The following is a 60948-nucleotide window of genomic DNA, read 5'->3' on the forward strand; positions in this document are numbered from 1 at the left end:
TCGCTGTTTTTCTAAACAAAGTAATAGGAAAAGGAGGAAGTTTGCACGTCTGTCTGGTCACTTTGTGGTTTCTCGTCTGCTGCTTCTTCTTTTTTTCCACTTGGTTTTAGATCCAACGATTGCCAGAGTGCATCTCACAGCATCATTTGGTCTCCTCAGTCTAGTACGAAAGCAGTTTGTTTAGCTGAATTCACCACCAAAACAGTGACAGTGACTGTACTCTGCATGCTGATGAGACTGGGGAATTTGCTGTGATTTGAAAAGAGACCAGACTTAAGCACGTTGGGGGCAAAGCCATTCTCCGTTTCCAGCTGAATGGCAGCTGTGGTTGTAACAGCTGACATTTCTCTTCCACCCTCTACAAGTTTCTTCAATCCCTGTTTAATACTGACAAGCCGGGCTTTGTATTGTTTGGGGATTTCACTTGTATCGGTGCAATCAACCCCCGGTGCGCCACAAACTCTTTAAAAAAAGTCCCCCTGCTTACTCTGAAACAACTGGCTCCTGACCTTGAACAGGTCCAGGAAACTTTGAGACAATAACACCGCTATTTCATCCACAGACTGTATCTGGAAAAAACAAGAGGAAATTCATTGAAGAAAAAAGAAAAAAAAGAAAAAGTTTAGGATGAAAAAAGGCCAAAGTCAGCCAAGAGCCAATATGTGTGAGTCACTGATGGCGACTGTCCCAGGCCTGGAGAGGACTCAAAACAAAAAGCACCAGCAGCCCACTGCGGCCGGCCTGCGAGGAGATTGCTGGTTAAAAGGAGTTCCTGGAGATGTTTCGGCGCTGCCTCCTGGCTTCACGAAGTGTTTGGGGCCTCATGTAATACTTCCTGACTGTTTTCCTGCGGGACCTATAAGAGCAACATTCCCCACCCTCGTCCGTGCCTCTGCTCAGAGACACAAGTGATGACCACAACCACGATGACGACATTTAACTGACACTCACAGTTCAGATTGTGCATAAAAAACATGAGCATTTTATCCCAATTTGACCCAAATTGTTCAAATAGTCTTTAAAATAAGGAAATGAGTAGTTCCTAACCCCACCTAAAACCATTTTGGGCATACTGTACCCATACAGTAGAGTGATATCAGCAGGTCTGTCCCTGAGAATGAACAGTACTGGTTCGGCCCAGTGTGTGTGTGTGTGTGTGTGTGTGTGTGTGTGTGTGGCCCAGTGTATGTGGGCAGGAATGTGTGAGTGGGAAGGCTCAAAGGGGGACATTCTTGTGACCTACAAACGGATGACAGAAAAGATTTTGTCCTCCCGGTTGACAAAGACAAGCATGAAGACAGAGCTCATTATTCAAACTGGGCCGTGATGAAATGTCTCTGATGACAGCACGGACGGGGGCTTGCGTCATTTTCACTTAATGTAATCTGGATGGAAGAATTATTGTTCAACACTGACAGCCACATGGAGAGTTTATAATGACTTTGTGGAGAATAACTCACGCATAACTCAGGCCTATTGATTCGAGCAGCTCACATTAGTGTCTGTATGATTTGTTCCCATGAGGTTTGATTGATTTTTAACACGTCCACAAACATACCCGTAAGTAGAGTAAAGCATTTACATCTTCCAAGGTTTTAATCAACACATGCTAGAAAAATTCAGACTTCAGCTCATTTGACGAGACAAACAACTTAGATATTCAACAATGTGGCCAACTTGTGACATGAAGTATTGCACTTAAGTACAATTTTGACATACTTGTACTTTGTATTTCCATTTTCTCTTATAGGAGGAAAAAAATTGTACTTTTTACCATCTACATTTATTTAATAACTTTAGTTACTAGTTACTTTGCAGATAGCAGGTTGTATCACAGCCACAAGTAGCATATTTTGTACTGTTAATTCATTTATTTTATGGGCAATCAATTGAAAAAACACTACTGAATATCAGTCAGGCAAGTTATCAGTCAACCCATAGTATACAGTACATACGTATGTAAATATATCTCTAAATACTTTAGTTCCTACAGTACATTTATTGGTGGCAAAGTACTTTTGATGCCTAACTACATATAATATCAGATACTTTGAGACTTTTACCCAAGTACTTTTATTCAAGTATGACTGTTAGGCCTCAAACATGTGTTTATCTTATTGTTGTTGTTATATCAGTTGTAGTTCTGTAATGTGTTGTGTTGTTTCATCTTTAATTGAGAAATCCTAATTTCAGTTCTCATGCGATGTCTTTACAAGCTCCCAAAATCACATTTTATGATACATTAAGTGTTGTGTTTTTTGAGTTTTCTCATGTGCAAAAAGGTAAACTTGTAAACTTATCAAAAGTGGAATTAATTTTGGTTTTACTATAAAATATACTGTTAAAATGTGCCACAGCTGTTGATTATCCAGCCAAACCAATGTGACCTCAGTAAAGTGTGAACCCGACTGAGATGAGATGCTCAGCCATGTCAGGATGCTGCCCTCCAGTGGTGGATCGGCTCACAAACACTGCTGTATGTGCACAGAGTCGATACACTGGTGGAGAATCATGCAAAATGGAAAACATCATTGATTCAAGAAGATACAAACACTCTTTTTTATTGAGTTTTCAGATTAAAAGAAAGATCCAGACATCACAGTTTCATACAATATGTGCAATCTTGAGGATGTGTTTAAAATGCAAGTGTGCAATAAATAATATCTGTTAGAAATAAGAATAAGAATAAGAAAAACAGATATTTGAACGTTGGCTACTGGGCTACTGTCCAGCATTTGAGGGAGAGCCCTGCCATGAACGTTTCACACGTTTCCCTGCTCCAACACACCTGATTCAAATGAAAGGCTCGTTATCAGCTGATCATTTGAATCAGGTGTGTTGGAGCAGGGAAACATCTAAAACGTGCAGGGCAGGAGTGAAAAAAAACCGAGCACACTTCCCTCGGACAATACGAGATCAGTTCTCTTTCTTTGGAGGATCAGCTGTGAGTTTTTTGTTAGATACAAGCAAAATATAGGAATTTTCCACAGGAGAGATTTTGACTTGTCATAGCAGGAAAGCCCAAATGGTTCTCATAACATTAACAGTGGCTTCATTATATTCAAGTGCCCTGGTGTGAAAGTGAACCAGCAACTTACAACTTAAACAAACATACATCTGTGAAGTGTGAGAGGAGGCTCATGGTGAACAACACTGACACCTGAGATCTGTGAATCACCTTCAACAGATTCTCACAATCCTTCAGCTGAATTTCACCCCTCGACCTGACGGTCAACTCAAGCCAGGCTAATTAACGAGCAAGCTGTCAAACTGTTAAGCAGCTGCTACATGTGGAGTCTAAAGCTGTCAAGAAACATAGTCGATTTTTATCTGGTTACATCATATCTGACACCTAATCTGATTCCTTTGGCCAAATTCAGGTTTCATGTTGCAGATTTTTTTTTTTTTACTGTGCAAAAACATTTCATACAGATTTTAAAGCCTTTTTTACTATTTCTACTCTCTACATCTACCTCAAAAGAAGATCGTGTGCTTGGCAGGTGGAGGGGGTGGTGGTGGAGTTATAGACGAGAAGGCTGCCAAGAGAGTGACCGCTGTTCAAGAATGTGAATCAGCATTTGTACAAGTGAGTGTCACACCACTGGATATTTTTAAAGAGACCTCAGGACAATTTCCAGCCAAGATTGTGGTGATAAAACATGTATTGCAATCTAAAACATGATCTTTTCCTTACCTACCTAACCTAACCAGGGCATAAGCACAGTGTTGTCACAAGATATAATTGAAAATTGGACCTACAGGAACTTGAAATTGCAACATAAAGAAATGTCGTGACATATAAACCAAGATGGAGAAGGTCGTTATGCCACACTTGAGGTTTCAGAGCTGTTGTCCACAAACCAATGGGTGGCATCATGGTAGGTTTCACTTGCACAATACAGTGATGGCTTTGACATGACGTCAAAAATTATTTCTTCATGTTAATGCAATGTTTTAAACTAAAATTCTGATCATATCTTTCAGAGCACCCCTGCAGGTACATTTAATGGATGATACTCATTGCAAGACTTGCAATGGAGTATTTTTACATTGTTATATTGGTACTTGAGAAATAATCTGAATCCTTCACAGTCCAGTAGTGGCTGTTCTGGAGCTTTCAGTCTTACACCACAGTCTTCCCTTGCAGACAGAGTGGCAAAAGATTGAGGAGTAAACTTTCTGACTCGGTATGTTTTGTGTTGTTCAGGTTACACTTGAATACTCTGCTTCCATCTTGCTCCACCAGATGGAGCATGAACATACTGCTATTGCAAACGTCAGCAAAAGCTGAGACGTCTAGAGTGAGAACAGACATAAAGGTTAAGATGTCACTTGTGTACTGAAGTGTCTGATAATGATTTGTCTCACGGTACACGATCATAAAACCTGCCCCAGTCGATAATAACACAGAGTCTGTTAAACACTCAATAGTAAGTTGCAAAAAAGGTACAGTAAATGCTTTCGAGAGACGCAGTGGACGAGGAGGATTTTATGTATGTGATCTATGTGTAAAATATGAGATGTCTTGTGTGAAGTCCGATCCTCTTTTCATTTGAGACTGGAAAGTGGAACCTGATAAGGACATCGGAAACTGATAAGGACATTGGGGACTTAAGCCTCGAGCAGGAATGTTGGAATGAAAACTGTCTCACATGTTTAGTCAAAGAAAAAAAAAAAAAGAAAAAAGGAAGAGTCACCAGGAGGCCCAGTCATGTTTTCGTCATGGGCACAACAGCTTCTCCAAATGTACCAATTTCTTGGTTTGTGGTATCCTATCCCTAGTCTGCATTAGAGGCACTTACAAAAATCACTTACCCTTCTTATTATTGATTTTTAGGCCAGATCAAGACACATCAAACAATAACATGCTGTCACAGTTATAATGAAGTTAACAGTCTCCGCTGGAGAGACAAACCTGTGACAAATTAAAGGTCCAGTGTGTAGGATTTAGGCAGAAGATGAATATAATATTCATAATCATGTTTTTCATTAGTGTATGAACAATGTCTTCGTCGACTACACTGACTACTGAGCTGTGACCATCTGAACACTGTGATTTGAAGGTGCACTGTGTCGTTTTGGAAAAGAAATTCAAATTTTAAAAAGTAACATTTACAATATTAATAACTTAGAAATATTTATTTGATAAACAGTATTTCCATAACTGAATAAACAGGCAGGATAAGATGGATCAGTCCCATTGTGTAGTACTTCTATCTTTTTTTGTTTTGGCTGATTTTCACCATCTCTCTGGATTGATTGCAGTGGATTCAGATCACCTGCGTGCAGAGTGAGGACACTCACTCCTAATTAATGAGTGAGAGCAGCTTGAGGCATTCCCCTCATAGCCAATCAGGGTGCGACGATGCCCGGCGAAGAGGTTTAAGTGAGGTTGGGAATGGCACCCAGGTCGGTCTGATTCTGTCCTTGACACACTGCAGACCTCATCCAGAAACTCTGCTCTGTTTAGGCCCTGTTGAGATTTTTTTTTGCTGCCTTTGTTCTTCCTAGTTCACCATTCAACTACGTTACCTACATCAGGGTCGTTTTTATTTGTGTTTTGTGTTTTTTTTATTTGCCTTTCAATCGCTTTGCGCCTGCATGATTCTTCCCAACTCGTCAAATTTAGTCAAGTAGTCTTTACTAAAACTGAATTTTAAAAGTGAGGTATCATTTATTAAAGGCCTGTTTGCTTTGCATTGGATTACATCATGCAGGTGTTTCTATACTTCAGGACCAAACTCTATAAACAATAAATATTAGATCGAGGGAACATATAAATAAAACACACAAGGATATATATACAGACTCACATGCACACGCATATAATGTTACAGGGCTCCAAACAATCCACACCCTGCACAGCCCATAAAACCATCAATTTGACGCCGAAGTCAGAGGGCACTAAGTTTGAACCCGATCAACTTGAACTGCATTCTCGATGTTCCTCCCACTGAGAGTAGATGATATTTTGAGTGCAGAATATGAGCTGCGTTAGACACGAGTTCGTCTGCTCGTAGTTCCAGTAAAGAAGCAGGAGTTGCTGAACCCCTGTCATGATGTCAGTGTTTTCAGTCAATGTAAATGCAGAGGTACAAGTGAGAAGAAACCACACTGTGCACTGGTAGACTGCTTTGTATTAGATGTATCCAAATATTTAATGACATTATTATCAAAGATTGTGTGATGATACTCATTATACAATCTGAATAGGACAGGACACATCCCTGGTGTTTGTTCCAACGTACTTAAATGCACAGTATAGAGCCTGACCGATAAAGGATTTTTAAGGCCGATACCGATACAAATATTTGGTGATTTAAAAATCTGATATATCGGCCGATATATATATATATATATATATATATATATATATATATATATATATATATATATATATATATATATATATATATAAATAAATAAAAATAAATAAATCCAGAAACGCGTAACAAAACATAAACAGATTTCCGTAACATTAGTTATTTGTAGTTATTTATGAGTCCTCACTGAAATAATATGATAATGCTGTTTAAAAATAAACTTGTTTGTTTTATTGTCACAACAGAACAGAGGAACATCAAAATTACTAGCTAAGTCTGTTTCACTCTCGGCTTACTCCTAACAGCAGCAAATGTGGACATGGTAGTCACAAATGGGGATGTTCTTTTAATTGTTATTCAAGCAATGTATTTCTCGTGACAATTGCCAACTTACAATGAACACACTTCAACGATGATCTCAGTCGTGGATAACTGGTTCGCTCTGCCCGACTCTGGCTGGATCAGCTGGTTGTCGGGTTTGTGGCGTTCTAAACACGAGTGTTGCCAACAGGGACGTTGTAGAGTGTCCTCTGGTGGACTAACTATGCAACGCCAACACTCATAACATGGTTGAAGCGTGTTTCGTCCGTTTTTATTTTATTTTTTAAATATTCATTTATCGGCCATTATAAATGCCGATACCGATAGTTTGGAAAATGCCTAATATCGGCCGGCCGATATATCTGTCGGGCTCTAGCACAGTATTTAATTTCTGCTGCTACGGGTCTCTCTATCAAAACAAAACAAAAGTCGTTTGTTGAGTGTTGTGTTGGGATCGGTTAACCGACCAGAGGAGAGCACAGAGATTACTTTTTAACTTTTGGGATTAAAAAGTGGATTTATCTTCACTCCTGTTTATCAACCTGACTGCAGCAGCGATCCGCGGAGGGGACGTCCATTGTCGAGTGTTTATGTTCTGTGTTGTTCACCGCCAACTCTGCCAGCCAGCGTCTCTGGTGAGTGCTGAGTTGAGTGAGAGTTGACCCGAAGTCAAACACACAGACACGCACATCCTCTGTGTGTGCTGTTGTTCGCTACTTTATGGCAAATTAACAGTAAGGTAATCTTGCTGTTTGGGATGAAATTACACTTGATACTAATAATAATGATAATAAAGTTTATTTATATAGCACTCAACACAATTAAACACAGATGATCTGGACGTGACTCAGGCAGAAATGTTCACAGAAGTAATGTTTTAAGTTTTATCCACGTTACGTTAAGTTTCATTCGCCGACTTCCTTCCTCACTCTCTGCCTCTCTTTAGCGACAGGCGACCAAATGAAATGCACCGTTCTCTTGAGTAAACTTGTGGATTTCTTTAGTGTAAACATTGCTGGAAACATCTGGGATAATGTCAGTACACAGCTCAACGAAATATATTACAAAGGTCTGGTCGTTTTTAAACATTTTAATGCAGAATTCTTACATATTTAATTATAAATAACCTTAATCTCTGTTAACTTCCTAATCAGCGAATGAGGCTGTAAAGTCTTTGGCCATGGGATCCTCTAAAGTTTAGGGAAAAGATGCAAAACACAACTGATAACATCCTCTCAGCCTCATTTACATCTGTATGCAAAGCACCAGGGATCTACCGGTGATAGACAACTGATTTCAACAGCTATACGTTTTTTTTCCACGACTGTTACAGTTGGAGCTGATGTCGGTCTATCTGATGAAAGCACTCAGTGTCATTACGATGCGACGTCACGGATTCTGCACAGTTGTCCTGGTCGCTTGCAGATTTTTAAACAAGACTTTAAGATAGTGAAATGACCACAGACATGTATTAATGACAAGATTGAACTGAGAGGATTTCTCCACGATGACAAACATCTTCTCAGCTCAAAAATAGCTCCACGAAGGAGCAACAGGTGGTGGGTGGAGCTCCGGCTCTGCACATGTGATAATACATAACAAGAACATGTGTGTGAGAACAGTTGCACATCAAGGCCACGTTTCTCGCATGTTGCATTATAACATCCAAACTCCCACAGCTTCTACACGCAAGTTGTTCTCCGTCATGTGAATCTGTGCCCAAAAAGAGATCCAAAGAAAGGATCAGGTTGATGTCACAGAGTGTGCCCTGTGTCCGATAACCAAGATCAGATAACTGCTTACATCAGTTTCTGTGCAGCAGGAAGGCCCAGTGAGCTGGCATGACATCACAGATAACCAGTGATTCACAGGGAAACAAAACCTTCAACGGGAGGGTGATTAGTTTCCACCACAGACTGAGAGTGTTGGTTCTTGAGCCAAAAATGTGCACCGACCGTGAATTTAGATGCGAAATCACCTCGAACAGACTGCAAGAATGAGAATCACAGTGCTGCTCTCATGGACAAACAGGTGAGTTGCACTAAAATATTCAACATTTTTGTCTTCACAGTTTCAGCTGGATGTGTGTGTGTGCTTGTGTGTGTGGTCTGCGTCCTCTGTTGAACCAGAATGTGAAAGGCTCTTCCTCCCATGAGGCCACAATGGTGTTATGAATGTCATTCAGGGCCAGTGAGCACATCATTAGTGACAACAAAACCAAGTCCAGATGGAAAGACAATTCAATTCAATTCAAAATCATATATTTGTCCCTTGAGGGGCAATTCAAAAGCAGATGGAAAACAATATTCAACACCACAACTGCAGTAAAAGGTGGAAAGCATTCATCTGTATGTATATACCCCCAAAACTGGCTATGTCTTGTACTGTGGCTGCTCAAAGGTGTAATGACTTCCAAAATAAACCACAGCAACCAAAACTTCTCTCTATTTGTTTTGCATACAGACAATCTGAAAGACATTGAGCAGCTTAAAGGGGCTCTGCGGACAGTTGTTGGTTTATGTTAGATGACATTTACAACTCTCTGTTAGGGGAGCACTCGAGAACGTGCATTAAGTCACATCCTTTGGACTCTTGTGGACCCTTAACAAAGAAATCCACAGTCCAGCAGCGTAAAACAACTAAAACAAATCATCTACAGGCTTGTATAGGCATCCGACAGAGACGGGGATGGTCTCATTTTTCACCTGACGCTACAATCCGCTCACATATGGCCAATAAAAAAGTGATTAATGCATTTAAATTGCTACAAATTGTAACATGGAGCCCCTTTGAAGAAGTGTGAAGAAGTGACGCTGCGATCTTACAGAAGGCCTGCAAAGAGTATGAGTGTGCGGAGAAAGAGAGATAAAAATATCTTCGTTAGTTTCATTTTGAGATTAACAAGAATAAGAGTCTTTACTTTATCACATGCAGTCATATGATGTACATCGTAGTGAAACTGGTTCTCTGCCACTGACCTCATCTAAAACTGAAGGATATGACCCTAAAAATTACCTCAAAAGTACATATGACAGTCTCCAATGATTCAACATCAGAAGCTTTAGAGAGATTATCACCATGAGCACAACAATCAGGTTGGATTGCACTTTGTTGTAGAGGAGAAGTTGTGTCTTAACCCCGCACAGGGCCGGAGGTAATCTGTCGTGGAAGTAACTAATTACAACTACTCAAATTACCGTAATTAACTCATTTTTTAGGGTACTTGTACTTTTATGGGTAATCAAGTCTGTAATTTTACACGTACTTAAGATAATGATAATACATGAAACGTCAACGATTAAAAAGTAACTAATACTGAGTACTCTTTCCACCAACAGTCTTACTACTAGATTTCACACAAAGGTTCCCTCTTTAAAGGTGCTATTTGTTAGAAAAGCTGGTTTTTGAGTCTCACTCATAACTCCTCAAATACTGACGCTTTGAGATTGTAGGACGGGTCGGCTGCCGTCCCAAAGCGTCAGTGTTTGCAGAGTTAGGAGTGAGACTCAACGTCAACACAGGACCTGTTAGCTCAGATGGTAGAGCTCGTGTCCCATGTACAGAGGCCTTGTCCTCGCTGCAGGGGCTCAGGGTTCAAGCCTGACCTGTGACCCTTTACTGCATGTCGTCCCCCCTCTCTCTCATCCTCTTTCCTGTCACCTCTCTGAGCTCTCCTGTCAATAAAGACAAAAAAAACCCTAAATAAACAGAAACTGGAGTGCCCTGATACCTCAGTTAGAAGAGCATGCAGCCCAGGGTTTGAATCCAATCTGTGGTACTTGTTGCTGCATGTCATCTCCTGTCTTTCTCATCCTTTTTGCTGCCACTTTTCAGCTGTACTATCCAATAAAGCCATGAAAAGGGCCAAAATAAAACAAAAACAAACAAAAAAATAAACTATTCACACAGGGTAACTGGAGCGTCTGGGACCTCTGGACTTAAGAGCCCTGTGGCAATTAACTATGTGACCCATTCTGCCCATTGTAAAAAAAACAGGTGCCAGATAAAATCATTTTGAGAAATGCATTTTTAGCATCATTTCTCTTCACTCATACCAGCCGAGATAAAAAAAAAACTGTTCCTACTATAAATAGAAAAAAAACGTCTAAGAAACTGTGACTTCCTGTTTGCAAATCATATGTTTCCACTCCATCAGCAGAGGACTGTCCGACAAAGAGACACTCGTGAGGAGTTGCACGGTTTAACATCGACTCTTCACACTTCACTCCACTTCATTTTCACTTTATATTCACCTTTTATGTGGATTTAATTTAGCTGTGTGTGTGTGCGTGCTGCACGAGGACAATGCTGCGGTTCTTCGCCGTCCGCGCGTCAACGGAATCCCGTAGTGCGTCATCCAACGTCGATTCTCTCTAACACGCGCCGTGATTGGCCGCCGGCTGGAAATCTCCCCGCCCACCGGCCGGCCTTGTATGGAAACCTTTCTCTGACGTCATGGGTACGACCCAGCTGGTATAAATGCGCCGAGGCGCTCCGAGCGGAGGGACTGCTCTCAGCTGGGAGACTCTGAGACATGACTGATGGTCGTTTGTGGAGTACAGACAGTTCAAAACACTTGTAGACCACCGAACAGGTAAGAGACATTTGGTTTTTTTTGTTTTGTTTTGTTTATTTTTAATGCAGCAGACTTCTTGAATGCGGAAACGAGTCCATTTATAAACGTTAAAGCTCCACCTGGGGCATGAAAAATGACTTAAAATCAAACAGAAAGTATTCATCGACAGCACATATGTTGCATTTGGAGACAGAATGAAGTGCAGCAGGGAGGTCGCTGCACTGTTTCATATAGGTAATATGTGCCTCGTAATATTTGGCACATGTGAGGCTCATACAGTATGTTGGCACTGTGCCCCTGTGTGAAAGCCGACCCCACTTACTGTACCTCCTAGGCATGTGCAGCTGACTATATTTACTGCATAGTAACATATGATGATAGAAGATTTAAGACTGTTGCTATGAAGAGCAGAAAACTTTATAGCTTTACTCGTGAAATTAAGGATGTTAATTGATGTCTGTGCACCACACCCCCCTGGGGTTCCTAAAGGCATCTGTTTCCGTGTGTGGCAACTGATTTATGGCAGCCTTTCACTGGGGTTAAAATTTAATTAAGCACTTGAAATGTTACGTGTTTGCACCATTAAAGGATTATGGATTATTTTGTTGTAGTTTATTTAAGAGAGGACAATGCAAATGAATGGAAACACATAAAAAATGTGGTAAAAAATGCCAGAATTAGCCAACAGGGGGAAAAAAACTAGGGGTGTCAATGATATTAAAATTGAAATATTGATATTGTGTTAATTACACACACATATGATAATATCGTGTGAATAATCCAACAAAGATGTTCGGCCTTGTTCATCTTTTGTTCATGAGTTCATCTGGTTGCCTTTTCATTAGTAATTAAGTGAAATTGTTCTCCTTGTACACTTTGTACACAAAAGTTATGGTTGCAGACTCTCTCCACCTCAGGAGAAATACGTATAGAATGACATTACAAACAAGCAGATCACTTACATAGTGGGGAGTTTAGGACGTATGTGTGTATTAATCATCCAATGCTTTAATTGCTTCTGTCTGAGCTGCCACACAGCGAACCTCGGCCTGTATAATAGTCCAGCACATGAATACAAATGAACAAGGTGGAAAACGAGGGGCGCGGACACTCGTTTCTGCCCCGGGGACCTCCGGCAGATTAACTGACCATGGCTTGAAGGTTTGAGATAAAGATGGGAAAAAACAAGCTAACATTTCTGATCATGTCTTTTCAGTCTTGCAGCCATGACTTGCGTCCACCCCCAGCATGCATCCCAGCCCTGTGAGATCAACCTTGGCAGCTCGGAGCTTCAAAGCACAGACTTTATCTCCAGGCTCGCTGTCGATATGAGCAGCCAACGGGACCACCTCTCTGCTCAATCCCTGCCAAGCATCAACTCCCTGGTGGGCACTCAGGCGGGCGAGTTTGATGCGTACTCATGTCAGTTCACCGCAGCTCCTGCCCATGTCGCTCCGGCGTTGGGCCAGGAGACTCCTTTCAAGCTGGATGACCTCCAGGTTTACGGCTGCTATCCTGGAGCGTTCACGTTGAGTTTCCCAGATGGGGCTGCTTCCCCTGCTGGGTCAGATTATTTCGGCAGCCCCGCTTCGGCCTCGTCTCCTTCAACACCCGGGTTCCAGAGTCAGCATGCATCCAACTGGGATTCAGCCTTCGGGCCTTACTCGCCCAGTCCAGGATACTGGGCGACAGAGGACACCTCAGTGCCTCATGCGCCCTCTTTCTTCACGTTTGGCTCAGGGTCTGTGGAGGATATGTCTCATGTGGGACAGCAGCAGGATCCTTTCGGCATGATCCACAATCACCCAGCTGCAATGGATTTCTCATCTTTGGTGATGGAGCAAGCTCATAACCTTGATGGCACTGAACAACTGGATGGGAGCTTATCACCTAAGTTAAAGAGTCCTGGTGGAAACGAGGGCTGCTGTGCCGTGTGCGGCGACAACGCCTCCTGTCAGCACTACGGGGTTCGCACCTGTGAGGGATGCAAAGGATTTTTCAAGGTAATAAGATAACACTTCAATCATTTACACTATTTGTTCCTATGTGCCTTCTAAATAAATGGGGTTTCAAGTATTTCTTTCTTTTTATTTCACAGCGTACAGTCCAAAAAAATTCCAAGTACGTTTGCCTCGCCAACAAAGACTGCCCTGTGGACAAGAGGAGGCGGAATCGATGCCAGTTCTGCCGTTTCCAGAAGTGTCTCACTGTAGGCATGGTGAGGGAAGGTGAGTTCACTACAAACCCAGATGAATCATGGCTGAATTAAAGCGGTAAAACTGAGAGTAACAGTTAATGTCACTATTCGTCTAGTTGTGAGAACGGATAGCCTGAAAGGACGGAGAGGTCGCCTGCCGTCCAAGCCTAAAGTCGTCCCAGACGTGACATCCGCTGTGTCTCCAGTGAGCATGATCGCTTCACTTGTGAGGGCCCACATCGACTCAAACCCTGGAGTAGGGAAACTGGATTACTCCAAGGTAAAAAAAAAACAAAAACACAGCCCCTATTTTTAAAAACTCTTTAGGAATGTTTGATTACTCACTTGAACCTCTCTGCTGTCTCTAATTTCAGTATGACGAGACAGAAGTCACTGCGAACCAGAAAGAGGACGCAAACGACATCAGACGGTTTTACGACTTACTCACAGCCTCCATGGAGGTCATCAGGAAGTGGGCGAAGAGCATCCCGGGTTACTCGGAGTTCTGCGCAGAGGACCAGGAGCTGCTGCTGGAGTCTGCGTTTGTTGAACTCTTCATCTTGCGCCTTGCATATCGGTGAGTGCAGCTTCCTCAGGCCTCAGATTTAGTCCCGCCCCTTTCTGGTGTGCCCAGTTGGACCTTATTTTGGGAATGAAAGGTCAACGGTAGGGCTGAATCCTGAATCCGTTTTTAACTAAAGATTACATTACACATCCCGTCTCCTGCACGTCTTGAGACAGCCAATCACCACTGTCAGATCGTGGCACAACCACAACCAGCATGCTGCATAGTTATTGGCTCACTGACGCTGATGAGATGAACTCCTGAGGTACTGAAATTTGGCATTTTTTGACATTTTTGATACTAGATAGTATAGTTAAGTACCAAAGTTTGATTCCCAGCCTAGTCAATGGCAAGAGAAAAATGCATTTTTGATCCTGTTTGAATCGTGCCATGAATCACACATACGTTTGTCAATATGAAAGAGAATATTTCAAGTCAAGAAAATTGAGGTTTGTCATAAAAGACAATAAAATATAAATTAGTTTTGTGTAAAACTGCTCAGCGAACTACATTGTCTCACTCAATATACGTGGTCAACACCAACATGGCCACATTGGCACAGAAAAAGTATGAAGAAAGGTGAAAATCACAATAACTCTGGCCAAAGTGACAGCTGCAGTTATGTGAAATAAAGAGTCGGTCAGTATTGTGAGCTAGCTAACATACAGGTCTCTTACTTCATTAGTTTTATGTCAAACTGCGACTTTCTTGAGTTAAAAAATGATCTTTTTAACTGACATCAGACATCAGATGTGTGGATCATGGCACAATTCAAACAGGATCAAAAAAGTATTTTTCATTCACTATCATACATATTTTTTCTCCATTAAGGTCCCATGTTGGTCCAACGGAAGAGGCATGACTTATAGCAATAAACTAACACTAAACAGTTGAATTTCATTGTGTTACGTTTAATAACTATGGTGTGTTTTTCTTTTAAAGTTCCAATCCTGAAACGGAAAAGCTCATCTTCTGCAACGGGGCCGTGCTTCACAAAACGCAGTGTGTCCGAGGCTTTGGAGACTGGATTGACTCCATCTTGGAGTTTTCTCAAGCCCTCCACCGCATGAAGCTCGACGTCTCCTCCTTCTCCTGTCTCACAGCTCTCGTCATAATCACCGGTAGTTACTCATCCTTTAACACAGCTAACTTTAGACAGGGGGGACATCAGGTTCAAACCCAGAGTTACCCAGAGTTACTTTTACGGTGCAGGGACAACAGTTGTCATTGGTGAAGACAATACAAGGCAGTTACACAACACACGATTGGCACAACAGGTGTATGACAAAATGTAACGCGACCTCGTGTATAGTGCAGAGGTGTTATATATCACAGCAGACTAAACATAACCACAATGCAGGTTTACATTTAGCGTCGAGGGAATGTTCACTCACTGGGTGTCCACTTCAGCACTGTAGTATCCCACTTGTGTATATATATATATAGTTATACAGTTAATATGTTTCATCTAAAGATTATTAAAATCAAATGAGCAAAGGGAATGATTAGATCAGATTTGTCATTGTTTGCATTCTCTATAGTCAGTGTGTGTCATAAAGTCAAAATAATGAAGCATAATGCTCGCTTTGGCTCTAACGTGTGTCTTATTTTTCTTCTGCAGACCGACATGGTCTTAAAGAGCCTGCACGTGTGGAGGACTTGCAGAACCAGCTCATCACCTGCCTTAAAGATCACGTTTCTGGCTGCGGTTCCACCTCTTTGCGGCCCAACTATTTGTCCAGGCTTCTCGGGAAGCTGCCTGAGCTCAGGACTCTGTGCACTCAAGGCCTCCAGCGCATCTTTTACCTTAAATTAGAAGATATTGTTCCTCCTCCGCCCATTGTGGACAAAATCTTCATGGACACGCTTCCGTTTTGAGTGGAGTTGATATGAGAGCCAAAGAGAACAGACTGAGCGCTCATACTTCAGGTGGTGTTAAGTGAAACTGCAAGAAGAAAAAGCAGGAGAATCCTGAGGGATTGTGCAGCTCCAACTCTTCTGAATTATCAAGTGAATGAGTTATAAAACATGTAGAGTCAGCACTCTGCAGACAGGCCAGCTTATGGACCAAAAGGTGACTGTTTACACACAACAACAAGGTGCCATGAATGGAAACATTTCTGATGGAGGGAGGGCTCCACTTGCACTTTCCAAACAGTTACAAATTGAATACCAATAATATGTTTGCCATTATTATTATTTTTTTTTTGTAAAAGATCTATTTTTGTGCAGTGGATGACTGTAAATTGCACATGAAATATCCAACAAAGCATTATATTTCTGTTTAGATTTAAAACCTTCAGGTGCTCCGACATTACAAAATTATTTCACCGAACCATTTTACAGCCCCTCAAACTGATGTTTGGTGAGTTCACACCCATCAGTGTCCAAAGCATCCACCACTCAAATCTCCAGTTTGCTTTTTAATGCCACCATACGTATTTGGTGATAATAAAGTAGGTAAAACCTACAGAATTATTCAGAAGTATCATTCATGTATCATGAATAGACATTGAGCAGCTAGTACTGTATACTGTGTATCATCCAGTACAGTCTTATACACTGGTTTGTATGTAAATTATTTGTAATCTGTTTTAAACCCGCTCATGTTATTGCCACATGAACTGCATTCTGTAGTTTGGGGAAAATGCTATTTTTGTTTTGGCTGTGTTATTTTTACTTAAGAAGTTATATTTTATTGCCGCTGAACATAAAATAAAAAAGATGCATATTACAGCTGCTTCTGTCATCTTTACTCTAATATAGGTAGAGAAGTATACAGAGTTTGGCAGTTCCTTCAGATAAAGTTGAGTTATAATTAATTCAAATGTGTGTTTAAAGTTTTAAACGGTCAAACTCTGCACCAACAGAAGCTCCTCTCTCCTACAGGAAACACTGCTCCAGAAAGGCCTCATCAGTAGTCCCGCCTTTAATTCTGTGACTTAGTGACATCACACTACATCACCATGTCACACATTTGCAGAATTTATGCCCAGTGGCTAGTTTGGTACAGAGGAATTCACTTAGCACAACTGCTCTGTTGTTGTTAGTGGTGCTGGGTCAGGCGAGCTGACCAATCAGAGGAGACCAGTTATTCGATACATAGTGAAAAATACTTCATTACTGTACTTAAGTCGATTTTTCAGGTATCTGTACTTTACTTGAATATTTATTTTTCTGACAACGTTTTACTTTTACATCCCACATGTTAACACAAATGTCTGTACTTTCTAAAATATTTTTTACTCTGTATTATAAGCAGAATTAGTAGGATTTGTAAGTTGCGATTTGTAAACACAACAGTCAAAGTTGGCCCCTTCCTCTTGATGTAATTACACGGTTTGGCCACTACAAAAAAACTGGCTTCAAAGCCTGGCGCTCGTCCTGGGGCACCTGCTTGCTGTCTGTTCATTACTAGCTTGCAGCTACTAATGAACGGGACACCGCCTCAAAGATGTGTCCATACTTAATATAACGTCCTTGGTCGACACCAAAAAACACAACGAACAGAGCAAAATAAAAAAAGCGTGTCTCTGCAGCTACAGACACCACCACACATTTGTAGTGGGTTGTTATTTGTGATGACTGAGAGGGATTCTGCTCATTCTGCCTTCAAATAAGTTAGTCTACTGTTAATTCTTCCTTCGTGCGGCAGTGCTGTGCCTGCAGCCTGTTCGCCTGAATCAAGTGAAACTTCTTTTGGCAACAGATGAGAACATACTGCTGAAAAATGTACCCCTGTTCACCTCCCGCCCAGTTATGTGCTGGTCCCCTTTTAGAAACTTTTGAAATTCTCAGTCCAGTCTCAAGTGTCCCAGACTCCTTAATCATTGTATAATGTCACATTCTCACATGCAAGTGTGTGTCGAAACATGAATGTACCCCTTTTACGGTTTGAAATGAAATATGGAAAAACTGCAAGTCAGGAAACTAAAAGATTATTTATAGATGAAAGAAAACTCAGGTGCACCTGTTAATAGCACGAGGGCATCTGTGATCCACCACGATGATCCAAAACAAGCAAAGTCAGCTGGAAAACAGAGGCCTAGGATCATGAATGGTTAGCAAGACTGTAAGGACTGACGATTAATTAAGGTGTGATTACTTTACAAATATTCACAGTCCAGAAGATAAAGCTTATGTGGTGGAAAGACAAACCAACAATTCCATCCTCAGAGCCATGCAGCTAGCTGAGGACGAATACATTTTTTTCTCACTCTCTTTAACATTGCCAGAGGGTAATTTTAAGCTTAAAGTAAAGTTCTTGTAAAAGCTTTAATGCATTTGTCTGATAGTATCACGTATGCACAATGCATCCTGCTTACGAAATAGAAAGAACTAAGAGCCCTTTACAGAGGAAGTTCTTGTATATGACAGAGTTGGAGGACTTGATAAGCTTGCATAAGAGCAGATGGATGAGGTCAGCATCACTCTGATAGCAGACCACATGAGAGGGATGGTGCACTCATAAGGAGAAGGTGGGCAGGACAGCGCTCTAGTGATCTACCCATCATGCCTCGGCGGAAACTAGGGGAAAGTGAGAGCAACTGTAATGTGCCGGGTTTGAGTATGAAATGCCAGTGATAATAGACGATCACAAGCTTCAGATAGAGTTACGGGATTAGACTCCTGTTCCAGAGTACAAACTGTCCACTAAACATTGTGCAGGAGTCTAATGTCTGTGGGAATGTCACATTTATAAAACAAGATCAACAGAGAGGCTTTGATTTCACTTCCAGGCGACAAGCCCGGGGTGCATGCCTGAAACTTGTTTGCAGTGTCCAGCAGCCGTCGCGAGTTTGATGAGTTTCATAAGAGTCACATCACAGTGAGATTAGCTTTGTGATGTCATGAACTGTCTGCCCTGTCACAACCCAAATCCTAGAAGAGTCTGTGAAATACAAAAACTTGCAGCAGATATCTGAATATATACCAAGATATCTGTTCAGGTTATAACGTAAGGCAGCCTGCTCAACATCACAAACTATCATTTCAAAATAATTATTTGAAACCGGTGAAAAAGGTGTTTTAGTCGCATGGAAATGAAGCTAACAAGCATCACATGAAGTATCTGTAGCTCTCTGATTTATGGTTACTAATGTTGTTATAATTTTTGTGATGTTTCTCTGGTATTTTGGTTGTATTCATTAGATCTAATTTAACAACACTAGAAGTGTACAGCCCTGCTAGCGGCTCTGTGAGGCTGTACTAAATGCTAAACATCTGCATACCCACAGTGAGAATGCCGATATGCCGTATGTCGTCTGTGATTAACAAGTTCTTTTACTCAGACTTCACTCAGAAGGTCCTCCACAGGCAGTGTGTTGTACTGGGCACTCACTCTGGGACAAGATGTACTGAGGCTATTTAGTTTCATTTTAGATGCTGGTGTGGGGGAGCCTAAATATGGGTCTGGCATTAGATTTCGAGCCAAAAAGTGGGAAAGGGTTGATTGATTTATTACAGATCAATAGCAACAATAACATTTTTTTAAAACATTTTTGAGGTAAAAATCATTCAGTATATTACATTAGACACACTATGTTGATGAAGGGTCATCCAGGTCATGGTATTTCTAAGCACTGTGTCATAGGCAATTGGACTTGTTTCAGTTTCTTGAAGAGATTTCACCTCTCATCTTGGATGACACACTACATTTTCTTTTAAGATGAAACTGACATTTAAATAAGTTTACATGCATTATATAATCATTGCCAATGCTGGAAAGTAACGTAATATCTTTACTCAAGTACTGAACTTGACAGTTGTGAGCAGGGCCGTAACCAAACCCCCAGGAACATCACCGGGTTTTGAAGCCAATTTGACATGGTGGCAAAACCGTGTAATTACAATGTCACATTTCCCATAAGCTTACACTGCGAAATTAGAGGCTGCAAATCAGCGAATACCTTTGTTGTTAGCATCACAACCCCCATGACTACTACTGACTACTACTGACGAAACACAGATACCACGTGACACCAACGGCATAATACTGTTGGCTGACCTTGTTTGAAGCTGGAACCAACCATCAGAATTCTTACACAGAGATAAGCAAAACAATCATTTTGCATACAGTCATCAACTGTATTGGAGTTTCTAGATATTGCGCTTGTTAGGTCAATGAAAACAATTTGTTCTTTTGATCATTGGCTCTATTTATCGGTGGTATTTTCACTGATCTGATAAATAGCCAATAATATAAATTTCCCATAGTTTATAGGCCCGATTTAAATCATGTATCCCTACTTATGAGAACATGTGGTTGCTGACAAGTCTGTACTTATGTAGAAGTGCAGTATTTTCAGTGTAGTATTGCCAATTTCATTAGAATCTTTTGTCATATAAAACTATGACAAAAGATTCTAATGAAATTGGCAATACTACACTTTACCTTTTTTTAATAAAGGTGTTTTTATATTGCCTCATGTTTCTTTTGTTTCTTGGTTTAAAAGGTGCACTATGTAGTTTTAGAGAAGAAAATTCAAACTCAGAATATTAATAAGTGAATAAACAAGCTGTTCTCAGAGGAAAGTAAGGTCCCCAGAACACTGTTTGAAGCTAGAAAGGTGGCAGAGTCCGCCACATATAAACAGTAAAACAGTGTGAAATTGTGTTGTCCTTTTAGGTCAGTTTGTTTAATCAGTTTATTCAGTCATGAAAACAGTTTGTTTTTTTAAAGGTATATAAAAAAGTCAATGAAGATCTCTCACTTTTAAAATGTCTTCCCCAAAAAGACATAGTGCACCTTTAATGCCTTTATTTATTTATTTTATGTCTAAGGCACCGAGTAAAAAGAATAGATTCTCAGAAGGAAAAATCAGAGTACAACACCAAAAGTACTTAAGACTAATAAAACACCTGAAGAGCTTTTTATGTTTCCAGCTTGTTCAGATTTTTTTAAACTCTTGTCACAAGTCAAGTCATATTCAACTGGCAGCATCAGTTCCTGCTGGCAGTTTCGCCCGCAAGTACGACCACCAGTGACATGAAAGTTTGAGTCCTGCTGAGCACCAATTAACATCACCAACTGGGATTTCATGAGTTCTATGATATGAAATTCGATGACAAGCTCGGAAGCATGTCACCCTGTAAACAGTACGTATGGATAGTAACATATAAAGCACATCTAAGAGGAGGCAGTGGTTCCTCGACAGGCCTGAGGGGTCATATAGAGACCACAGATACTGCACGTACCCTGTCCGGAGGAGTCATATCTCATCTTTACACATGGTGACAGGGCAGCACAGAGCCCCTCCGAACACTTCCAATAATAGCCACAACTAAAATAGACAGTCATCACATGAAATCAATAATGCCACTTAGATATGACAGAGTGTGCTGGCTTGACGCCCACACACTGGGATTATCATGACACTCATCAACATGAGCTCCCTCCTATAGCCTTCACCTGAAGCATTTTCTCATAAAAACTAATGTCAGCTGCCTCATGTGACACTTTATGCATGAAACGTGTCTGTATGCAGAATATCTGATACTCAGAGGAGCCACTTGAATCAAAAGGAGATAATCAAATCAAAGGAGTCAAGTTTCAAAAGGACTGGAAAGTTGGAAAAGAACATTGACGAGTACTGCCACCTAGTGGCCGTACAATGACATACTGCTTCTAAAGATATGAGTGATAAAGAGTTTATCATCTAATGAATTGGTATTGCTAATAACATGCCCAGTCCTGCAATGCATGTACTGTATCAAACCTAATCCAGTATCAAACTCATTAGCCCTGTATCACTGAATTTTTAAACCACCCATAACTGCTCAACCATAATTTAAGATCACTGGATCCACATCGAACTGTACTCAAACATAGAAGCCAGCCGCCTAAATACACTTTCCCCCCCCCATTTTCAAATGTCAAAAAACACCCTATTTTGCACAGTTTAAGTGACAGAACACTCCTGGATCCTCATCAAGAGTTAATGGAGTGTATTCTGGGTTGAGACCCATCCTCCATCCAAGTTTCGTGACAATCTGTTTGGTAGTTTTAGTGTAATCCTGCTGACAAAACCAGCCAACAAACAGACACAGGTGAACACATCACCTCCATCCCAAATTATTATTGTCAAACTGCTAGTTATTTAAAGCAGTACTCATTGCATCATGCTATTAAATTATATTTTCAGAATAAAACACTCAAATTATTTGCATTGAACACCTTTAATAAAAAAAAACATGCAGTTGTTCATAGCACCATTAATTTCTGTAACAGGGGTGATGCAAGACAATACTAGATCCAACAAGGGTTCATTTTTCAACTTCTGCAAATTTTAAATCTTTGCATGGGCAAGAACTTAAAAACAACTTTAAAAAGGAACTATGCATGCATGCATATATACACAATAAGCCTCCCAACAGGGATCTATGAATATACAGCAAACCCAAATTGAGTCTCATAGCTCAGACCATGGGAGGGTATTTGGCATTCTAAAAGATGGACCAAGGTTGTTGGTGGGCCTCCTGTCCTGTCTGCAGAGAAACATGACAAAAGACAATCAAGACAAAACAGTTAAACAAAGAAAACGTGTGTGAACAAGTTCAACGAATGCTGGAACAGACCACTTACATCTCTTTTAATACCGTGTTCACACCCCACACAAAAGGAACAGCAGAATCGTCAGCCTCTGCAAGACAAAAACACTGTTAACTTTACAGACACTGCATTACAAATCCATCTGTTGAAGTCTGGTTCAGAGTACACACGAGGAGAAATATTGTTGAGTATAAAGCTTTAGAGACTTGGCATTGAATATGTCAAACTAGGTTAATAATACCTTCGTCCCAATCTTCAGTCATGTTTGGGTTCACCCATGTACTGACCGGGACCTGCCATTTAGTGTGTCCATACTGTGCCCTTGAAGCTGTAAACAGAGCATAAGTCAATTTAGAAACACTGTCAGCACATGTTGACGCTGCAGTATAAGAAAGACAATCAGGAGATGATCTTACCCTGTTCAGCATCCACAGATATTCTGTCCTCACAGGTTTCCGTATGGTGAGTCAGCTCATGCTTGGGGACCAAGTGGCGAGCATTGAAAGGGCAGGTTTTCAGTTCACTGGCAAGTTTGGGATGATTCTACAAATTGGTGAGGGAGAAGTAATAATCAAACCTCTGACCTCTGCACTCTGTATGTTACTCTGTGAATCGAATCATGGACAAACATGCACATGGCACAAGTGTAATGAGACACACACACACACACACACACACACACACAGAATGTAAAAATGTCAAACAAGAAAAGTGAATTTGATGCGAATTTGCTTTGATCATTTTTTGTAATCGAATTATTCGAGTTACTCTAATCGCCTCACATGTTATGGTAAAGTCTTGCAAACGCAGGTGAATGACTATGACACTTTAAATTTTGTCTTATGGGTTCCAAATTTCAGCAAATAAGTACCAAAGTCAAAATAAACAGAGATATATGGTGATTTCTATTAAAATGCAGAACAGAAGTGACCATGCCAATTTACTTGCGATAGTTGCGTGATACATTATTAGACATCACAATCAACTTATGTTTAATGACAAGAATGGACTTTATCGATATGATAAACAGCAATGACAAGAGAAAATGTGCCAGACATACATTCAGTTGCCAATAGAACAGTCCAGCAATAAATTTAACCTTCAGTTTTTGTTTAAACCGTTTTAGAGGTGGTTATTTTAGGGGCTGCAGTTTGTGCTGTTGAACTGTATTGCATTATAGATCAACAATCTTTGTCCTTACCTGCTAATTTTCGGTGCAATAAATAAGCACTCAACTCACCTTCCTGCACTTAATCAGATGGTAAGGGAAGCGGCAGGCTCGGATCTGGTGGCTCTTATCAAAGGGACAGGGGAGAAGTTTGTCCGGGTCACAGTTCCCTTTATCTTTAAAAATCAGAAAAAAACAATTAATTCTCTTCACCCAGTAGCCCTTACTAAACCAGATGACAACTTAATGTGGATGAATATCTTTAGTATTACCAGATTCCTCTGGTAGCTGGGCTCTCTCGGAAGACGCAGTCCTGTTTGGACCAGTGCTCGATCCATAACGGATGACGGTCGTCATTTTGGGAAGTGGGAATGACAAAGATGGATGTCACCGCCTGGACGAGAAAAAAGATAACAAATACCATCAGTGTACTAGGAGCACGTGCAGCTTTTTAAAAGCTGGAGAACCACGACAACAACCAATCAGATTCAATCTTCAGGACTCTGTCCAACTGTGCAGGTTACCCCGCAGGTGTGCCTAGTTATCGCCTGAAAGTGTGATTGCTTGATGCTGTGGGTTTGTTTTTATTGTTTTTTTTATTCAAAACACAGTCCGCCACATCCAGTGTTTGCAGTTTCCAACCTGCCTCTTTGAGGAGCACGGGATGCGTTTCACCTGGATGGCATTAAACAAATGTATTTGTTTATATTTAACAAATATTTGGCTTCCTTTTGCAGGTACATTTTGAGGATATTGACGTGTAAAAATGCACATTTTCTAGAAACAGTCGACGAGTTTGTTAGCTAGCTCGCCGTTCATGCGGAATATATTTGGCCCGCGGCCATGTTTGCTAGCAAAACAAGCAAGTCGTGAGCTAGCTAACAAAACTAGTACAATTCACACTACCTGTTGGAGCAAAGCCAAACATACACATTTAAAATAGTAAAATCTTAACGTGTCTAAAAGTTTTGACAAGTTTTTATTAAAAAAATGTAGTGTTACCGTGAAAAATAGCCCTGTATCCAGCTCTTGACCTGTTGACCTGCGAAAATACTTCGTGACTCTGCCCGCCCCTTGGGTTTTTAGATATCATCGCGAGAAATCGCGTGACTTCCGGTGTAGTGCCGAGAAGAGACTGCTTGCCGAAAAGCGACTGCCCCCGACGGGAACGCGCATCAGTTCAGAGGAAGTGGGCGAAGGTCTACTACGGGTCAGCTGGCAGACGCAGCACCGAGAGAAATGTTTTTTTTTACTGTGCAGTCCTGTGGCCCAAGTGAAGAGGCTACGGAAAAAGAACGGCGCAGATAAAAAAGTAACCTGATGTTTCCATAATGTAGGCTAGTTGTCAACAATTGATGAGGGTAGATGCTTTACCTTGCCACTTTTATTGTTGTTGTTGTTGTTATCGTTGTTGCAATGTGATTTTACACCGCTTTGATCTATAAATAAAGTCATAATTCAATATCCCTGTTTCAGTGATTTTATAACGAGGATTAGGAAATCAATGCAGAAAAGAATGCAGGAGTGTTTCCACGTCACATTAGATAGCAATCATATAACACATACTGAGAAATTAGTAAGTGCTATCAGAGGTGGGTAATAACGATTTACATTTACTTCATTACATTTACTTAAGTAACTTTTTGGATAACTTGTACTTTTAAGAGCATAATTATGAATACAATAATGCAGTATATATAGAACTGCAGGCTAACTGTAACGGATTGCCTTTACATTCTGCATAACATTCTCTGTGTTTGCCAGGTGCATGTACAGTGAATTTGGTCAATATCACTCCTTGCAATAAGGACTTACAGGGTGCAGTCACTTTCCGGCAGGCCCTGCCGAAAAGTGACTGCACCCTGTAACTCTGGATTGGGAGGGGTTACATTCTCTGTCTTTTCAGCATTAATAGTAGAGGAAACCAGGTGCATGTACAGTGAATTTGGTCAATATCACTCCTTGCAATCCAGAGTTACAGGGTGCAGTCACTTTCTGGCAGGCCCTGCCGAAAAGTGACTGCACCCTGTAACTCTGGATTGGGAGGGGTTACATTCTCTGTCTTTTCAGCATTAATAGTAGAGGAAACCAGGTGCATGTACAGTGAATTTGGTCAATATCACTCCTTGCAATAAGGACTTACAGGGTGCAGTCACTTTCCGGCAGGCCCTGCCGAAAAGTGACTGCACCCTGTAACTCTGGATTGGGAGGGGTTACATTCTCTGTCTTTTCAGCATTAATAGTAGAGGAAACCAGGTGCATGTACAGTGAATTTGGTCAATATCACTCCTTGCAATAAGGACTTACAGGGTGCAGTCAGGCCCTGCCGAAAAGTGACTGCACCCTGTAACTCTGGATTGGGAGGGGTTACATTCTCTGTCTTTTCAGCATTAATAGTAGAGGAAACCAGGTGCATGTACAGTGAATTTGGTCAATATCACTCCTTGCAATAAGGACTTACAGGGTGCAGTCACTTTTCGGCAGGGCCTGCCGAAAAGTGACTGCACCCTGTAACTCTGGATTGGGAGGGGTTACATTCTCTGTCTTTTCAGCATTAATAGTAGAGGAAACCAGGTGCATGTACAGTGAATTTGGTCAATATCACTCCTTGCAATAAGGACTTACAGGGTGCAGTCACTTTCCGGCAGGCCCTGCCGAAAAGTGACTGCACCCCGTAACTCTGGATTGGGAGGGGTTACATTCTCTGTCTTTTCAGCATTAATAGTAGAGGAAACCAGGTGCATGTACAGTGAATTTGGTCAATATCACTCCTTGCAATAAGGACTTACAGGGTGCAGTCACTTTTCGGCAGGCCCTGCCGAAAAGTGACTGCACCCTGTAACTCTGGATTGGGAGGGGTTACATTCTCTGTCTTTTCAGCATTAATAGTAGAGGAAACCAGGTGCATGTATAGTGAATTTGGTCAATATCACTCTTTGCAATAAGGACTTACAGGGTGCAGTCACTTTCCGGCAGGCCCTGCCGAAAAGTGACTGCACCCTGTAACTCAGCATTAATAGTAGAGGAAACCAGGTGCATGTACAGTGAATTTGGTCAATATCACTCCTTGCAATCCAGAGTTACAGGGTGCAGTCACTTTCCGGCAGGCCCTGCCGAAAAGTGACTGCACCCTGTAACTCTGGATTGGGAGGGGTTACATTCTCTGTCTTTTCAGCATTAATAGTAGAGGATCCCATGTTATCAGGCTTTCAATCTGTGTTTTTTTTATATTTTTCACTAGACACTCCCTTGTGTCCTCAAGGGGGCTTTGCCTTATAATAAAACTTAACCCTCATGCATCTGATAAAGATAATTCATGGTCTGAATTAAAAAAAAACAATAATCTTCAAAATAATCTTTTTTTTATCAGTTGCATGAGGGTTAAATAAAGGTTAAAACGATAACAGATATAACAATAATAAATAATGAACAATATGAATTTTAAAGTAAGACATTTTTGTCTACCTCATGGCATTTTATTGCCATTTAATAGCTTTAGAAAGGATACATTAATTACATCATTCAAATACTTAAAATCTGTGTACTGTACTGCAGACATTACGGTAACTGAACACCCTTTACGTGGGTCATTGGTCATTACGGTAACTACGCGGAACTCCCGGTGTCAAACATGGCGCTGTCCTGTCCGAGCCTGTGTAGCCAGTTGTCTTTGATCCGACTGTGTGGTCTCAGGACAAACAGGATAACTAATGGCCTTTATTCTTCCTATGTGTCCTGCCAGTCAAGGTTCGTCCAAGACTCCTTAACTTACATTCATTCACAATTTGTCTTTTTTTGTTTACTCTCATCTCATTTGAGCCTCTGTGCTAAGCTAGCTGTGTGTCTGGGTGGACTCAACCGTTTGTTATGTTTGATAAGAAACATTTCAACAGACCTGCCTTCATGCAGAGGGAGCTGTCTACTTTATATTAAAAATAATGCCACTAGGCGCTGTCATTACACGTCCAGAATACAACTACCAAGTTATTTTTTGTCTCTTAATATACACAAACACCAAGGCATGAAGATTCAGAGATGATTTCCGGGGTTTCATTCAATTTAACTTCCTGATTGATGCTCATTTATGTTTGTTTATGTCTACATTTTCTGCTGTACAGGTTGCCCCTGTGTAGACACTACTCAACGTCTAAAGTTAGACGAGGTGTTGGTCGAAATGTCGCCTCCAAGCTCCAGAAGGCAAATACCAAATATGAAGGTTTCCTGCAAAGGCGATTTCCTCGCTTTTTTCAGCTTTACCACACTTTTGTGGAAGGTAAGCCCACAGTTTACTCCCCTCTCAGGGCTTCTGTGCTGTATTTCTAACGTTATATTCTGTAGATATTTGCTGTACATGCTTGAAGTTGTAAAAATGACACACTGATCTTTTGCCGGTTGTATATTTACATTGTAGAAACATCAGAAGAAGCAGCAATATATAGCTTTGGAGTCCAAGTTTCATAGATAAAATAATTTACATGTTCTCCATGTTATATCCAAAGACAAAGTCCATTGGGCACTTGTGGAGAAAAGTTTATTTTCTTAGTTACTGCACACTATTTGAATTTAGTTAAATGCCGGTATTTTAAAGATTAAGCAGTTTTATCATACTGTGGTACCACACGCTGTACAAAAACTGCCAAAGTTGTTTATATGGGATTGTAGAGGACGGGGCCACTCGATCGATTCCCAACTCCTCCTGTTCACATGTCAAAACCTCCTTATTATAATAGATAGATGCAGCCTGTTTCCATCCACATTTTTTATCATCATAAACATCTTTTTTTTATTTTTTATCACTGAATCGTTCCAGGATTCAAACTATTGTTCCGAGATGCCAACGAAGTGAGGAAGATAAAAGTAAAGATGGGCTCAGAAGGTCTGCAGTTCCAGGATTTGCCCTACAGAGACATGGAGAGACTCAGACAGGTTGGGTGTCCTTACTGAATCTGCCTCCACACTTATACACACAGAGAACAGGGCATCTGACACACCATAAGTTATATCCAAAATGTTGTCTCCGAACCAGACACTGAGTAAAAAAAAAATCTTTTTGTTTGTGTATTTGTTTTTGAGAAGTGGGCAGCTTTTATTACAGTTCAGAAGGGAGTTTTTTTCCCCATTATCAAATTACTTTACACATATTAATCCTGTCTAGTAAAGCAAAAGGGAAAGCGGGCACATGTGGGTTGACAGTAGGGAGGTGGGAAAATGCAGAAATGTCCTGTAAGAAGCATCCATTTTATTAAATACCATGGCATAATTTCTTTATTATCTCATCATAACTTTACTTTTCTTTTGCAGTTTCGCAGAGACTTGATCAAGGCCATTCCACTGCTCTTGATATCCATCCCTCCCTTTGCCAACTACCTGGTTTTTGTCTTGATGTGAGTTCCTTATTATACCCTCAGAATACTACATCATGTCCTACATTGTATTGGATCTTCCTTCCTGTCCCTGTTGATACCCATTTTCCTCTCCCATCTCTCTCCTATCTGCTGCCTCCCCCTCTGTTCACTGCCAGGTACTTTTTCCCCCGCCAGCTCCTCATCCGTCATTTCTGGACTCCCAGGCAGCAGGCCGAGTTTCAGGGATTGTACCATTCCCTCAGGGTCAAGCACCACCAGCCAGTGCTCAAAGGACTAGAGAATAAGAGCCGTCAGGTCAAAGATGGTCAGCTGCAGAGTCGCCTTAAGGGCCTGTGTGCTAAAGTAAGTGACTGATCAGACATTTTTGCTGATAGGAATATTGTACTATGAGCGCATGGTTTTGTTTTTAAACTATACTACTTAATTATGCTCCTCATTGAGTCTTATGTAGTGATTGGTTCTTGTAGTCCTTCCACCACTTCATTTTATTAACCAGTGTATCATTTTTTCCATGAAAGTGGGATAAACTGACTTTCTGTGCATCTCCAGGTGCAAAGTGGAGAAAACCCTCAAGTGTCTGACATCCTTGCTGTTCGGGGCCTGTTCTCCGGACGCCCTCTGGGTGTAAAATGGATGGGTGTGGATCAGATGGTCAGTAAAGTCTGCACACAAAAACACTCATTGTGTCGACATAAAATGCACAAGGCTTGTTGAATATCTCTTGAATATCTCCTCTGTCTGTCTTCATGGTCAATCAGAGACACATCAGCCCCCTGCTCTTCCTGACGCCTCGCCTTCCGGGGTTCCTGATTAGCCGGCGGCTGAACAGCCATGCCCTGGAGCTGCTCCAGCTGGACCGGGCCCTCAGCAGGCTGGGAGCTCATCAGCTGAGTGACGCTGAGCTCAGACAGGTCAGTCACTCTGTACTGTAACTGGCCAAACACTGTTTATATGACGAACACTGTGTGCGTTAGTTGTGTCATAAATACAGAATATTTTCTTTTCAGGCTTGTTATGTAAGGGGGCTCAATTCTGCTAATCTTGGCGCTAAAGAGTGTCGAGAGTGGTTAACCCAGTGGCTTCAGGTGACATCCTCATTGAAAGGTATTTTAATTTGAATGTGCAGTATTTTTTAAATTTTGTGACTATTTAAAGGAATGGTTAAAATGTTTGGGAAATAGGCTTGTTTGCTTTCATCCCTGACTTAGATAAGAAAATCTGTGCCACTCCCATGTCTGTATGGTACACTGATTATCTTAGCTTAGCATAAACAATAACAATTTATCAGACTTCATGCCCTCTGAAGCAACAACATGCTTTATGCAACTGTTTTCACATATGCAGTAGTTCCCTCCAACACATGTAAACAGACTTTTTAATGTGTAAAATCAGTAGAATTTTCTTTTAATGCACAGATATAGTAGTGGTATCAATCTTCTCATCGAGCTCTCTGCCAAAATGTTGAACTATCCCTTTAACCCTTCCTATTGGCATGTCTGTCTTGTCTAAAATGGAATGCTATTTTTATGCCTCTTTTGTCATTTTTTTTTGCAGACTCAGAGGTGTCACTGCTTTTGCACAACATTGTATTTCTCTCTGCCAACTACCCGAAGGGTCCCATCCCACACTGACAGGATGTCTGAAGCAATCTGCTCTGGTGATTATGTTCTCTTTCGTGCGCTGGGCACCACAACTTCCTGAGAGCTGTCAACGTCTCCTTTTTGCCAAGAAAAAAACATTTTAAAACCGTTCTTGGCAAGATTTTGAGGATGAAGAAAACAAAATATCTTCGTCTTAGCCCAAAACTTCAAAGCAGGTTTGCAGGAAAGAATCTGATTAATGCTCGACGCCTTAGAGCTGTCTTATTTGCCAATTCAGCTATGAACATCAACAACATACACAGTTAACAGGATTTCTTTAGGAAACATCTGGGTTGTCAACATCTGTTGTGTCTTTATCAGGGGAGTGGTGTCAGATTTCGCTTTACAAATTAGTGAGACTGGTGTGTTTTCTCTTAAAAATCTTGCTTAGACAAGTTCTCATGTACTTCAGACCCTCACGAGGGACTTAAATGTATCATAATGCACTGAACAATATTAATTGGAGATGGTGAGGTAATATGATGACCTGTTGCTTTATCTCAAGCTTGTTACTTCTGTAAAGTGCAGACTTCTCAATTGTTTACTTCTAAGCTAACAGATCATTACGTGGCTCCAAAGACAAGCAGTGAAACAAAGTAAAGAAAATAAGCAATACTTTGTGGTAATAGTAAAATAGTTTTTGGACACATTCCATTCATAAACATACTGATGAGACCGTTCTCATATATTTACCTCACTCTGTGCTCTGATCTTACTTCTTTACATTGAATAATGCTGGTCATGGCAAAAATGTAGATAACCTGTAAAAGGGGAATAACAGCCTTGAGGAAGGATGTGGTTTGGTCAAACATGTCGACATCAAAGATCCTTAGATTATACAAAGGCATTTTGTTGGATCCTAAATGGAGATTGAAAAAAAAAGAAACCCAGTTATTACTTGCAAAGACACTCAAGCTTGTTTGTGTGATGAGAAGCTGAACGTCATAGTGTAGATTAAAGGATAAATTCAACCAAAGATGAAAATTCGGTCAATATCTGCTCAGTCTCATGCTGACGGAAAGTCGAGTGTTTCTCAGTTTCTCAATCCACAAAACATTTCTGAAGCTTGACAACAAAACAGCATTGCCATCTGAAGTGGGTGCACAAGCATGACTGCGTTTTGAGCGTGTAAATGACATCTTTTAAAATCAATTTTGGATCTGCAGGCTTCTGGAGAGTTGGATTAAGATGGACCAGCTGTATGGAGCAATGTTATGTTAGTTTTTTTCAGTTTTCTTGTATGTTTTAAAACAAGTCTCCATCTACTTCAGTTGTTAAGGAGAATGTTGCAATGCTGTTTTGCTGTGAAGCTCCAGAAATGTTTTGTCTTTTTTTTTTTAGACTTTCCATCAGTATGAGGGTGAGTAGATATTGACCGAACTTTCATTTTTGGATGAACTTACTCTTTAATATCCCTGAAAAACCTTTGTGGTTCCGCATTTTTACAAGCTGTCTGAAAAGAGTTGTGATGGCACTTTACTTTATTGTTTACTTCATGTTTTCTTGCTCTGGAGGCTTAAAATTACATGAACGTATTCTGTTCAGACCACACTTTCAGCACAGCGTTTCATTCAAGCTTTTTGCAAACTTCAGGTCAGTGGTGAGAGGAACTGCACATCCCTCGTGCTGTTGTTTGGTGTTGTAAAGTGTAAAATACGAAATGTCGTTTGCTTCCTGTGCCTTTCGCAACGACTGGCACAAGACACCTGAAATATGACTCGCAAAAGTTGTGCTGTTTATGATTTATTTTAAAATGTGTGATATTATTTGATTAAGTTTTGACTGTTGTGATGCTCTGCCAATATTATATGCACTGTAAAGGAAATGTGTCTCAAATAAATACCTTTTATGGTGTATTTGTTTTCCTGTTTGTATTTACTCTTTAAGCAAATTCACACGTAATTTAAAGAGTCTTTAATAAAAATAGAAACCAGAAACCAGCAAAACATTAAAAACTTGGCGCCCAAACAGATCAACAGAACAAGCACAGTAAAAGATGCGGGAATTCCTTTTCACCAACAAGAACATATACAGACAATAAAGTGGACATTAATCCTTTCTACCATTTGAAATTCCAAAGCTTATACAGTATGACGCAGAGATATTGTTAACTTATGAAAATAAAGTCCAAAATCAATACAAGGGAAAGTATGTTGTTCTGTGCATTGTATTTGAAGTATAAGATGAACATATTACATATTACAGTCTCCAACTGAAGCTCCCAGAAAGTATGATCTGAACAACAAACTCCTACTCAGGTGTGAAGCTGGATCACATGACTTCGTAGCCGCTGCGGATGCCTCTCATCAACATGCAGGCGAACACGATGCCCATTATCTGGAATTAAAACAATCACACACAAGGAGAGGACAGTGATGTTAGAGTATATGTACATATATATATATATGAGATATTGTTTTGAAAGACATGTTGTAAAATCTTTATGTCCTGTAGCTGACAAGTCTTGAACACGTCAGAGGAAAGTTAAAAACACCACACATGACAATAAAAATACAATATAACAGACTACATTTAAGAAGTTATTATCACAATGACAATACAAAAACATATCATAACATAACATCTGAAATCATTTTAGTGGTAATGTCTGGCCAAATGTTTCTAATGCATCAAGGTTTTTTTTTTATTGATGTTACATACCTGCAAGAAAGCAATGACAAGAGCTCCAACTATCACCCACTGGATGTTTTTCTTCAGGAAGGCCTCCATAGCATCATGACAACCCTAAAACAAAACAAAAGATGGCTTGTTATTTGAGAGACACGTTGCCTCACAGTAAAACTTCTTTTGAACAGTTGTGTTGTTTGCGCTGACTTTACTTCCTCATTGTTCGAACTACCACACACCCCAATGCTGTATGCATAAAATTTAAAACTTATCACAAAATCAACCATTAGTAGAAGTGTACTGAGGTGTTAACTGTTCACTTTGTCACAAACTGGGCTTGCATATTCAATGAAAGTGAAATAAGTAAATATTTTATGTTTTCTTTGTTATATTTGCTTTGCAGCCTGTGTGGAGTGATGCTTCCGTCTGATATTTACTCTTTGTCAAGTTTTGGTTTGGTGTAACTAAGTAGATGTTGGACCTTTTCCAGTAACAAGCTGCTAACTTTTTCAGCTGTTGGTGTTGAATGTGTAGTTAATAGTTGTCTATCAGGTTTTTTTTCTGTTTTTTTGGCTGAAAATGACTCATAGACTCGGGGCTGGATCAAGGTACAGGTACCTGGCTAGGATCTTCTTGCCACTAAGGGGCCAAGATGGAGGGGAAAATCACATCAACGGCCTGCATTAAATAATGTTTAACATATATTTTATATTTATATTTTTAAATTACATTTTTTTTTTTATAATATCTGATTTTAAACATAAACAATATTAGTTTGGGCAAAAGTATTCCAGTGGTTTCACCTCATCAAAAGACAGGAGAAAGTATCTAGTTTCATCGTTCTTTAATAGTTCTAAGTTTTCCCTTAAATATCTGAATTTGAATAAGTAAAGCTCATATTAAAATGAAAGGTATAACATTAGGCTATACGTTTCCTTTAAATACATGACTACTAAATTGTGTATAAATACAGAAAAATATAAATAGATAAAGAAAGACTATATACCTTTATTTATAATTTTTAGTGGGCATTATGGGCCTTTATTTGGTAGTGAACAGTGTATGTATGTATGTATATATATATATATATATATATATATATATATATATATATATATATATATATATATATATATATATATACACACATACAAATATGAATCTATGTAATCTAGCCTCCCTGTACCCAGCCTCAGTGTTTACTGTTCCCTCTCCTACAGCTGACCTAAAGCATCTATATTTAACTTTTACCTTAAAATAACAGCTTCAAAGTCATTGATGGTACAATGTCTTGTAATAGGGTGAATGGTGTCTCTGTCTCAGCAGCTCTGCCCCCCTGTGACTTGTTTCAGCACTATGTAACTTCAGGATCACAGCGTTACATACATGTTTACTTCAAGATACAAGTTTTCAAGACATAACATTGTGATGAGATAATGAGTTTTGTTTGTAGTTTGCACCTGTATTATGTCTGAGAAACTGTTACAGACCTGGGATTTTTATTTACGGCAGTGGTGTTTCTCTCAGAAACTGTGGGGGGCACGAAATCACACAAAATGCCAATTTCTACATAATGTTGCTTTAAACCTTACACCTGCTGCTGCTGCTTCACATTAACATCATTAAACTGTTTATTGGGTAGCAGACACAGAAAGCACAATGTATTTGTTGACTGAGGTTGTTCATCAAAAACTTTAAATTTTTTTTTAAAGCAACTTGAGTTTTTCTGTACTGGAAACAGATACAACAGTTCTTCTTCTGTTGTATTTATGACAAAGTAGCTGCTCATGTAGTGCGTGCTGTAGCATTAAATCACGCTGTTACCACCAGTAATCAACGTGTCGCCAAATGAACAACAACTGAGGTTTTTACCAGCTGGTGCACTTTGGTGGTGTCTGTCATGATCCCGCTTCCACAGTTTGTGGTGACGTTCACACAGCATGAGTCAGGCACAGAGTTTCCTTCAGGTTTGTAGTGTCTCCAGTCAGAGGAACTGTTCACACCACAGCATTTCAACTGGAAAAGAACATGTGTCAAATGGAAAACATTTAACATGGACATGTCAGCTTTAAAAGCTCGGCGATGGTGATGTGACAGTCAAAAGTACAGTCAGAGTACATTCTTTGTGTCAACAGACTGTGCAAAGAAAAACAGTGCAGCACCAACCATCAGGATGCAGCAGTGTTTTGCGAAGGTGTTGTCACACTAAGTAAACAGTGAGTAGGAAAATTTACACTGAACTCACATCGATCTGCAGCCTATCCACACTCTCTCTGAATTCTTCTGTGCTGTTGTTGTAGTTGGTGATCATGTCAGTGAGACTATCCTGGACGACAGCTGAGACCTGAATGGGAGATACAACATGGAAGCCGAGTTAAATACACAACTTCACTGTTATTAAGCACAAAGAACATTTAAATTCTACACTCACTTTGTTCCTGAAGACGTATCCAGCGATTGCTGCTGCGATCTCAATAATGATGATCAGTGAGAGGAAGACAGCAAACTGAGGGAAAAAGAGAAATTAAACACACATTATCATCAGGCAGTGCTAAAAAACCCACAAAACAAAGTTAAATTCTACTGTGTGCTTTAACAGATGTCACACTATTTGAATTACCGTGGTGACCATGCAGTAGTTCTCTTTCCAGGCACCGCAGCAGCCAAAGAAGGCGATGAAGAAAATCACCACACCAACTGCGATGAGAACGATGGGAACTCCGGAGGCTGATGCATCTTTGATCATCATGTTTTTGTGAAGACCCAGTTGAACCAGGATTCCCAGGACAATCAATGCGAGGCCACATATCTGCAGAAAAGAGAGGGAGATTGTTTAAGGTGGAATCTGTTGAATAATTTCTACTCACTTTGTGCGATGCAAGCATTTTTCTTTGGTTTAGGTCTATAGTGGAAACTGTTATGTCTTATTTGATTATCTGATAACACATTGGAAGTAAAGAACAAGCAGAATAAGACAATATATCAGTGTTATATCCTTATCATGATATGACACTTTACATCAGCTTAGATTGTGGATATCATTACACTGCGATAAGTATTTGCTTTTCTTGGTTTTAAAGGCTGCATTACATTAAAGTTTTGTAATTTTCTGAATTTAGCAGATTGTTCTACTTTATTTTTATCAAAAAAATCTCATTGTACCAATAGTCATCCCTACATTATTGTCTCAATGTAATATAAAAAATATTGTGGTATTTGATTTATGTCGCCCAGTCCTAGAAGTTATGAAGCGCTTTTGAGGGGATTTAGAAATATTGATTCAGTATCCTGATATAGCATAAAAATATTGCAATATTATTTAAAGGCCATATCGCCCAGCCCTAGGCAGTAATAATGTAAGTTTTATAAGCAGCTGAGTACCTTAGTTTGAAATTGAAACACTACTATATACTTACTGTAATGCCACTGAATTGAATTCACTGAATTATGACTTCCAGAGCGTACTTTCAAGTTTTGGCGTCTCCAAAACATGACTTTTTTCTACGTTACAGTGTCCGGTTAGATTTTTTTCTATCCTCAGGAGAATTCTTGAATTATGATGTCTGAATTTGAGCAACTTCTTGTTGTTGTATGAAGTTTTTTGAAATTGCACAAGTTAAATAACCGTGTGGAAATTTTAAAGATGGGATATGAAATCACATAAATGTAGACAGATCATTTACATTTACATTTAGGGCATTTAGCAGATGCTTTTGTCCAAAGCAGCTTACAATAAGTACATTTGTCACAAGAAAGAAACCACAACATATCACCGTCGATAAAGTAGGAAAGAAAAGATAGAAACAATTTTCAAGCCCTCATCTGAGCAAAGTAGCTGCTATTTATCAAGGATACCATAAGTACAAAAGTGCTATGATGTAAGTGCTAAGGGTAAGAACATACAAGTGCTTATTACATTTTTTTTAATGAGCGAGTCATGCTATGCGGGGTCGAGGTGAAGTCTAGATGGTTTTCAGAGTAAAATATTTCAATTCGAAAAATTTAAGAAGTAGATATTCACTTACTTATAGGATTTGAATATTTCTTTTCTTCCATATGAGCGTCTGACACAAACAAAATGAGTAAGCACTAATGCTAAATATGTGGAGGGAAATTGCAACAGACTTCAGTTCCTGTACGCAGATGCAAGGTGGTAAGGTGTTAAACTGTGATATTCAAGTGTCACAGCTTTGGGTGGGCCGATGAGAGCACTTTATTATATCTTCTGCAAACATTGTGTGGGTGAGCTGTTTAACCACGATCAGCTGGGATCAACAAGCTCTAAAACAAACACCACAGTGAGCTGCATGGCCTTTACTCTGACAGTGCTTCATCAAACAGAGAGTAGGCAGTCAGCTCATGTACAACAAGGCTGTGGTGGAACTAAATTTGAAGTCAAAAAGGAAGTTACTACCAGAGCCAAAACAACATTGTTGAACTTCTTTTCCAACCAAAAATGTTACACATTTTCAGAACTGAGGAAGAAATGAAACAAGTTCAGTTGCCTATAATACAGCACGGAGATTTACACATTTCCTAGTTCCTTCTTCTCAAGTGTGCTGTTTTTGTCTTGCGCTATGTTACACTAAAGATTTGGATACATTGGACATTAACAGACTAACTCTGACTGCCTAACTGAACTGTAAAAAGTAATTTACTATTAATTTAGGTGCTGTGCATGTGCAAAAGAATACTGCAACTTATTTCTTTGAGTGTTGCTTGGAACTTGTATTTCATCATTAATGCTGACAGTCTTAAAACAGCTTATATGATGACTGCTATGATGATACTGAACTGACCACAAGGCAAGAACCTCTGCAAACATATTAATACATCAGCCTGGACAATCCATTGACTCAGACTTTGGACTTGTCATTGTGACTTCACTAAGCTCCAACTGATGTTTATTAACCTCGAGATGATTTTCTTGCTAACTCTTAATTCACCTTTGGTCAATGCTAGTCAGTAAACTGTGAAAAATACTTTTCACACTTTCCCAGGGTTAACATATTCAGCATCCCCGCTTTATTTTGATAACAGTCCACACAGCTTCAAAAAAACGCCTCAGAAAAACCGTTTTTTCTGGCAAAACAGCGAGGTGCTCCTGTCAAGCAGGGCTGATTGCGGAGCGGCCATCATATGTAATTTATGGAGCGGTGACAGGAGCACACACCATGCAAGCCGTACCATAAACAATGGTTTTGCTGTCAATGCATTTCTAGCTATGCATCTTGGTATGGGAGGAAAAGAAGAACACCAGCAAATATTCACATTTGATAACGTGAAAAACTTTTTTCAAGATTATAAAGCAGAAAAAGTAGCGTGTATAATTTATAATTATCGGATGATTCTAATTAGTGAAGTTTACTGTTTCAGCACAATCATTTTGGACAAAAAAGTTTATTGCTAAACTGTAAAATATCCTGCCTCCATTACAGGTCTTTGTCACAACTGTTTGATACCCACATTTCATGGATCATTGCAAAAAATGTATGTTTATCCACCGATATATCAATATCGGAATTTTTTATTCCCTATTATCTGTATTGGCATCTGCCCAAAAAATTGACCATCGGTAAGGCTCTAGTTATAACCTTACAATGCTTATCATTCGTGACTCCAGCTGAGACCATTTATTATCCTTTTTATCACACCTAATATAAATGTCACCATGCAAAAACAAACACATCCTAACAGGATGTGGCACAGGATAGGGACATAAAGACACCTCATGGTTATTACAGAAGACTCAGGGACAAGTCAGATGTTATGCTTCCATTCTGTCTTTCCTCTGGGACAAATTCTCTGTTGCCGTTTTTAACAGCTATTAAAATGCAGCTTAGTCGGCAAACAAATTAACAGTAGCCCCAGGAACAACAGCGGCCAGTCAAACTGGTCTTACTACTCTGCACTGTTTACATTGTTTTAAAACATTACTAGTAAAATGAACAGAAATGCTAGTATCAGGATAAAAGCTTTCATATTTACAATGGATGTAGCCCAGTGTGCAGCTGAAAACCTTTCCTTGTTGGTACCACCAGTGTCAATATTTGAGCATGAGTCAAATAGGCGGCTAATGATTGACATAGGAAAAACATGAAAGGGTGAATAGAGCAGGCAAACAGAGCAAAGATGGTCACGTCAATTCCAGAAAAGCAATACTAGAATACAGTACAATAGAATCAAAGATAGTTCTCCTTTGGCACAAGCTCCTAATCTGCTACGATTTTTTCTGTTTATGAAGTCTGGAAAGCAGCGTTGAGGTGCATTGCTGCCACCTATTATTGCAAGGTGAGAACAAAACGCATCTGAAAAACTCTAAGAGGCACTGGATTGTTTCCACAATATTATCAAATTTGTATTATTAACACAATATCAATATTAAAGTTGTAAATATTACGGTTATAATTAATAGTGGTATATTGCGACACTCCTAATTTACAATGTCAGCCATATTATGAAATGTGTCCAATCAGCATAGCCATCTAGCTAGCTACATCACTCTATTCGTTTGTTGTAGTGTGGATCCACTTATCAATGAGGTTATGTAAAGTGCAGAGAACATTAAAAAATCTCTACAATTTGCCTAAAAAGTTGATTGTGTACACCATCAAGCTTAACCTCGATCTAAAAGTGTCCGATCGCCCACCCATAATATAGAGGAGGAGAAAATGTCATGGTTTCACTGTATCACGATGTACTGTATTACATAATTTGTATTATTGTTATCAGTGACTATGTAAACATAAGGGTTTTTGGTTGAATGAAGGCTTTACTATGATTTCACAAAATATTATGTTCTAACAGACATGAAACTTGCTAAAAATTCACAGTATGATAATTGTCAATTATCATAACACCTATACCACAAAAATGTTATATACGGTTGCAACTCTGATATAAATTTACTAATTTAGAAAATAGTCCAAAAATGAATAAATAAGGTAAAGTGTTACTTGAGCCCCGCCTATTCAGCATTAAGTTAACATAAAATGTTTTATAATGTAGTTATGAGCTGATGTTAAGGACATCTTTATGTGTTTGTTACTACATACATCTTTGTCATTCTGTACTTCCTCCTGTCAAGTGTGAGATGACTATCAAGATTGCACTTGTTGCAGTCCACTGTGCAAACAAGCCATAGTAAAGCTGTAAACTGTGTGAGCGAGGGAGGGGAATGGAGAAAAAAAAGAAAGAAAGAAAGAAAGCGCGTTGATCTGGACCGGTCACATGATACAGTTACACTTTGAAATCTGGTCATAAGATTCACATTCCATCATCACCACCTCTCGCTCTAAAGCACACAATAAAAAGACTGCCAACAGGTCACATCCGGGAAAGGTTCAGGTTAGCCCAGGATATTTGAGATGTCCTAAGTTTCCTCCATGCCAGCTTACAAGGAAGAATAAATCATGAGCTGGATGTCAAACAGTAGATTGTGTAAGTGGGTTTAGTCATCAGCTGATTTAACAGATGACTACACACTTTATGTTAACCTAAACCAGACAAAAGTTCATGCTCACAGTCATGGGGTTGATGGGAAGGAGTAATGTCATGAAATGACCCAGACCAGAGGTGAACAAAGTTCTGCCTAAAAAGATAAGCTGTTTTATCTTGATAACAAACCAAAACCCCCTTTGCTGCTTTCATTCTGACCACCACGAGCTCCTTTCACTTCTCAGTAAGATTGAGTTTGATTGTAAACATGATTATAAATAAACAGCTGCCACTCACCCAGAAGATGAAGTTGAAGAAGAAAAGCAGGAACTTGACACACTTCATTCCTCCTTCTACACCCATGGTTGATGAGGATTAGTTTCCTGGATCAAAAAAAAAAGGGACACGCATTCACTTATCAAACACTTTCTTTCACTTTTTCAAGGCAGGATTATATGAACATTAGATCAGCTCTGCTATAAACAGCAGCAGCAGCAGCATGGGGGGAAATATGAGTCATCTACTGAAGGATACGATAAAAAAGCCTGGACCCGTGATCAGGACATCTGTGACATACGACGCGTTTATTAATGTTAAATATAGTTAATAAACAGTATTTAAAGTGAGTCTCCGGGGGTCAGTGAGGCAACACACTCCTATTGTTAGCTTAATTACAGCCGTTACTGCCCGTTACAGCCGTTGGCACACATCCATTTCATAAAAATACATTTAAGAGTCAAATCAAAGTTTGGAGACACCAGTAAACAGGAACAGCTTTAAATCCATCATTAAAAAAAAAAAGGCAGAAGCAGCTCGTTGTTTGTGTCTCTGTCGCGGCCTCGTCGGCTGCTGGGCCCTAAATGGATCAAGGGAACCGTTTTAACGAAGAGCCTCGAACCGGGCCCTGCCCCGGACCGTTAATCACGGCCGGCAGCAACAATAGGAAGCTTTGTCCCGGGCCGAATTACATCAACCAGAGCGCGTCTTTCTCTTATTGAATTTGTTCAGGGTTTGACAACTTAAATTAGTCTTAGACAAACAGCTGAGCGGCGGCTCGGGACACGTTTCTTTCACGGCCGTTGGAGAGAAAACATCAACTTTTTTTTTTGGCGACATTTTGAGGAAGAGTGAAGCGTTAACGGCTGAAGTTCCCTGAAAGTTAGCGGAAGTTTAAAATAAATAAATAAATGTCGACGCTGTGGCGGTGTTTTAGAGGCTTACCTTTGAGATGAAGTCTTTACAAACCCTGCGACGAGAGGCGAGGACGACGATGTGTTGAAATGTTAGACTATCTCCGGCCGTTTATAGTCCCTCCCTCGGCTCCTCAAACTTCTCCCCACCTCTTCCCTCGACTTCTCCTTTTTGCCCATGTTGCCTTCAGGGTCTCCTCGTTAAATCTTCAACTCTTGTGTATCGGTCCAAAAAAAAAACGTACACTGGGTCTGATGGTTGCTGATAACCGAGAACTTCCGCTGGCTCCTTCTTATCAGATTAGCCCCCTGGAGCCACCGATAAAAGCGAAAATGAAAGAGATTTTCTTTTTTTTTCAATCATAAAGGACTTTTTAGATTTAGTTTCAGTTAAGCTTATAAAACTGTAGCCCACAGGCGTGTTTTCGTAAATGCCACTCGAGGTTGGCAGTAGTGGAAGAGGCACTGAGATCCTTCACTTGTGTAAATGTAACTGTGTTTACAATAATAGGGAATTAATCCATTATTACTGGAATATTGGATTAACATAAGGGCAAACCAGGCAGGCCTAAAAGCCCCAAACGCCCCAGTGTCATATTGTGTCAGTAGTATCTAATTTCAGTTGCAATTTTGTTTACAGGCTGGGCCTATTAATAGGAGCACATTTTGGGTTGCCAAGTTGTGAAAAATTCCACTGGCATGTGTTTTCCTTTTCTCTTTGCACTGTTAAAATGCTGCTAATTATTAGCAGATGCTAAAAAGTTAAAAATAAATGGGTTTTGGTCCTGATCATCCTGAAGCCCCTTTCCAGAAGTGAGTGGTCCAAAAAGTATGCCAATTTTTCACAACATGTCAACCCAAAAGTTTAAGTTGGCTTAAAATTTATTTCGAAAGTAAATAACTACGTAAATGATTAAGGCTATCAATGAAATTATTAGTTACAGTTTATAATCCCATTATAGCTCCTAAATAAAGTTGCATTAAATCTAACTGACCCCCTTTAATTGACACAAGTGAAGTCAGACAGTTTACTATGACAGCAATACTGGGGGGTTTCTGGGTTAAATAATGAATCTACAATGTATAGAAATACACAGTAAAAGGGTGAGAGTGAAAAAGCATGAGCCGGGGTTGGTGGGGTCTCCACAGGAAAATGTTCCATATTGGGTGAGATGATCTTTTGTATGTGCAAATTTAAAGTAATTGTAATCTGCAAATAAAACAGGCATAAAATGTAAACAGTCAGTTACAGGTACCTCAAAATTGAACTTTAGTCAACTTCTATAATTTGGAATACATTCAATTTCATTTGAAGCAAAAGATTTATCAAAAATGCACTTATAAAGGTATCCTGTGTTCTTAACTTGATACACATTTTCCAGCATTTTAATATTTAATAATAGCATTAGGATGGGTTTAAATAAATATACAGTAATTCAACACATACATGTTATATATTTGTCCAACGCTTTGGTTGGGAATCATCCTAGCACAAAAAAATAAAAGTAAATTTTGTTGGCTGTTACAGTCAGACAGCTACAGAACAAACTTACTTCCTGCAGTGACACAAGCAGCACATAACAGGTGTCAGTGGTTCTCGAAAATTATTTAGAACGACAATTATAGCAATAAAGTTATGAATGCGGAACTAAACATGGTTTTAAGACTAAAAACACACTGATCTCACCACCTAAATCAAAAGTAAAAGGAGGGCAAATACTATCAGTAACATGTGAGATTGATTCATACCATGGCATGTCTTTATGACGAATGACTATCTTTACTACAGCTTATATCAGTTAAATATATAACCGTATTGGAAGGCTGTATGACACGAACTGAATGAATCAGGTTCTCTCCACCTATTTGCTGTCTCTCTTCTTCTAAAACAGAATTACTAACAATGATTCAATCTATGTGACAGTCATGGGAAGTGACACATTGTGTCAAAGGTTTGCCTGTAAGAAACCAAAATTTCTCAAATATTTCCTCTTTCACATGAGTAACACCCGACTGCTGATTAACCTCTCGTTGAGCAATAAACTCAAATGACACTTTGTCAAAATGCAGGAACCATTTTAAACGACCTTAAACCATTCTTATTGCTTCACTCTTTATTTTATCTTCATATCAATGTTTGCACCTTCATTACTATTTAACTATTTTACTATTTGTGTCAATATTTGCTTATAGTTTGTGCTTATGTATATATTTGTATTGGATACTTACATACAGTAGATAGCATAATGTGTATACTGTATAATATTTCATCTTTATCTTTTCATCTCTATATCTTAATACTATGTTTTCTTTTAATCTTACCAGCTATAAGCTCATCTTCAGAGGGCTTTTGCATTTCACTGCACACTGTCTTGTATGATTTGTGTATGTGCCAAAAAACAAACAAACCTTGAACCAAGAGCTGTCAGGTGAATCAAGATTTTAACCTGAAAATGCTCTTTATTTTTAAACCAGAAATCTTCATAATCACCCTCCAAATGTACGTTATGGCTCAGAATGTTTGGAGAAAAACGACTGAAGACGTGAAACTTGTTGCTCAATGTTTGTATGGTGTGAACACAACCCTGTACCATTTCCAACCAATGATAGATTGAGACAAGTTTTGTAAAAATAAAGATAATAATTGTATTATTTATTATTATTTCATTTCAGGGGAATATCAGTACAATATCACCCTTGAGTCATCGTTGACCTCAGTTGGTCTCCTGGTAACCTGTATTCTTATCACAGGTGTATCGAAAAACAAACACTTAACTGTTCCACATTCCCGAGCAGTTCATAATTGACTGATAATATCAGCGTGACCTGGTTTACTACAACATTACACTAAATACTTCAAATCATGCCCAGAACCAAATTTACCTCTAATATAGAAATATAATTTTTAATTTGACTGGTTTAAGTGTTATGGTTCATTTTAATGGAACATATTTTGGGCTCAGTTTCACCTTCACCACTATTTGATCTCTAATCTAACTCTCATCTGTTGTGCAGCTCCTTTACTGGTGGAGACAGATTTGAAAGTTTCTTCTGTAAACGGTGATAATGCAGCTGAAATGCTGCATCGTGTGGTTTATTGATTTGGCCAATGGCAGACAGTGCTGTATGCCACGTAGTCCTGTGGGTCAGAGTGATGTGTCACTACCATGCCCACAATGACAATGCTAACATGCTGATGCTTAGCACTTGCAGTGCTTAGAATGATCACCGTCCTAGGTTGGAGTGTACTAACAATACTAATTACAGCTGAGGTTAATAGAAAATGTTATTAATTAAGCAGGAATTCAGTCGTAAATCAAAACATTGGAAATATTTGAATGTTGACCTGATGATGTTGCTGTATGAAAAGTTACAAATCATCCTGAAGGAGAAACAAATGTCCGTACCATGATCTTCCATGATGCCAATTGTTGTTGAGATTTTTGGACAAAAAAACAAAAATGCGATGAAATGTGAATGGAAATTTTGACCTCATGGTTCACAGAGGAAAAGCTAGGGGATCACAAAAGTCAGTAGGATTCCTCCTCTGAGGACCATGAATGTCTTTACAAACGTTCATGTGAATCCATCCACTAGTTGTTGAGATATATTAGTCTGGACCAAAGCTGTGGACCAACCATATGACATTTGGCTGTATTGGGGTTGGGGCACATGTAGCTCTGTTTTGCTTGTGTTTTTGTTTATAATAAAAGTTCAGTGTCGTTTCAAGCTCTTCATGTCCTCATGTTGAAGAAATATCCCCTGACTGTCCGCAACAGGATGGCACAGGGCTCAGTCAGTGTTTTAACTTGCACATAAACAATCCTAGGGAGAATCTGTCAATTACAACTGATTTCACCAGATTACAATGCAGCAGATACAGCTGCATTCACAGCTCAATGTTTCTGCTAAGGTGTTTTTGTAATTTGATTTATTCAGAATTTAACTGGCAGTAAATCTTAAATCAGGTATACCCCTATATTAAAATGCCACTTGTCACCTTGTGTAAATAATTTGGCTGACCCCTGTATCACATGTGAAATCAAGAAAAGGTTGGCAGCTGCCCCCTAGTGGTTTAAAATGATAGGGATGTAATTGCTCTGTTTTCTAACAGTCGTCACTGTTTTCACTGGACAAGTCCATTTGTAAACTTTACTTAGAGAAGTTTATCTTTCAGCAACCCCCATGTCTCTCCTCATATTTACTTACTCCACCAATGACAAACTACAGGCGCTTTTGTTTGTACTTAAGCTACACAGTTTGGGTGAAGAGTTTCCATCTTAAGATGAGCAATGAAAAACAAACTACAGTCACATTAATTTGATCTTTTTTAAAACATAAAGTCATAAACATTTAATGGATTTAAAATGACAAAAGCAGATTATTTTGTGTTCTGTGTTTGGTATAATTTGCCCATGGGTTTTATTTGTTTTTAGTGTCATACATGAAAAAACTAAACATCACACTTGTTCACAAGGTTATAGCAATAAAGAAATACTGCTGTAAACAACTTTGATTAAAAAAAAGTATAAATAACTACACGTGTGCACTGTATTTGTGGTGGATTATATAAATATATTTCATTTTGTTTTATTTTCCCCCTGTAGCGACGTTGAACGTGCACTGACGATGACGACATCCAGCCTGACTCTGTGATTGGCTGGACGGCCTGTAACTCAACTGAGCTGCCAGAGCCGGAAGGGGCGGGACAAAACAATAGAGGAGGGATATGGTGCTATCATCATGGCGGGATGCATGAAAATCATAAAGGGTTTCATTTCTGAAAGTGCCAAATTAATGGTTTTTATGGTGCTTTTTACCAGTTTACCTCAAACCTCACTACAAGCTACGGGTAAGACGCGTTGTTACGAGGCAATAACAGAGACTTTAATTGATACATTACATATTTTGAACGAGTATCGTTGCTGAGGCTAACTCATGTTAGCTTACGTTTGGTCTTTGAAACTGTACAGAAGTCACTTGATGATAAGCGATTGTGCAACTTATTCACGTGTCACTGCGACCTGTTATCTTGCGCTGTCTCTATAAAAGGGAGACAGCTCATGTAACTCCATCATTTGTTTTGCGGTTGTAGTTTTTAAGCTGTGTATAAATCTGTAAAACCTTAACGTTGCTTAAGTTGACAAGCCCGCCCCGCCCTCAGCTCATTCATGCTAATTATAAAACCAGTGCGTCACTGATCTTAACTTGTTTCTAGAGCTCCAGAGATTAATCGATTAATGGCCAACTAGTTTGTTAATCTTAATGGATAATTGCCTAATTCTCTTATTCCAGCTCCTGAACGTGAATATATTCTATAACAGTAAACTGTGTATCTTTGGTTTGTGGACAAAAGAAGACATTGAGGGTGTTTCTTGGGCTTTGGGAAACACTCACCAACATTTTTCACCATTTTATGACATTTTATAGATTAAACAACTGATCAATCGATCAAAAAAAAAGTAATCAACAGTAAAACTCATCGTTAGTTGCAGCCCTACTTGTTTTATAGCTATGAAGATCAGTGTGAAGGATGAAACAATAACATTAACACTGAATCATATATTTCTACTCAATATAATCATCCCCATCTTATCATATTGATTTAGCTTATAACAGTATTTTATTGGGACTGTCAGAGAGTCTTTGTGTCCGTATCCAACCAAAACTAGGCCAAAAGTTTAATATCTGAGTCGACATGCACTTATGTGCAGCTAGAAGCTGCAGCTATTTTAATCAGGATTTAAAAGCCTAATCAGGGAAGGTGCTGCAAATTAACTTCAGCTAGACACTGCTGTACTGTTTATCTTCATGTTAAAATGTTTATCTATATGGTCTCTGTGTAATGAACATATTAAAGCTGAGTAAAAATCAAACATCATGATATCTTTGACCAAATACCTTGATATCCATATTGTGACAATACTGACTTTCTGTACTTTCACAAAATATTAACATAAAACATAGACAAGTATAAGAAGAGGTAGAACAGTCTGGTAAGTTCAGAAAATTATATCACTTTACTGTAGTCACTTTACTGCAGCCTTTAAAACCAAGAAAAGGCAACACTTTTGCCATATCGCAATATAATGAGATGACAAGTTCAAGACAATATATAGTCTCATATCACGATAGTAATACAATAACGCTATATATTGGCCAGCCCAAGAACATATAAATAAATGTAAGTACAGATATATAAACAGAGAGATTTGGCTATTATGTAGAAGGAAATATAAAACAATATGGAAGAATAATGCAGACGTAAATACTCTTATAAGAGTACCAAATATGTGTTGTTTTTCAGATGCAAGTAGTATCCAACAAATGCACTATTTACTACTAATTGAGTAATGTTTGACAAAACCTACAGTGCCCTACCTCCTTGGGAAATGAATAACTCTTGTTTAAAAATGAGACAGTATATTTTTGTTTTCGGTATGACCCACTGGTAATGAGGTGCTGCATACAGCAGAAAATTCAGGAAGTACTGAAGGATGGACTAATGCAGTGTTTTGGTCTTATCATGGGCTTTATTGGCAATACAAAAAATAATTCATAATGCCAGTGTTGTCCTTCAAATTACAGACTGAAATTAATGCCTTTCACAGAACGGATATCTTTTAAATTTGTTGTTCATATCACAGGCTTCTTTTACATATGTCACTTTTCTTGTCAAACCCAGGTAACAAACATTCAGTAATCGATCTCGAGGATGGAGAGAACTATATCCTGTCAGGGTCCAACAGGTTCTGTTATAAAAACTCTGTAGTTCCAACCTGGAGGCAGACATGGACAAGAATTCAAGTAAGTTACATGAATGATGCAAACTCCAGAATTAAGTTAATCTTAATGCACTTTTATGTCAATCATGAAATAATTAATGATTTTTGTCATTATTAGTTGTTACCACACTCTTCTTCAGTTTGGGTATCTTGGGGTCAGATTCGAACAATTCTGTAAAACTGGTCACATATCTTTTGTGATTTTCTGACAGGTCAAAGTGTGGAGCTCAAATGTGTTTAAGATGGTCATTGTGGAAGGTGAGGAGGAGCTGCAGGAGCTGGACCACTTCAGTTTCTGGGGCTGGTTCCAGGGCTTGTTACGCGAGCGGCACAATGAAACCTCTATTAACATCAGTCTGTTCAGCAAGAAGACGTGCTTCAAGATCGAGCCTGTTGACAAAGCTACGTACACCATCAAGCCCCTTCGAAGTAAGTGCTAAACAAATTAACAGAGTTAATTTGCTGGTTATTGACAGATATTGCAGAACCAACATAACATATGTTATTTTTTCCTTGCAGAGTTTGATATCTATTTGTTTTTGGTATTCCTCACCGGAATGATGTTGTTTGTCTTTGCAGACTCACTCAGCAGGTATTTTTTCTTTCTTGTGTACCATTGTTAGGATTTAACTGTATCTTGGTGTGTAATTAACCTTTTTTTTCCCTTTACACAAAGGAGTCAAGTTTTCTTCTACTCTGCTGGTATGAGCACTGGCATGATCGCCTCTCTCATCATCCTCTTTTTCATTTTGGCACGCTTTTTGCCAAAAGTAAGTTATTTCAGTATCTCAAATATCAGTGATTTTGCAACCAAATCACTTTGCTGTCGTACTTAATTATTGAACTGTTTGTGTTTGCTGTTTCTACAGAAAAGCCCTTTTTATGTGTTGATTGTTGGTGGCTGGTCGTTTTCTGTTTACGCCATCCAGCTTGTCTGCAGGAACCTCAACATAATTCTACGAGAACACTGGAATGTGGCATTAGGTACCAACCCATCATGAACATAAACAACAAAAAAATAAATAGATAGTGATTTTGTGGAATTTGAAACATGTATAGCATATAGAGGATAGCATAAGTTAAGCTTATTATTTATATAGAAAAATTTGCTAATTTAGCATGCAGGTTGCATGTTGCATAGCTCTGCCCTGTGTTGGTTTTTCTTAAGCACTTTTCTAAGTCAATACTTTTTTGTTTTGTTTTTGTATTTTAAAGGTTATGTAGCAGTGGTGGGATTCATCAGTTTTGCTGTGTGTTACCGTTACGGTCCTCTTGCGGATGAGAAGAGCATTAACATCTTGTCGTGGACGCTGCAGCTGTTTGGGCTGCTTCTGGTTTATTTTGGGATTCAAATTCAGCAAGTCGCCTTCGCCATCATCGTGGCAGCTTTGTTCTCCAAAAATCTGGAGTATCCAGTCTTACTGGTTGTTGCAGCATGGAGGTGCGTGTTCATAATCATGCCAGAAGGTGGCATAAGAGTACAACTGACAGTCCATTTTAAACAGTTCATATGGTGATCCTGTAACCTCCTGCAGAATGACAAAGCTCTGTTGTTGTTGACAGGAGTGTAACACATGTATTTACATTTTGTTATAGTATGTAAAAGTTTTCAATATTGCACAAAATGATTTTATAATCTCCATCGCTATCTCTTAAGAGTCATTTTCACCTGTTAGATTTAACTTTACATTGCGTTAACTACTGAAGCTTAAAGCAGTGATATAAGATCCTGTATTATTGCATTTTCTCTGTCGAACTATTAGTCATTCTCATTTCTCATATATCACATTTCTTTATTGCTTTGACGTGCAGGAAAATTAGACGTTTTTTTAACTGGAAGCCAGAGCCACGTCGCCTGTTGACTGAGGAGGAGTTTCAGAAGGAGGGAGAGGAAGAGACTCGGCGTGCACTGGACGAGCTCAGGAAGTACTGTAACAGCCCAGAATGCAGACCGTGGAAGGCGGTGTCCAGGCTTCAGTCTCCGAAAAGGTGGATGTTGTGATGCTTTGTGCCTGAGTATATCATTTGTTGAAAAACATGATGTCTTTAATGCATGACTTAAACTCAGCCCAGCCTTGGGCATACAAAAACAGAAAGAGACTCTTGATTTACACATGAACTCATATTTGGGACTTCCTAGTAGCTCAGTAACGTATTACCACAAAGAGATAATGTTATTGTTCCTCAATGCTGCAGCTGACAGACATACAAAAAAATATTTTTTTAATTATTTTGACAGATATTACGATTTTGAAGAGTCACAATTTTAGTGAGAATTTTTAAATTTTATTTTCACTTAAATGATCGTAAAACAAGCACGTTCCCTTCAACCTAGAGAATATGATTCATATGTCAGCCCTATTCAATAATATGTAAAAAGTATTCACCCCCCCTGGAAGTAATTATGTTGTACTGCCTCACAACATTGAACATAAAGTAGATTTTATGTAGTTTTTATTGACAAAGAGTAACATAAAAAGATGAGACCCCAGATGATGCAGGTTTTGCCGCAATACTGACTCACCAAAAGTTGGTACAGTACAGGTGTAGTTATACTACAATCAACTGAGACCCCTTGACTACAAAACACAGGTGAACTAATTATGTGACCAAATGGCCGCACCAGTGATGGTGCATTGATTACTTGCAGTATGCAAACACAAGGTCTTGTATTTATAATGAATCAGATCACTTTGTAGAGATTTTTTTTAAATTTTGTCATGACAGCTATTTTTTGTTGGTCAGTGTGAAAAAGAAAAGAAAAAAAAGAGCCACTTTAAGTCTTCTTTGATTCAATGTTGTTACACTTCCAAGTCGATAGTTTTTAGGAACCACCTTTTGTTGTTAAAATCCATAAATACACTTATCTGCCCAACAGCGACATCATCTGTTATACTATACTACTACAGTGTCTATAGTCTGTGGCCCAGCAGGATAATTAGGTCTCCAACGGAACATAATTAATATAAAATAAATATGAAAACATCAAGCATGCATTTTAGATAAATGAGATGCATAAACCTTTAAATAACATCATGAAAAAAGATGATTAAATTGTATATAAACTAGTGCGTGATGCAGGGTTTTTTTCTTACCTGGGAGTTATTGTAAACAGACATGATTTGTTTTATAAAAGGTTCACTCTAAGGTAAACAGTTAAAAGTTTCAGGTGATTATACACTAATAAAAACATAATTAATATTGAGTGAATGTTGAATATTAAGCTGTATGTGAAGTATGTAGGTACCCCTAAATACCAGTATGTGGTTCGTATACAGTATAGCAATGATAATGTTGCTGATATTGTCACTTTAATTCACAGGTTTGCAGATTTCATTGAAGGGTCCCCTCACTTGATGCCAAATGAGGTGTCTGTCCACGTGCAGGAATATGGCTTTGGAGGATCTTTTTTTGAGGATGAATTTTTTGACACAGACGACGAGGAAGACGAAATCAAGCCTATGATGAAACCAGAGTGAGACAGCACAGTATTGGAGACATATGGAAATGGAAACAGTTGTTATTTCCTTTCAGAAAGGTGAGCGGAGACCGGCTCTCAGTGGCTCCTGTGCAAAGTTCGAGACTGACTTTGAATGACTGTTGCGGAGGAGGGATTAAGAAAAGCCTGGATTGTCTTTTCAGTCACCATAGCCACAACGAGTCTTGGCTTTCAGTGAAAATAACAATCACAAGCAGAACAGTGGTCAGATCTGTTATCAGCAGAAAAAAGGTGTTGTTCAAAGGATGTGCACTAAAGCCAGATCTCTTCTTCTTTTTAGGGAACAAAGGCTTCTGTTAAAATTGAGGTTAAAACTCAGTTACTGAGACCAGGAGGATAAAGCATTTAAACTTGTGTGATTGACAGTAGTTTGTGTTGTCTTTAGTCATATCTTAGAGAAGGTTTTATGTTTTAATTTTCAAAAACATGTTGCGTTCACAGCCTCAAGGCTCTAATTGGGCTCACTGCAATGAGAGCATCCAGACGACGTGTGTAGTACACCATACGTTAACCTTAAGTCTCGCCTCTGAACGGCAGCATGATGCGGTGGTTATTATTCTAGCTTTCTGCTCGGGGAGAAAAGTTCTGTCAAGTTTGTATTTCACTGTTTTCATTTTAATGGACATAGATCAGTGTCCGAAAGTATTTTGAATAAAAAAATATGTTTGAGCTGACATCTGTTCACATCATTGTGTAGGAAGCATTTGAAGCTAAATATCCAAGATTTTATTTTTCAGAGTCGGTGCTATAGCTTTTTCTCAATTGGACTCTTCAGCGAGTGCGTTTCTTTAAGTACTGCACTTGTTTTGAGGTACTTGTACTCTACTTTCATTTCTTCTCCACTACAATTTCAGAGGGAAATGATGTACTTTCAGTCCACCACATCTTTTTGAACACATATAGCAACTTCTTCAGCAAAGAAAAATAAAGTATCAGAAAAAGTAAAATACTCAAGTAAAGTACACGTATCTGAGAATTGTACTTACAAGACTCAAGTAAATGTACTTAGTTACATTCCATCACTGCACTGATCATATATCTACTGTATAAATACGACACACAAGGTCCGATCTGCTGCCTAATGACTGTTTTTACTCGTTATACTTTAATGTTTTAGAGTTTTATTAATGCAGGACTTATTTCACTTTGAAGTTACTGCAACTTTATGAAATACTATTTTTTAAAATGTATTCAAGCTATTTGTATCTACTGCTGCAACTATTGATTTCTATTTTCTATTGGTAATTTAATTTATAATATGGAAAAAAATAAATAAATGAGAAAAACCCATCAAAAGTTCCCATGGATCTATAGGATGTCTTTAGATAGTTTGTTTTGTCCAAATCATGTCCAAAAAACTGGACATTTAACCGTTTTTGTCCAAACAACATCCCTAAACCTCTAAAATATTCAGTTTACACGATTAAAAGCATTTGAGATGCTTGAAACTGAAAATTTGGGGCATATTTGCTTGATTAATGACTTGTCGACTAATCAGTTAAACATTCAGAATACATAACACTACACAGTCTGTTATTAAATGACCCATGGGAGGAGGATGAACATAAATCTGTGGAATTTCCACTTTACAAGCAGCAGAGGGCTGGACTACGTTACAACCAGCACTTGCAAAAGCTGCATTTTATTTTAACTGCCACAGTGTAGTTTGAATCTGCATATTTGGGAACTGAATTTTGCAAAGTCAGAGTTATGAATGGCATCTTTTGTTTTTTTCCCCCTTTACCTAGAGTCCACAAAGGAAACGGCATTTTACTTTGCATATCAAGGTTTTACATAGAAGATATGATTAATTTGTAAAATATGATGCAGTTATAGATAAAACTACCTCAACAATAGATAAGAAGTTAAAATAGCATAAAATGCTACACACATAAGTGTTCTATAAAGTACCCAAAAGTCCTTCTTGAGTGTAATTAAGGGTATCATGTTAAAACATTACTTTGGTACAAGTTAAAGTTACCCATAAGTGTAGTAGTAAAAGTGGAAAAGTATCTGATTTTAAGTATTATTTAAGTACAGGTAAAAGTAAATTATACATATATACTGTTGACCATGGGTTGAACGATTTGCAGATTCAATAGTCAGCATTTTTCTGCTAATCAGAATCAGTACTGCTGATAAAATAAATTATGTTGCATGTAATCTGCAAAGTAACTAAAGTTATCAAATAAAGTGGAATTTCCCCTTTACAAGCAGCAGAGGGCTGGACTACGTTACAAACAGCACTTGCAGAAGCTGCATTTTATTTTAACAGCCACAGTGTACAGTTTGAATCTGCAAGTCAGAGTTATGAATCGCATCTTTTGTTTTTCCTCGTTTACCTAGAATCTACAAAGGAAACAGCATTTTACTCTAAAAACCCACCCAACCCATCTACTGTGAAAATATGACCCTTTTTTGGAAGAGGTCTTGGGAAGTTCTACCATCTGCAGCGAAGTAAAAATTTCTGACCTTTCTCATATCTGCTCTTTTCCGTTTGACAACTTGTCATTGTGTTACAAGAACACGGTGATGACTGGAAGACATGCCCTGTTTTAGATATACATGGTAAATCTAGTAACACTCATTAAGGTTTACTGAGTTCACATTACATTAAAAGTGGAAGCAGGAATTTGCTGTTCAAGCGAGATAGCGCTATCTTAAATTAGGTGGCTTTCAGTAAATGGTGGAGAATGAAAAAAACACTATTCATCCTTTATCTCGCACTCTTTAGTTTCAGTGGGCCTATCTGATGACCTTTAGACCTCTGCGTCCCACCACTGGCTTCTTTACATCAATGTGACTGTCCTCGTAACATTCAAAAGCAGGGAACACCCCAGTGATTACGCTTGATTACACAACATGTATGAACCAAATGACAGTACTAGCATTATTTGCATGCAGACTCAGTTGACACAACAGAAAGTGTAATCACATTCACATGCTGTTGCATTTCCTGTGTTTACTTCCCCAAAAGATACGTCACCAACAGGGAAACCTCACTGCGATGCAAACACGGCCACATTGCACACTGAAGGGGGGGAATCCCTTGGATACATGAGCATATTGCAAACACTGTGACAGCCCCCTCATGGTAGCTTCATGTAAAGTGTCTGGAGTTCCCCACAGAAAGCAAACTGGCCCACGTTTGATTAAATGAGTCTTACAAACCTCCACACAAACAATTTAGTATTTTTCAACTCCAGCAGGTGAAATAAAGATGATAAGACAACCATGTGTGCACACCATGCAGTTATCACTGCTTTTTTCATTTTATAAGCGAGGAAAGACATCCAGCTTTTAAAGCAAACAGTAAATTACATGATTGTGTGTATCATAGCAAAACAAAGATTGCAGTGTTTAATGTAAGCATGTAAATGCGTGCTGCATGTAAATCCTTCATAGTAAATCAAGAAAAAAAGCAAAACTGAAACTAACTGCAATAGTTCCTAGAACATGAACCAAAATGCCACAATGAATTCACAAAGAATTCATTCACATTAATGGTAAAAAAAAGAACCAGATGCAGTTTTACAGACGTGCAGCCAGCGCAGTTTGTAAGAGAAAAGCTAGACTCTCCGACAGAGGGTGACGACATCTTAAAAATAAGGAATAAACATTTCATTCTAAAGGAGTGCAGTTCAAATTTGCTCTTTCTTGAAGCCAAGAGCAACGTGTCTGGCTTTTGATAAACATACATCAGGAATGTCAGTAAAGAAAAAAAATTACTTTCATGAAACAGCAGCAGTGCATTTATGTGCATCCATAAACTGCAAATTCCTTATATTACTCCACACAGTCTGTACGGTACAGACACATCGAACTGGTTCTCTTCTCCTCAAACTCTAAACATAAAATAGTTCAGCAGAAATAGAAAACTACAAGTCCAGTGCTTGTGGTTAAAATCCAGTGTTCTGTCAGTATTTGTTGATCCCAAATATCCGTACTCCATGAAACTGAGGCAACTTTGGGAGGAGGACGCTAAGGAGGGAGCCTGTGTTGATGAGGAAATGTGTGGGATCATATTTTGTGTAGAAACTGGCAAGAATATACCTGCAGAGAGAGAAAAGTGTCAATGTAGCATCAACACATTAAAAACAAACACAGATTCTTAAATACATAATAAAAAAGTGAATATAAACAACCGACCAAACAAAAGCTTACTTGCATGTTGATATTTTATTCTACAGTAGTTTTGGTCTGCATGATAAAGGTTCATCCAAATATCATGGCAATCCAACCCATAGTTTTCCAGACAGTTTTAGACCTGAAGTTTGCCGCCACAAGGTTTGATTAGGCTCTCAAGATGTTTCCAGCAATTTAATAAATATATATAAATCACTGTTTGTTTTTTGGTGATGTAAAATACTCTTTAAATATCTAGGATTCCTAATTATTATTTACTTTACATAACCTCACAGTAGGTGGTTTTTGCCCTCCAAGCGAACACCCTTGTACAAGAGGAAAAGTCAGGGGATGATGAAAGTTTCTTTATCTGGGAACAATGATATTCGCTCAAGATTTTGTTCCAGTCAATGGAGTAGATGTTGAGATACGATTCACAATTAGGCTTGCAACAGTCATTAGAGTTCCGTGTTGGTCTGGCATATACAGATTACATTACTTGCCCATGGCCCCCACCGTCGTTTTGCTTTTATAAAAATGAGTACTAGTCCGACAACGGACACTACAATTACAAACTGCTGCAGGTGTCTACCCCGTGCAGCAGCGGGGCCAGCAGCAGAGTTGCAGCACAGAGTGACAGCAGTCACATTTCACTTATGACATAACAAGAGTGAGGACAGTTGACTGACAAGACGATGGCAGAGGACTTGTTGTCAGAGCAAAAAGCAAACGCCCATTTGGCAATATGTCGGATTTAAACCAATTGCCAATGGGGAATGTGATGAAGGAGTTGTTACCTCACTGAGAAGTTGAAGCTGTAGAGTCTATTGCTTTCAGCTCTTCATCTTACAGCTCCTTCGTGTTCCTTTATTCCCAAAGACTGATGGACGATAGTGGTGCTAACTGAACACATTGTATTTTCTGTGACTAGGGTACTTTCACCAATTAAAAGGTCGCTGGCTTGAGAAATGAGAAGCCGACTTTAGTCTACCACTGTATGAAATCAACTCATTGTTGCACTGAATTTCTCGTGGGAAATCTGCCACTGCTACCAATGTGAACTGCACGTGAGCCGTCTGAGAATGGAAAGAATGTCGATTAGCCTAGAGTTGTTTCCAGATCTTCTAAAAAGAAGGCCAGAGGATTCCCAACAGCTTTACCACGTCATTCAAAAAAACCAGACCCATTCCAGGTAACCTGCATATTTACCAACATGCCGATGTAAGCATCATAATGAAAGAGAAACCGCAAAATGTCCAGCGCTGCGGACGACTTCTTAACATGAGCAGCAAACATACTTACAGAACAATTGGTGAGATAGTGAGGAATTTGCGCGAAGATGTGAACTGGACACCGTAGTCCATCTGTTCCCAGTGTGTGAGCAGACGAGCTTTGCCTTGGTCTGGTGTCTCAAAGGGAGTGCCCTTCACTGTGTGTAGAAACAGGTACATCACCTGTACAGGACAAACCACACTGCTATTAGCCACAAAGACAGATACGTTTCAATGGATCATTAGCTGACTCAAGGATCTGCTCCGACCAACAGCAAGGAGGATATTTATCCAAACTGTCATTATCAACAACTGCAAAGCTCCTGTATTTATGTGCAGGCTTGCCACATACTCAAAACCCAACAGTTTGTTCAATATAATAGAAAATACTATACTTTTATTTCCATCTCCTGACTCTATTCAGTCTAAAATGCTTGAGTTTGAACATGATTTTAACTGACCAGGTTGTGGATGACGTTGGTAAGGGTCCAGACGAGTGGCACGGTGAAGAAAGGAATGCTGAGCAGGACGATGTGCAACACGACGGTCAGCAGCATGTAGGTGAGCCATATTCCTCTGCTGTTCATGACCCTCGTGTTGGGATTCACCTCGCTGTGAGCTACGCCCACATTCATCTTGAACACAGAGAGAGAGACTAAATGTAAGGGTTCAGAAGGCTGACAACAACAAGAGGCACCAACAGACCTTCTGCTTCTCAGACACGACATTAGCAAACAAGATAAATCTTAAACTTCAAAGGAGAAAACTAGTGATGAGGTTGATCTGCTGAAACTATGTTACTGAAATCAACTATGTAATTTAACTAGGGGTTGACCAATATGGCTTTTTCAGGGCCGTTACCGCTAATTAGAAACCAAGGGGACTGAAAACCAATATTTGGGACCGATATTCATTTGCAGTAAAAATGAAAATCTTTGTGTCATAATTTTGAACAACCAGTGATGAAATATACCTAAATACAATTTACTCAAGAACTGTTCTTAAGTACAAACTTCACTCACTTTACTCAAGTATTTCCATTTTCTGCTACTTCATGCATTCAGTGTTTACAGGTTATGGGTTAAAGTAGCACATTTTTAAATTTATTTATTTTATCTGCAATCTGACAGAAAAATCACAGATAGCCGATAATCAGAAAATGCCGAATATCTGCCCGATAATCGCCCAGGGCCGATAATCGTTGTTGTATACGAGATTACTTTTATTTTGAAGTATGCTTGTCACAGGAAATATAATATGTTCTGTTAGCACTGCTGTCGTTCATCAAAAATGCATCTACAGAGCAAAACAGTAGTAATTTCTTGACAGCGGATCCATATTTAATATGTCAGGGAGTAGTGTTATTCAGTCCGTGGGGAGTAATGGCAAGCAATGTAATAGGTGTAAGCCTGACTACTGGGAACATAGAATACTGTGACAAGCCTAGTTCAAGGTGTAAGTAAGTTATTTATAAGGGAAAATACTTGCACTGTCAAAAACTAATGTGCATGTAGATGTATACTTCTGTTTGCATGGAGAAAATATGAGCAGAAATGCTGTCTCATGTCTGCCAAGAAATAAAATAGAAATGTATTTCAGTTGTTGGTTCAGTGCAAGGCTGCAATAAGATATTTAAGAGTAGGGGGGAAAGATCTGCACTACACATTTTATATTTTGAAGACATCACCTTGATTTGATAACATTAGTGTAAAAGATGCATAAAGAAAAAAATGCATCTTTATAAACAACTCTGGGGAAGTGACTCCGCCCGGCTGAATTGTTCTGGGTGAGTAAACGCGCGCTTCCTCTTACAGGACTCCTCAACATCACTCGGCTACATCTGCCCCGCAACATTCACGCGTTAGCCAAAACAACGAGTTAGGATAAAGTCACAGTGAATATCGACTGTGAAAACTGTAAAGTGTCGTGACAGTGACCGCCGACAAAACGCCCAGACTTCGGCTTCGCAGTTAAACGGGGTCAGTAACGTAATAAGTGACGTTAGCCCGCTAGCTAACAGTGGAGCTGCTACCTACAGGTTAACATGCTAACGTCACTTAGCACAGAGTTAATCTGGATGTGACGGAACCGGACTTCAAGTTAACACCGAGGCGGACACACGCTGCTGTTAAACTGCGATGAATCAGCCTCGCCCACGCGTCACTTCGAGGTTTAAAAAACTTAACATTTCAACGGAGCAAACTTTACCTTCCCGTGTTGTCGTAGCTCACCAGGAAATTCCTTGTTTTTTCTTTAACCCCGCCTTCGCTCGCTTTGGGCTGGTTCCCTCTGCGGCGGAGACATCTGTCAAAACTCCCTCCCGTCCACATCACAGGCAGGTGAACAGGTGAGGGGGCGGCACTGCAGAGAGCACAGGTCCTCCAAGAAATCCCCAGGACCCTCATCACCTCCTTAATGTGAGGATTTACTTATGTGTCACTGATGTAACTCACAGATAAATGTCATCACAGTGACAGAATACAAAGGGATGAGTGTTACACTTTGGTTTTACTCTCCAAAAATCATACTTAAGCTAAGAAAAGATATAAATATGTTAAATGAATAATGAAAAATAAAGAGTTAAAATATATCTAACCCATACCAATACTAGCCTACTTGAGTACAAGTCTCAGAGTATCTGTTATTGAAGTCATTTTCTGGCAATAAATAAACTTAAGTATCAAAAGTACCAGTAAAACTCAATCATACATTGGCTTCATGTATATGTAGATACACTGTATAGCTTCTATGAATCAACCGATTATTGGCTTGGTCGATTATCGGATCCAATATCGGCATTTTTCTAAAATTGCCTCCAGTGATGTCACTCAGTGGCTAAGTTGCATTGTGGGTAATGTAGGCACCAGGTTTTGAAAGGGAAGAAAATAGTGATGTCTCTGGTTCTGCTGTCACGATTTTGATCATTTGATCATTTTTGATGTGTCAATATTATAGAAAGACAATGTTAGACCAGTGGACTGCTTTTCTAAATCTGGTGCCTACATTACCCACAATGCAACTGGGCCACTGAGTGACATCACTGGAGGTAGACACAAAAGGCTTGGCGGAGTTAAAATAGATTGATTGATTAATTTTAAAAAAAACACTATTTTAGCTCTGATGCAGCATGTACTCTGTGAAGTAACTAGTAACTAAAGTTTAGGAGTAGACCGATTATCAGCCCTGGCTAATTATCGGGGCAGATATTCAGCATTTTCTGATTAGATTAGATTAGATTAGCGTCAGATTGCTGATAAAATTAACCAATTTAAAAATGTGCTGCTTTGGTGATGATGATGATGATGC

The 60948-nt window shown here is 39.2% G+C and overlaps 6 protein-coding genes across 6 annotated transcripts; 3 read left to right on the forward strand and 3 right to left on the reverse strand.

Moving 5' to 3' along the window:
- Positions 1-11147: 11147 nt before the first annotated feature.
- On the forward strand, positions 11148-16716 carry nr4a1 (nuclear receptor subfamily 4, group A, member 1). Its single transcript, XM_073470371.1, has 7 exons — positions 11148-11238; positions 12437-13223; positions 13319-13448; positions 13534-13697; positions 13792-13994; positions 14925-15103; positions 15604-16716. The coding sequence occupies exons 1-7, from the start codon at positions 11186-11188 to the stop codon at positions 15858-15860; spliced, it is 1773 nt and encodes a 590-aa protein (XP_073326472.1). The 5' UTR covers positions 11148-11185; the 3' UTR covers positions 15861-16716.
- Positions 16717-22141: 5425 nt separating this feature from the next.
- gtsf1 (gametocyte specific factor 1) lies at positions 22142-24799 on the reverse strand. The gene is made up of 7 exons (XM_073470768.1): positions 24704-24799; positions 23974-24095; positions 23774-23877; positions 22950-23076; positions 22775-22861; positions 22567-22624; positions 22142-22469 (listed from the first exon to the last, which is right to left on the reverse strand). Exons 2-7 carry the CDS (start codon positions 24056-24058, stop codon positions 22394-22396), a joined length of 537 nt encoding a protein of 178 aa, XP_073326869.1. The 5' UTR covers positions 24059-24095; positions 24704-24799; the 3' UTR covers positions 22142-22393.
- A 2519-nt stretch (positions 24800-27318) lies between these two features.
- Positions 27319-31578, forward strand: letmd1 (LETM1 domain containing 1). The gene is made up of 9 exons (XM_073470672.1): positions 27319-27448; positions 27820-27974; positions 28512-28627; positions 29003-29085; positions 29223-29409; positions 29617-29718; positions 29826-29978; positions 30075-30171; positions 30622-31578. Exons 1-9 carry the CDS (start codon positions 27333-27335, stop codon positions 30696-30698), a joined length of 1086 nt encoding a protein of 361 aa, XP_073326773.1. The 5' UTR covers positions 27319-27332; the 3' UTR covers positions 30699-31578.
- A 1028-nt stretch (positions 31579-32606) lies between these two features.
- On the reverse strand, positions 32607-42083 carry cd63 (CD63 molecule). Its single transcript, XM_073470673.1, has 8 exons — positions 41994-42083; positions 41070-41155; positions 35956-36144; positions 35767-35841; positions 35581-35679; positions 35208-35351; positions 33369-33452; positions 32607-33044 (listed from the first exon to the last, which is right to left on the reverse strand). Exons 2-8 carry the CDS (start codon positions 41133-41135, stop codon positions 32979-32981), a joined length of 723 nt encoding a protein of 240 aa, XP_073326774.1. The 5' UTR covers positions 41136-41155; positions 41994-42083; the 3' UTR covers positions 32607-32978.
- Positions 42084-46705: 4622 nt separating this feature from the next.
- nemp1 (nuclear envelope integral membrane protein 1) lies at positions 46706-52922 on the forward strand. The gene is made up of 9 exons (XM_073470448.1): positions 46706-46814; positions 48648-48769; positions 48960-49176; positions 49267-49339; positions 49424-49517; positions 49617-49731; positions 49963-50188; positions 50560-50736; positions 52070-52922. Exons 1-9 carry the CDS (start codon positions 46706-46708, stop codon positions 52224-52226), a joined length of 1290 nt encoding a protein of 429 aa, XP_073326549.1. The 3' UTR covers positions 52227-52922.
- A 2561-nt stretch (positions 52923-55483) lies between these two features.
- Positions 55484-59973, reverse strand: ormdl2 (ORMDL sphingolipid biosynthesis regulator 2). The gene is made up of 4 exons (XM_073471201.1): positions 59851-59973; positions 58104-58277; positions 57674-57825; positions 55484-56299 (listed from the first exon to the last, which is right to left on the reverse strand). The coding sequence occupies exons 2-4, from the start codon at positions 58275-58277 to the stop codon at positions 56164-56166; spliced, it is 462 nt and encodes a 153-aa protein (XP_073327302.1). The 5' UTR covers positions 59851-59973; the 3' UTR covers positions 55484-56163.
- Between the last annotated feature and the right edge of the window lie 975 nt (positions 59974-60948).

This window comes from Pagrus major, chromosome 7 (assembly GCF_040436345.1).
Source record: "Pagrus major chromosome 7, Pma_NU_1.0".
In the NCBI taxonomy this organism is placed as follows: Eukaryota; Metazoa; Chordata; class Actinopteri; order Spariformes; family Sparidae; genus Pagrus; species Pagrus major.

Coding starts and splice junctions, on each gene's coding strand:
- nr4a1 (XM_073470371.1), top strand. CDS start 11,186: ATGGTCGTTTGTGGAGTACAGACAGTTCAAAACACTTGTAGACCACCG. Junction 13,449..13,533: donor TGTAGGCATGGTGAGGGAAG/GTGAGTTCACTA, acceptor CTATTCGTCTAG/TTGTGAGAACGGATAGCCTG. Junction 13,995..14,924: donor ATCTTGCGCCTTGCATATCG/GTGAGTGCAGCT, acceptor TTTCTTTTAAAG/TTCCAATCCTGAAACGGAAA.
- gtsf1 (XM_073470768.1), bottom strand. CDS start 24,058: ATGACGACCGTCATCCGTTATGGATCGAGCACTGGTCCAAACAGGACT. Junction 22,862..22,949: donor ATCTGTGGATGCTGAACAGG/GTAAGATCATCT, acceptor CTCTGTTTACAG/CTTCAAGGGCACAGTATGGA. Junction 22,625..22,774: donor GACTGAAGATTGGGACGAAG/GTATTATTAACC, acceptor TTTGTCTTGCAG/AGGCTGACGATTCTGCTGTT.
- letmd1 (XM_073470672.1), top strand. CDS start 27,333: ATGGCGCTGTCCTGTCCGAGCCTGTGTAGCCAGTTGTCTTTGATCCGA. Junction 29,086..29,222: donor TACCTGGTTTTTGTCTTGAT/GTGAGTTCCTTA, acceptor GTTCACTGCCAG/GTACTTTTTCCCCCGCCAGC. Junction 29,410..29,616: donor TTAAGGGCCTGTGTGCTAAA/GTAAGTGACTGA, acceptor GTGCATCTCCAG/GTGCAAAGTGGAGAAAACCC.
- cd63 (XM_073470673.1), bottom strand. CDS start 41,135: ATGGGTGTAGAAGGAGGAATGAAGTGTGTCAAGTTCCTGCTTTTCTTC. Junction 35,842..35,955: donor ACTACTGCATGGTCACCACG/GTAATTCAAATA, acceptor TTTTTCCCTCAG/TTTGCTGTCTTCCTCTCACT. Junction 35,352..35,580: donor TGGATAGGCTGCAGATCGAT/GTGAGTTCAGTG, acceptor GTTCTTTTCCAG/TTGAAATGCTGTGGTGTGAA.
- nemp1 (XM_073470448.1), top strand. CDS start 46,706: ATGGCGGGATGCATGAAAATCATAAAGGGTTTCATTTCTGAAAGTGCC. Junction 46,815..48,647: donor AACCTCACTACAAGCTACGG/GTAAGACGCGTT, acceptor TGTCAAACCCAG/GTAACAAACATTCAGTAATC. Junction 49,340..49,423: donor TTTGCAGACTCACTCAGCAG/GTATTTTTTCTT, acceptor CTTTACACAAAG/GAGTCAAGTTTTCTTCTACT.
- ormdl2 (XM_073471201.1), bottom strand. CDS start 58,277: ATGAATGTGGGCGTAGCTCACAGCGAGGTGAATCCCAACACGAGGGTC. Junction 57,826..58,103: donor CCAACGTCATCCACAACCTG/GTCAGTTAAAAT, acceptor TGTCCTGTACAG/GTGATGTACCTGTTTCTACA. Junction 56,300..57,673: donor ACTATCTCACCAATTGTTCT/GTAAGTATGTTT, acceptor CTCTCTCTGCAG/GTATATTCTTGCCAGTTTCT.